This window comes from Falco cherrug, chromosome 8 (genome assembly GCF_023634085.1).
Source record: "Falco cherrug isolate bFalChe1 chromosome 8, bFalChe1.pri, whole genome shotgun sequence".
In the NCBI taxonomy this organism is placed as follows: Eukaryota; Metazoa; Chordata; class Aves; order Falconiformes; family Falconidae; genus Falco; species Falco cherrug.
The window spans coordinates 44,747,100-44,803,501 of NC_073704.1; the positions used below are offsets into that span (position 1 = coordinate 44,747,100).

The 56,402-nt window shown below is 47.5% G+C and overlaps 2 protein-coding genes across 3 annotated transcripts; one reads left to right on the plus strand and one right to left on the minus strand.

Annotated features, from left to right (window-relative positions):
- Window positions 1–2,399: 2,399 nt before the first annotated feature.
- Window positions 2,400–32,093, minus strand: UBE2D2 (ubiquitin conjugating enzyme E2 D2). 2 transcript variants are annotated; one of them, XM_055717665.1, is made up of 7 exons: window positions 31,799–32,093; window positions 22,164–22,227; window positions 17,646–17,677; window positions 17,477–17,554; window positions 17,290–17,395; window positions 5,518–5,611; window positions 2,400–3,672 (listed from the first exon to the last, which is right to left on the minus strand). In XM_055717665.1, the coding sequence occupies exons 1-7, from the start codon at window positions 31,820–31,822 to the stop codon at window positions 3,627–3,629; spliced, it is 444 nt and encodes a 147-aa protein (XP_055573640.1). In that variant the 5' UTR covers window positions 31,823–32,093; the 3' UTR covers window positions 2,400–3,626. The 2 variants fall into 2 exon arrangements, with proteins under 2 accessions (XP_055573640.1, XP_055573641.1); XM_055717666.1 differs by lacking the exons at window positions 2,400–3,672; window positions 5,518–5,611 and adding an exon at window positions 5,618–6,912.
- Window positions 32,094–46,493: 14,400 nt separating this feature from the next.
- STING1 (stimulator of interferon response cGAMP interactor 1) lies at window positions 46,494–52,538 on the plus strand. The gene is given in 7 exon segments (XM_014276466.3): window positions 46,494–46,888; window positions 47,226–47,470; window positions 47,872–48,040; window positions 48,907–49,015; window positions 49,173–49,411; window positions 51,023–51,209; window positions 52,067–52,538. Coding segments are annotated over 6 exon segments (1,143 nt in total). The 5' UTR covers window positions 46,494–46,888; the 3' UTR covers window positions 52,261–52,538.
- The last annotated feature ends 3,864 nt before the right edge of the window (window positions 52,539–56,402 follow it).

Below are 56,402 nucleotides of genomic sequence, written 5' to 3' on the forward strand. Positions count from 1 at the left end.
CTCCAAGCAATCAGGTCACCACTACTGATCAGAATCAGCTCCACCCGTCTGTAGGTCCAGGGATGTCAGACTGAGCCACAGTAACATCTAACTGGCAACACCTGCACACCCCTGAGTGGCTATTCAGTACTGAGCTAGAGGAGTTTCTGAAACACATTGGATCATGTTCTCTTGTATGCAAGCACAGCACAGATACACAAGCTCCCCCTGAAAACCTGGGTTACAGGCAATGCACAATACAGTAGGTGCATGTACCGTTCAGTAATGCCAGCTGCTCAGTGGAGGCAGTGGTCATAGAACAGTTACAGGTTGCACGGCTCACTGAACTTGGAGTTATTTGTCCTCTGGTTCACTCTGCATTGGATGGGTGCTGATGAACACAAGTAACATATCCGAGCACAGCATTTCAGCTTTACAGCACTGCCAGAGCTGGAGGAATCTAAGCAGTCCAGCATTTTTTATGTATGTGGTTTTTGGTTTTTTTGGTTTTTTTTTTTTTTGACTAAAACACATTTGCTTAGCACATGACATGAAAAAAAAAAAAGGGGGGGGGGAAATTGCAGGTACAAGCTGTATCCATAAAAGTCCCAGTGCAAAGAAAGCCATGCGAAGTGGTTACTTTTTTTTTTTCTCCTTTTACTTGATTTAATACTTTTAAGTTAAGACAGGGACTGAAATTCACGACCTGACAAAGCTCAGAGTTCCTAGAAAGACAACAATCAGAGCCCCTGGCTTCTTGTGCTGTTTTACATTAGAGCATGCACAATACACAGTTTCAAAAGAACAAGTTTCTAGTCCCCAAAAAAGGCTAAGCTGGAGCAGGTTTTAAGTTAAAACCTAGAAACAAAGGTTCCTTCATCTAATTCACAGTACAACCCTCAACAACAAAGAGTCAACTCACAAGGGACAGCATATGTACTCCCTACTTAAAGATCTCCAGACTTGCTTTTATTATGCCACAACTTTTTGTCACACCATCAGCAAGGAAGTCTGAACTGTTTACAAACACTTCACTGCAAGAATGAGAATCATCCCAACACAGGCAGGTGTGTTAACGTATCACCCAAACTGAAGCTGTTGCAACATTCAGGACTCTGTTTCAATTCACATATGGCTGTATTGCCCCTGTCACCTAGCGCACCCAACTTCTGCCCCACCAGAAAGGACAAACACCACGCACCCTCAACCTCCACATGTGTCACTGCTCCTTTTTCTCTCTCCTGTACAGACCCTTCAATCTCTTCCAGTAACTACCAATGCCACAACCAAGCCAAGTATGCCGCAAAAACAATTCTCAGGCAGCTCACCTGTAAAGCAATTAAGGGGAATCCCTCCCCACCTCCAAAAAAGCATGCTGCAAGGTTTGCAATCATTCCAACCCACCCTCCCTGTCCTCAGAGCAAGTACGTGGTTACCCCACTGCAAAACGCAGGAGGCCAATTCCACCATCACTGATGCATGTCGTCTCCCTTGGTCACACAGGGTCTAGCAGGAGTGTCAGCCTGTGCGTTAGAAAGCTTAGAAGGTAAGGCCAGACATGGTTAAAGGTTAACACAAAGCCAGGATACACAAGCAGCCACTAGCTTACACTCTAGTTTGAGCAACGCAACAAGCTTTTATCCCAGGGCTACACAGTGCTTTCTAAACCAGGAAGAACACCAACACCTTGTGGAATGAGAGTGCCAAGAGCTCAGGATGACCCAATACCCAGGCCCATACTCCTGCCCGCCACGTCACTCCCCCTCCCCCATACCCGTCATCCCTGCATTGGCACTCAGCCAGGAAACACCCCCACGTGCTCCATTTCAAGTGAAGCTCTGCTCCACTGCTTTAGAGCTGCTTCTTCCCCAACCAGCAGTGTCACCCTGCTAGAGCAGGGGTCTTCGTGCCTGCTGGAGATGCACACATACCTGGCTTTCGCCTATAGCTTGCTGCAAGAGGACTCCAAGAAACACTGCTAACATTTACATCCAGCGGTGCATACACAAGGACATTGAGAGATGAGACAAGTGGAACAAATTTAGACCAAAAGCAGTGGACATTTATTCCTCATTTGTGCAAGAGTGTAAAGATGCATTTGAAAATGGATGGGACAGACCCCTGTGGCTGGAAAGCTGGAGGCTACAGCCTCTCCTTCGGATGGCTTTGTTTACGATTCTACTAAGAGGAGATAAACTTGTAGACTCACCTATTGTCACACCAAGGATGCTGGCAAATACACTTGTATACAAAGAAAAGTTTCAAACTACATTTTTTCACTAGATTCAAGTGAAGACTTTGTTCAAAAAAGACACATACAAGTACAATTTAAAACTGTATGAACATTTGCAAATGTTTAGTGCAAAGTAATTATGTAAAAGCTACATTTTATGAAAGTTTGTGCTGATGTGTTTGGTAGGTTGTTTGTTGTTGGTTTGTTTTTTTTTTACCCTTTTACATCCATTATTTTAGTTACATAAGGTTTCACTTACCTACAGTACATATGCATTGTGTTAGGTCCCATGCAAGTGGGAGTAATACCATTAGGCTTTGTAAAATATCACTCAAGATTCTCATTTAGTAAACTGCTTATTTGGTTTAACAGTCAAGTTCCTGGCACACCACACATCCTGATTTCATGTAAGTGCTTAAGCTTACGTTTGTCCTGTTCAGGTGCATAGCCTTGTGTGATGCAAACCAAACTGCTTCATGACTTCCAAATGCAACCATTCATGAACGCAAAAGTCTTAGAGAAATCCACCATTAGTTTTAGCCTGTAACAAATTGCTCTTAAAATTAAAAGCCTATTCACACAAAGTTATATGTAATGACTGTAGTAATCAGTTTATTACACAGATTAATCATTCTTGAACGTACAAGCTCCAGGGGAGCAGCTGGGTCTTTAAATACACACAAGTTTTCTGTCAAATGGATTTTTACCCTTACATCCAGAAAGACCTAAGCAGTTAAAAAACTTAAGAAAAATAAGAGCTATTAGCTATGTATTAACTGAGAAACCACATACAAACCAAAAGAAGTATGAAGGAAGGGAGAGTTGAAACAAATCAACATCACTTGATGCACTAATAGCTCCAATCCATTTATATGTTGACCGGTTCAACTTAGACCTTAAACACAGGATGTGGGTACAGTTTCTCTCATTGGTCATAACATTTACCTAAGGTGTAGGTCCTTCAGAATAAAATGAATACAGAAACAGCTTCAAGTTCTTCACCTTGCTTTTCATAACTGTTATGAGTTTAAAAGGATTCCACTTAAAATCCTTCATGGATCACCACCACTGTCCCTAGAACTATGAAATCCACTCTAACTCTCCCATTCACATTTTATTACCCAATTTAAATCAACAAGGAATGCTTTTAGGCTCACAAAGTTATGACTGAAGAACCAGCTTTTCACACACACACTTCTCTGCTAGGAGTCAATGTTGGTACGGGGAAATACAGTATTTCTATTTTGTTGTTCCAAGTATGTACAACACGCAGCACTGCTGTATCAGGTAAACATGTGCACAGGGGAAGATGAGGCGTGGGCTCATAGAAAGCAGTCAAATGGAAATCAAAAGGACTTTCTCTTTCAGAGTTCCCCTATCTTTATTTGTAGAGGTTATCCAATAATTTCTTTAATTACATCGCATACTTCTGAGTCCATTCCCGAGCTATTCTGTTGTACCTGTATGTATAAAAAGAGGATTTACTTAACATAGCATCTGAACAGTATTTCATCTCCAGCAGCCTAGTCTACACATGGCATGAACTTACACTCTGTCCAGTAGTAACATGAGTATGTAAAATTTAAGAGCAAACTGAAATTTCAGGCAATCAGAGGAAAGTAGAAAGCCCACAGTTATTCATGGAAAAGTAGTTAACTAGTTGTATTTACAACAGTAATAGATCTTTGTGATTCAAACCACAAAACAGAGCTAGAACAGGTCTGAGGGAAAAGTATTTTCAGGAAGTTTTACCTGCACCTCCCCCTGCCCCCAGCTGCTGCATCCCTGAGAAAACTATTACTGCAGGTTTTCATTTTGGTATTCTTGAAAAGAAAACAGATTAATACATCCCTCCCACCTCATTACTCTTGTTCCCTTAGAAAGTTTAGTATACCTGTTATCTACCAGGCTGCCAAACCCTGATACAGACTTCTTGTTTCTTGCTACACATTGCATTTGGCTATTTCTATGACTATCAGGGCACAACTATTTCTCCACCAGGATTTTTTTTATTCTGAAGGCACAATATGCTGTTTCCCAAGCCACCTGCAGCTTTTGCACCCAAATACCCTTTATAGTCAGAGCCACTGCTAGAGGAAGCTCAGGATACTTATGTAAAACAAAGCAGTCGTGACTAATAGTACTGTTAAAAGCTTATTTCTGACAACAGAAGGCAAGTTGTTCTTATTCTACAGAACTTGTAGAAAAAAAGCGTAAGACACGTAGCAAGAAGTTCCCTAGTTATATATACCAACTAGGTTCTCGTGCTGGAATTTAGTCTGTAGATAGTGTTCTTTAGCTTGAAGAAACTGACAATCCACTTGCCTTCACGCCACTGTCCAGAGTCTACTCAAGAAGCAAATCCAGTTACGTTTAAGCACAAACTTTCCCTATTTTGTGGAACAGTCAACGTTAGCTGCGTTTTGAAATACGTACTGCTACTCTTGCAGCTCTCATTAAAAGCAGGATGCATGAACTTCTCTAACACTGCTTCTCAAGTATGCAAGAGTATGTAGAGTAAGCAAGTTTGTGGATCATTTTCCCTTCCTATCTTGTTCTCATCAGATGACCATGTAGCTTCAGAAATTAACACTACTGATCAGATCTGGAAGGGAACAGCAAGGTAGAAAAGTGTTTACAACGGTCATTAAGCTGTTGCTTTTAAAGTGCTCATTAGCACTACAGTTCTCTCTGGTCTTGCTGTTTACTTCATAGAAGCCTGAAGTCCTCCCACCCCACCTCTCCACCACTTGTTCTTCCCTCAAATGAAGGGGGTATTTTTGTTATTTCTTTCCTTGTATGATCCATCACCAACAGCTAGTATGGCAATGTTCTCCCAACTAGAGTAACTTGTTCTCCCTCTGCTGGTTATGTCGAATTAAAGCAGGCAGTGAAGGCTCCGAAGAGCTGGTCACATTCAACTTAAAGAGCTCCTTATGAAACAAATTCGCTTTGTTCACTTCACATTTTCATTAAATCAAGCAAACATGTAATTAACAGCTACAACGCTAACGAAAGACCATTGTATGGAATGAAAATGCAGTAATAAAATCACAGATGTACAAGGCTTCTACATCCTTCACTTCTACTGGCATATATACCTTTTTCCTACAACAATGCAGTGCTGTTAAGATAGTGATATTACAGAACCCAGGAAAAGAAATCTGTAAAGAGACCAGAGCGAAAAAGGCAAATCAAACTCCACACTTTTCCAAGAAGCAGGTCCTTTTCACCTCCCCTTTACTATTTAAGTGTGGATTCTGCCCTGTCAGGAATGGTCGAAGTTTTTTGGCTTCCATACTCACTTTTCTCTATCTGTTTTGTAGATCCGTGCAATCTCAGGCACTAATGGATCATCTGGATTGGGATCACACAACAGAGAACAGATGGACAAAAGTACTAGGGAGAGAAAAAAAATTGAATTAGAGTTTAAGTGCAGCTGAAGACACCCACAGAAGTCAGCCCGCACACTTGCTTCCCCTCTAGCCATTAGTATTAGCATCAATTTAAAAAAAAAAATGCCAAGGAGCAGCAATCCCACATACTTCAGCCAAGTGATTTTGAACAGAAATCCTTACCATTTAGTAACGCAACTTTGCATGACTACCCATTGTGATATTTAAAAACTTGTTATCTCCTGGATAGCTGTATCTGATTACTGCCTTAAATCATAAGGCAGAAGTGTTGTCTGAAATAGTACCCAAAAGCCTTCTCAGAAAACATCCTTGATTTTGCACTTGAAATTCAGCTTTTCCCTAAACTGGACAGCCTCATTGTTAATTACTTGCAGAAGCACTCATAAGAAGTCAAACAGCAGACAGGTCCAACTGAGATGAAGGAAGCACAAGCTGCTCAGTTACTTAAGAACCATTTTTAAAAATGCTAGTCTTGCAGAGAATTAAGAGGTTTTATCCAATTATTTTTTGAGCATAAGGAAGGTTGAGATGGATTAAATGTAGAATAGTACTCACAATGAATCAAGAAAGAATAGCTTACTGCACTTATACCAACCACAAGGCCCCAAACTTTAAAGTTTCACTATAAATATATACTGTATATATTCCAGAAGCCACATCCCGCTCATATGATGCCACTCGGCATAGCATCAACCTTTGTCCATATAAGGAGTCAGGAGGCTGCCTGCAAAGCTACAAATAGCACATGCACATTCCTACGTTCACACCAAAGTAGAAGAGATGAGAAGGCACTAAGTAATAAGCAAAGCACATTGGGACAACACTACATGAGGTATGTCAGGGGCATCTTGCCCCCCCCACCCCCTCCCAAGAAATGCTAAACATTCCTTTCTATTGCTTTCTCTCAGCCTGTTTTAATCAAACAGCGCCACTCCATATGTCCCTTCGCCAATGGCAGCAACAGCAGAGTTGTCACAGTGCATCCTCCAAGCAAGTTGGAGATGACAGCAGTTGCAAGTCTGAAAGCACTAAACACAAATCTGTTCAAACTTCCATCGGTTGCTACTGTGCTGTGGAGCAGGCGGCAGAGCTACCACACCAAAAAGACAGCAGCTGAAAAACAAAAGAGAACAGCATGCCTTCCGAAACCCTCTTTTGATGTTAAGATAGGTTAAAACAGAGGCCACAAAACAAAGAACAGCTAGATCAAGCCAAAGAGAAGCAGGTGAACAGATCTGATAATACACTGGAATTGCAGAGGATTTTTGAAGCGGGACAAAAGTAAAAACTTTACTAGGTGTTAACTGAGCTAGTGGCTCCATGATGAGAGCACCAAGCAGCAAGAAACCCAGTTAGCTCAGTTTTCCTACCTACTTCTGTAGACCTTTCACTAATGAATTATCAGTTTCAAGTTAAAAGCTCCTAGAGCAGGTTTAGTAATAAAATGTTCTTGATTTAAGTGAACATATTTCTTGTTCCAGAGTAAAGAACAACCTCTTCCTCCCTCTCCTGATTTTCTACTTAGACTTGTGAAGGAGTTAAGAGCTTAATTATTCTCTACCATCAACTGACACTCAGACCATTTATTCACCCACCTTTCAGAATACAGCTTCAGAGCATGAAGACTTTGATTTCCTGCAGGTGGCACACAGACCACTAGTCCTGAACTGCTGTCCCTTTGCAAGGGACACAGCAGGTTTATTTAGTACCTGTAGGGCTTTCCAACAGCTTCAGCACTTTTTTCCCCCACCATGTACACCAAGTAAAACTCACATTAGTGTTCACTAATGGGAGTGTCTCTGCCACCTCACACCCAGCTAGTGCCAGTCCATTTAGCTTTAAAACAGTAATTTCTCCAGCTATTTTCCTGTAGTTTGTTTCTTTATATTCTGACTCCACTGGTGTCTTCAGGTGGTAGGGATGAGTAGAATAGATAACATCTGTCCCCTTCCTTTAACAGAAGCCACAGGAAACTCAAAGTTTTCTGGTCAGCTATTATAACTACTCCTTCAAGTTTTATCTTAACACAGTTCTTTAACCAAGGACTTACCTTAACAAGATAGCTCAGTCTTTGTCAGCAGAACCAAGCTGCTGGTTTGCCCAGTTCCCTCTGCCTACCTTCTCCAACCACCATAATGACCCCAACACTCACGGTCCTCGGTGCAAGTTCCTTCTTGCACACATCGCATCAACCTTGCAAAACCATCACCATCTGCTCTAAGCACCAGACAAAGGTGGTGTTCAGCTGCTGGTCAGCATGGGCACCAGGATAACCAGGGTGTTGCAGAGCAACATCAGCCAGCCTGACACTGCCCTCAAGTCAGTTTTGTCTGGCAAGATGCAGGTCTGCTTTGAACAGGACCTCCTTTGCTGAAAGGGAGAGTTAACCTCTGTCCCAGTCCAGGAGTTTTAGTTCTTGGTTTACAGGCTATCAACACAAGTGTATCATTGCTACTTGCTGGCCATTAAAAAAAAAAAAATCACATGCCACTAATACTCTTTACTAAAAATGGGCTGTGGTTTGTTATAACTCAATCTTCACATGCTGAATTATGTCAAACTAGCCACTTGAAACAAATTTCTAGATTTCATTCCTCAGCAGTTCACTACTTTTGTAAGCATCACTCCAAAAACACTGAATTAAAGTGAACACAATGACTCTGCTTCAAGCCGTACTGCCACATTCAGCTGCTTTGTTTTATTTTTGTAATTCTTCATTAATCAAAACTATTCTCCATTATGCTTGCTCTTGCTGGTAACTTCACATCTTTCCCTTTTTAGCTGTATAGCCTCAGCAGGAAAAACATGAACTCAGTTACCTAAACTGGTTTAATTTTAATAGCCTGCTGAACCCAGTTATTTGTCCAAAAATAAATTCAGGAAGTTTGTCTCTTGAGGTTTTCCACCAAAAGATTGCATATACGCACATGTTTTAGAGCAACCAACATAACCAGTCTCCAGACCACTACAACACACCCCTTGGAAAAAGGTACCTTCTCATAAAGTTTAAAGAGCCAAGCACATGAGGGAAGAGGAAGTAATCCTTTAAAAGGTCAGTTGTGTATAGTCCTTTGATGCATCAGAGTAACTAATTAAACCAATAATGTGGGGTGCAGAGAGAATCACCAGACCACCTTCTTCTGCAATCAAGTGTTATTGCAATAAGTTTCATAGCAAAGCCTTGATATTTACTAGTCAAATGACAACCACATTAGAAGACAAAATAGTTCACAAAAAATCAAGTTCTGTAGTCACAGAATCAGGTTGGATAACTACACAAGACAGGTAAGTGACATTGTTTTGCACCTTGTTCTCATCCTGCATGACAAAAGCCGAAGCTGCTCTAGTGGTATCTGACAGCACCCCTTCTTGAGTCTTTCACTAAAAGAGATACAGTAGTACCAGTGTGTACTCTTCAGAATTTAAGTTTGGATTTTTGTCAGTAAAAGCAAAATAGATGAATTTTACTTCCCATTGATTCAAGGGGTTCACGTACAGTTTTTTCCTCATATCTTCAGTTAAAGCAGTCTAGTCTGCAACAAAACATTAAGCAACTTAAAACACTGTCAAACTCCCTTTCATTCAAAAGTTGTTTTTTCTTTAGTTTCAGCAACTACGCAGCCTACTTAACTCCAATACTTCAACTGTGATCCCCATCTACCTCCTGCAGACAACAAAATCAACTTATCCTATAGCAGGCTTCCTACTGCTGTGGACCAGCATGGACCAAGTACTTTACAACGACCAAGGAACTGGGTGAACCAAACTTATCAAGCAAAAGTGTTTCTACAAGTTTAGCTTCCCCATAGAGCAGTGATACAAATGCATTCTCATCAAGCAGAACGATCACTTAACACTTAAAATTAAGAATACTCCAGCAACATACTCTTTGAAGCAAAATGAAGTCTACCAGTGTAACAGAGCACAAGTCTGCTTCCGCTGCAAGACTTCCTTTTGCAGAGCTCATACCACCTCAAAATACAAGGACAATCTTTTGAGGCTCCTCCATACAGAGCATCATGTAATTTACAGCTGTCAACAAGTTTAGCTACAGTTTACCACCACACCATCAAACTCATCTTCTCAGTAGGCTTCTGTGCTGTGTTCTTACACCACTAAGAGTAATCTGCTATTTCTGATGAGCAATTTAATCTTCCTGGGTTTGCCACACCCCAGACTGAATGTGCAGGTAAATGCAAATTCAATGTGTAAACTCCATGCCTGTGTTTGTTTTGCTATGAAGCAGCTCGATCATTAGTCAGGACAACTCATGAAGTCAGCTCTCCACCACTAGCCAAATGGGCAATACAGAAAACAGTTTAAACTCCCACCTGCCTACTTGAACATCTATTGGCTCACACTAATCTAAGATGCACATCAAAGCTCCTGGAACTGAGAAGTGAATAGACTCATTTAAAAGCCACAAGACTCCAGCTCCATGTGGAGAGAATAAGCTCCACAGCCAGAAGACAAGACATCTTCCCTATACTGTCACCAGGGGAAGGAAGTCAAAGGTGCCTAGCAATTTATACATGGCAATTAGCTTCTCTTGATGTTAGGGATGACTTTATAACCAAGTGCATCACGCAACTATGACACACCCTGGTATGTCCAGAACACGTAGCTGCAGCTCAAAGTGGTCTTTAGGAGCCAGAAGCAGTTGTGTACAAGCCATGGTGTTTACCACATCTTTACACACATCGTGTTGATGTTCAAGTCATTTGGGTTGATTCCTACAGAAGCTCAACAGTCCAGGTTATCACTGAAAAAACTATTTAAGCTTTGTTAGGGCATGACCTAAGACCCAAAAGCTACACCGTCTGGTTTCTTTTGATATCAGCACTATAAAGGCAAGTGATTGGTTCTGCCCTTTCACCCTGTACCAAGACAGTGACCCCAGTTAACCAAGAAGTGTAAATGCTTTTCACATAGAAGCCTGAGACATGACTGGTAAAGCACAGACTTCCAAAAGAGTGGCAAAAGCAGCTGCTTATTATTTCTACCTTCTCAACGCAGAAGTCATCTTCCAAATGCAAAACTCAAATCATTCCCTTCGTTTGCAAAACCTGAACAGCTCTAATATCCATCACTTCCAGCTGTCCCCTTAACATAGGGTACTAGCCACTACAGGCACTATTATTTAAGTCTAGCTGGAATTGCAAACAAAACTTGCCCCAATAAAGCACTCCTCTATGGGAGCAATGGAACCTCCAGCTGAATTACAGCAGGGAGATAAAAAGCAAGCATCAATTCTTCCAAGGTAATGAGCTACCCAGAAGAAACATCTTATCTGGTGTGTTCCTATTCAAACCGTTGTTTGGTACAGTTATTGCTCTCTAAAGAAGAGCCAATTTAGAATTCATTTAGGAGTAAAGGGTATTCTTGGGCACCAAGCAGCTTAGGTCAAAAGCAAATGAGCGAAAGCCTTAGCTCTCTCCTTGAAGGTCCCTGCCACCCAACTTTTATGTTAAAGGCAAAGAGCACACCACTATCAGTAGCATGAGAAGGAGAGACAAGTAGCTTTTTAAAAAAATAAAACGTTATTCCTGTAAGCAAAACTCCTGCATGGGGCAAAAGGCTTCAGCAGACCCTAAGCCAGTCTTCTCCCACCAAAGGAAGGCCCATTTCTAAGCAAGCATAAAGACTGCACCAACAGAATGTTTGTTGGAAGTACTGAGAAGGTGATGAGTTACTTTGTATGGCAGATTGTCAGGACGCAGGACAATACTTACCCAGTTATCAGTCCTGGCTGAAGTTGCACAGTAGTGTCAAGACCACCATATAATCAAAAAGCTCACGCACTGACAGGATGCGGTCAGGTAAAACCGGGAAGTCTAAATTCTTGGACACCATGCCAGTATCATGAGCTCACAGTAAAGGAAGTAGTCCATCCTGCCTGTTCTGTTCCAGGTGAATGACAAATACTGTGCTAGTCAGTTCTTTCCAAGGAACACAATTTGTCACCCTCCTAGAGACCAGGCCACAGACTCTGACAAACAGTGCTAGTGCTGTGCTTTTTGATCCAGCTCATCCAGCCAACTTTCTGAATACGAAAGTAACAAAGTTTGTCATCTCAGGCTTAATTGAGCCTGGTACTCAGGAGATTATGAAACATCTCTACTAGCATAAATTTGAGCTTTGGACACAATACTGCTGAGGAATTTTTAATCCCATTTCAGAGGCTTTATCCAGCTGTCCTACTTCTTACACCAGCTAGGGTTCCTCCTTTGCTAATCATCAGCCTGACAGCTAAAGCCTACACATCAAAGTCCACTACTTAGATCTGTGCCTCAAAAATAGGAAGAAATCTGACTCCTGGAAGGAGTCTTTGCTTATACAATCACTACTTTTGAGTACGAGGCCCCAGACCCTTGAAACCTTTGAGGCATACAGTTGTCAAAAATTTCATCTGTCTGACAAATGTTAAGCTTGTAACATGAAAACACAACTTAAAACACTACTGTCCACCAAGTTCAAGCACTAACTACCAAGTGACTGGCTTCTGACAGAATGGGCAAGATGCATCTGAGTAAGTTAAAGGGAACTCCAGACTCTGCTCAAGTTACATCCTGTTTCTTAACCATAGTCCCATTTCAAACTCTTCCAGCAATCTTACGAGAGTCTTACAGGAAGTGTACCTTTAAATCTGAGCAGTTTAAACTTCTTGCTTCAAAGCAACTTGAACTCCTGCTAAGTCAGTTCAACAATTTCTGGTAACAAGAGAAGAAAAGTTAAGTATTGCTCAGTGTATCACATGCTGGTTGAGGTTCAAAGGGATCACTGCACATCATCTTGTCCAACCCCTCTGCTCAAACAGGGCCACCTAGAATAGGTTCCTCATGACCACATCCAGACAGCTTTTGAAGTCTCCACTGTGGGAGATTCCACAACCTCCCAAGGGAAGCTGTGCCAGTGCTCAATTCATCACAGGAAAGGGGAAAAAAAGTGTTTCCTGATGTTCAGAGGAACCCTCCTGTGTTTCAGTTTGTATCCACTGCCTCTTGTCCTGTCACTGGGCACCACTGAGAAAAGTCTGGCCCTCTTCATCTCTACACCCTCCCTGTAAGTGTTTGTATACATTGGTAAGATTCCCCCTGAGCCTCCTCTTCTCCAGGCTGAAGAGCCCCAGCTATCTTGGCCAGTCTTCATAATAGGAGATGCTCCAGTTCCTTCACCATGTTCACAACCCTTCACTGGACTCTCTCCTGTACCTAAACACCTTTCTCATTCTGGGGAGCCCAGCACTAGACACATACTCCAGGTGTGGCCTCCCCATTGCCAAGCAGAGGGTAGGGCCACCTCCCCTGACCACCTCCCCTGACCCGTGGGCAACACTCACTCCTAGTGCAGCCTTCTTTGCAGCACGGGCAAAGCCACACAGAGAGCTGCATTAAAGTTGCAATGCAAGAATGAAAGTTTCCCTTAGAACCTTAACTCAGCACATATGGAGAGACTAATCCATGCTGTGTGACAAAGTCATGCCCCTGCCCCAGTTATCTGGGTAGGCATTACAAGAGGGAAATTAAAAGCCAGAAGGATGATCAGAAACAACCTCCCAATTTTGAAACTTGATCTTCACAGTGCAGTTTTATTTAGGTTGCTGGGTACTTGGGAATTCCCACCCACTAAGTCTTGGTAAAGTGACTCTTGAACATCTGTAAGAGCAGCACCACAACAAATCCACACTGTACTGGGCTCATAAGGGTTTGAACAGTACGAGCTAAACTCATGAATGAATGAGACTGAAGTTACTCACTGCCACTCACCAGGCAGGGTCTTCCAATACACTTCACAAGCTCCATGGTTCATTAGCTATAAAACACAGCAAGGAGAAGAGGGACAGGACTGTGCAAGTTAGCCTGACTTTCAGTGAAGTAGTACTTCAGTTTAGTATTAACTCTTGCATATCCACTCACTAAATTCAAGAGAAAGCACGATTTTCCCCAAAATGGCTGAGAACAGTTATAATTATGTTAAAACACTTTATTCTAAGGTAACAGGGATTCTTATTTATGCAAGCTGAGATTACATTTTCAATTTAATCCTACACATTCTGCTTAAGCTTTGGAGTTTAAGTTAACCACCAAAGTGTGTTTAAGACTGAATAAACCATTTCAAAATACAACAACATGCATTCTTTAAGGAACACTTACTTCAGAATTACCAATATAAGCAAGTTAGCTATTCTACTGAGACAGTGCTGTTCTCCCAATTCTTCAGAACCTGTTTTAACAGGTCTAGGAGGGACAAACATTTAGAAAGACACAAAGTCCAAGATGCTAGTCACCTCTATTATTGTAGCCAAGATCATTTTATCAAGTTGCTTACAGAGAGGAAAACTTCCTTATCTATTCAGCAGTCTGAAATAAAACTGCCCCAATAGCCCTCACACTATTTTACCCAGCAAACAGGGTAGGGACAAGCTCCCAAGCCAGATACTCCTAGTGCCCCCGCGAGCAGCCACCTACCATCCTACAGAGCATGAGGAGCCAAGACCCCTACCTTTACTACTTAACAGGGATGACAAAGTAGCAGTGACATGATTTTTCATAGCCTTTCCACCAAGAAGTAGCACTACAGATAAAAGGATACCCCTTCACCTTTCTTCTTGCAGGTCAGGGTGAAAAACACATTCATGTACTGCATGTTAATTGCAACATAAACATCTAGCCCATGCAAGCTGCTGACAAGGGTGCCTACCAGATGCCTCCGGAGCAGGAAGCTGCGTAGGATAAGCTGTTTCCTAGAAGGGCCATTTCTACTCTTCCCTGATTATCAGTAGATAGAACACAGCTATTAAAAAAAGTGTACTTATTATCTGCTTACAGATTTTAAATTCAAACAGTTTGCTCCCAATAGCATCCCCTTTTAAAAGGTAGCATAATTTAGGAAATACTCTTAAGAAATTTACGTAACAAATACTAAATTCCTGCTTTGGAAGTGATGTAAGCTTCATGCTGAATAACTTATGTCTTAAGTCTTGTTATTCACTTTAAGTTACCTAATCCAACATCTTTTCCTACTAGCAACACATTTACTCTTTGATAAGGCTAATCAAAGAGTTAACTATAGACTTTACTGCTATTTCAGGCTCTCTAATGACACAGTTTTAACCTGACTGAAAACAAGATTTCCACCCTAAAAGATTCAGGTTGCCTTCATGGAATTTATTTACACTTGTTCAACATGGGAATGCTTCTTACAAGCATCAGCTCTCTCTTCTTAAGTTGAGGTCTGCTTTCTGGCAAGCCATCCCTGTTATTTCTGAATTCCTATGGAGTCATCTCAAAGAATTTCTTTTGCTGCCTTTAATTCCCTTAATGAAATGAACACCAAGGGAACTCAGACAAGGTAAGATTGTTTTCTCACTCGTTAGATCTGTATGTTTTGTGCTATAAGTAGGAGTTTATGTATTCACACAAGCTCTTCTGCAATGAGTGAAAAACGATCAGCAGTATAAAGGCACCTCATCTCAGGGAGCATAATCTGGGAGGGAGATGGAGCAACAGAATGGGCTAAGTAGCACAGAATGGCCACATCGATCCCATGACTTAGTCCAGCCAAGCCACAAGGATGCAGTTTGGAGAAGGTAAGAAGTTCAAGGCAGAAAACAGGAGATAAGAGATGTTAAAAGCATATTGCAACAGTATTTGGGTTGCAAAGTTAATGAGGATATAGGAGTGATTAAAGCTGACTACCATTAATAGACAAGTTTACTGATGCCCTTAACTAACCTCTTACATTCTTGCCCAATCTTTTTCCCACTATCCTAATTGCAGGCTATCACTCCACTGCCTATATGGTAATTTTAGGCTCTCTAAAAGAAAAGATACACATTCTCCAATACAACATTCTAACCAGTTATAAAGCAATTTAATCAAAACATAGCAGGTGTCAGTACTTACACTAACTTAGTGCTTTAGCAGTCACCAGTACTCAACTGAAAGAATTTGTAATGAAAGCTGCATCAACCTGACAATCATTTTCCCTTTACTTACACCATTTCTTTAGATCTTTCAACTCACAGTGAAGACTTCCAGCTTCCTGCACTAGCAGATTCACTTCTGTCAAGAGGCAAGTCAACACATTGTTTTGCCTTTCCAACTGTTTCTACAGAGGCAGAAACCTTTAGCTGGACAGAGAAGGTAGGAACTTTTGTGAGTTCAGTAGAAGGGAGGCAATTACGATGTCCAAGGGAAGGGTACCAAGAGTCAGCTGCTGAACCCAAGAGTATCCAGGAACACCACAGGCAGTTGAAGAGAAGAATTACAGGCAACAGGATAGCCTCAGAGGTGGGACATGATGTGGAAGATACTGTAGTTAAATGCTGCAGTTATCACATATTTAATTACAAAGACTGTGCGAAGCTACAAAATAGAATGGTCAAGACATGGTCCATGCATAGAAGAGACCCAAAATATTCCTCATAGCCATGGCTACATCTACAAACTGCAGATCTACAGTTTCAATAGCCAGAAAAATCAAAATTCAAACCTGAGTCTTCTTTCAAGGTGTTTAATGTAAATAGTAGGCTTTAAACATGAATACTGCTTTACCAGGCAAAGGATATATTCCAGTGCCCCACAACCTAACACAGTTCACACACAGATGTTTTTAGCTAAGCAAAAAACCCCCCAAACTTAAGATAGTGCAAGCTAGTTAAGTTTCAAAACATATTTTAGCCCATGTCATAAAATCCTAGAGCAGTCTGGGTTAGAAGGGACCTTAAAGATCATCTAGTTCCAACCCCCTGCCATGGGCAGGGACACCTTCCATTAGACAAGGCTGCTCAAAGCCCAGTCCAACCTGGTCCTGAGCACTGCCAGGGACGGGGCACCCACAACTTCTCTAGGCAACCGGTGCCCGTGCCTCACCACCCTCACAGGAAAGGATTTCCTCCTAACATATAATCCAAGTCTACCCTCTTCAAGCTTAAAGCCATTACCCCTTGTCCTATCACTGCACGCCCCTGTATAAAGACCCTCTCCAGCTTTGTGGTCAGCCCCTTTAGGTACTAGAAGCTGCTGTAAGGTCTCCCCAGCGCCTTCTCTTCTCCAGGCTGAACAACCCCAACCCTCTCAGCCTGTCTGCGTAGGAGAGGGGCTCCAGCCCTCTGATCACCTTCGTGGCCCCCTCTGGACTTGCTTCAACAGGTTCATGTCCTTCTTAAGTTGTCATTCAAAGATTTTGTTAAAAATGACCGACATGGAGTTCTGATGTTCCCTTGAAAGAGGGACTTTTTTTTGGAAGATGACAGAATCAAAGCAGCTTGACCATTGAAAAAGCTGCAACTGTTCCCCTATGTATTTTACTTGGTGTGTATTTTGAACATTGAAGTCTTCCATTTTCACACACTACATTTTTATTTTTTAGTTAAAGTGTTCAGAGTCTGAGGTGAAGTGGCACAACTGTGTTCCAGTGGATCAGAGAAGTTGTACTACACTGAGTAGAGTTGAACAGTGTCCCTATGGCCGCAGGGAAACTGGATGTCCAAAGCATCCTGTGTTCATGAATTGGCTGCAAGCTAGATGTAGAGTCACAAGACTGAAGCAGTGAGCACAGAAATGGTTGACAGCGGGAATGCAGTAGTTTTTACATTCCAAATCCAAATATCAGTAACTCATTTTAGCAGAGTAAAAATTAAATGAGCATTGGAGGTACCTTTTGAAATAGTTAGTGCTGGGGACCACTGTGATCGTAGAATATCAAGACAAATGCTGCCATTACTGTTAATATTTGGATGATAGATTCTTGTTGTAAATGCAACCTGCAGAAGAAAGAAAATTTCAGTATGGGATACACATTACATCACATGGTAATGAATAGATTTATGGTACCAGCCACTCACCTTAGGTGGTTTGAAGGGATAATCTGTTGGGAAGTGAATTGTCAAGAAAAATACTCCACCTTGATAGGGACTGTCATTCTGTTAATGAGAAAGAATCATTGCAGTTTGAGAAGTTACTACAAGAAGACTAGTCATAAAAAGCTATGAACATCAATTCCCTCATACTTACTGGTCCCATTATTGTAGCTTGCCAGTGGAACACTGAAAAAGAGAAAGATTTACTTCAGTTTGTAGAAGCTCAAGTAATGAACTACTTTCTTCCAGACAAAGCAGCAGAGAAGTCTATTTTAAAAACAAAGCCTTCTGAAAGGCTGCAGGGAAGCCAGCCAACGAATTAAACAGACACAGAGCAAAGTACTCAACACTCCACAATCGCTTGGTCCACACTTTGGGATTGCTGTGGTACCCCACATGTGCCCTGCAAAAAAATCCCATTACAATGAAATCTAGACAGTTATAGTCAGCTTTTCAGACCCAACAAATTGTTACTTCAGCTTTGTTGTTTCCAGTGAAGCACCCGAATTAAAGTCCAGTCTCCGATGACTGCCCTCTTGGAACAAGCTACAACAAAAGTACAGTATGAAGTCATACCTTTCCTAGGTAGGATCTCTCCTACACAGATCCTTAGTCAAATGGAGAGTAAGCCTAAAGTTTGCATACACCATATGTAAAGAGGCAAAACCAGTAGTATCTTGACTGAATGTTTAAGCTTAATCTCCACAGACGCCTCAAGATTTCATTAAAGCAGCAGAAAGCAATACAAGTCTTAAGAGAATGCAAGAATGACAAGAGTCTGTCTGCTCGATACTTGGAGCCAGGATGTGCTAGTACACACTTTAGGTTAAATGGAGTCTCACTCATATGCATCTGTCCAAGAGAACATCTTAATCTGGTAATACAGAAGATTCACGAAGAATGTCTTTATGCTGCAGAACACAAGGAAAACAAAGCTGTTACTCTGTATAATGCATGTTAGGAAGTTCTTGGGGCTTGTGTTCTCTAAAGGCCCTACTGCTAGTCCCTGCAAAGAGTACTAGCTTAACAAATTATCTGTGAAACAGTACCATGGGAAGTTTCCCTCTGTATGCATGTCAGCTACATAGTATCTTCAGAACTGGGGAACTGTACAGAAGACTCCTGTTGTTGCTTCAAGACACAGAAGCTGAAGCCACCTGCAGCTGCATACTTCACTTGCAGCTGGTGTCTACAGCTTGCAGGACTACCTGGGTCAAAAGCAATCTTGGCCCACAGTGGGCTACCTGTTCTAATCTAGCATGAGCAGTTTTTAACTACCTGTGGTACAGGCATTACAGCTAGGAACAGCCCTGCCAAGGTAAGGGGAGAAGAATGTTTGGTTAGAGCAACATGTTTGTTACAAAGGGTACTGCAGCTGGTAAAACTCTACATTCAGTGCAGAATCAGCGAATAGAGAGAGCGGTTCATGTGCTCATATGTAGCATTCACTCATTTTAAAAGACTCCTGTGAGGCTGTCTGAACCCTATCACCCATAGCAAGACACTGAGAAACCTAGAGCAAGAGGACAAAGGAACAGCAGAAACCCTGCAGTGGAGATGGCAGGTCACCACAGAAAAGCCACCATGAATTCCCTAGGCATCAGTAGGATGCTGATAAGGTTCACTGTGACTGCAATGGACCTTAACCCAAATACCTCTGCACACTGAAAAGAGAAGCTGATACAACCACATATAGTCTTAAACCCAAGAAAAACCCAGAAAAGAAGAACACTTTCATAGTAGAACTTAACATTTTACAAGCTAGAAGGGCCATTTAGTTGTCTGGATCCATCCCCTGCCCTTCACTCCCACTCAGACTCAAGGAAAGTGCTTGTTTATACTAAGCTTTGAATTCTCACAATATCCAGGACAAGTCTGATGAACTAAGAGATGGATTTGTCATGGAGGGCTTTTTAAAATTGATTCTTTACTTTGAAATCTGCCACTCAAAGTTATTTACAAAGTAAGAGGATTGCTAACTTTCAGTAGCTAAACACAGGTGTACGTCTGGAAGTGAGCTAAGCTACCGCATAGCATTCTGCAGTCCCAAGCATATTTCCAAAACAAAGGCCAGAGGTGGGTGGAAGAGGGCTAAAATTATTAAGAGAAAGAAAATCCTGTCCCCACAGTTAGCAAGGCAGGAATGGCTCCTCACTTTCCAAAGTTTATGAACTATGGGGATGAGAAGCTTATAACTGGGGACAGTTTACATCAGCAGACTAACCACAAGATGCCACTCTGCAAGCACAGTATGTTCTGAGCTTTCAGAAACGTCTTTCTCTCAAGACAATTAAGGCAGACCTAGAACACAGGTATCTCAGAGAAGGCACATTTCCATTGCTGCCACTGCTATCCACTTACATACACCCAAAGGGCTGGTCTCAACAGTGTCTTTCATCAGAGGGCTTTCAGAAAGGTGGCACAGAGGATAAGAATTGAGTATTACTTTAAAGCTTTCTGTATTCAGTAGTAACTTTCCATTATAAGCACTCAAACTTACATTACCAACTTCACCACCAGACAATCTCCACCTTTGATAGTCTTTGGAAACTACAAAGTAGTTTATCATGGCACAAATCACACTTGCTAATTTAAGGGAAAAAAGCCTCAGCTGGCTCTATGCCCTAGTAATTACTCTTCCATGAAACTACAACCTTCTCCAAAATACTATTTCCAAAGCAGAAATAAGATGTGGAATAGCTAGAAGCTTAATGCTGCTGTTGAAAACCCTCAAAACAAAACACAGCTTTCACTTGTTGGAAAACATTGCTGAACAGTAAGATCTCCACTACTTTCAGTATTTTCGTTCTCAGGTTTCAAGTGCTTTTTTTTAATCTAGTCCTAGATTTCCAAAGGAACATACATTTCTGTACATTTCAGCATTTCTGCATAGTTCACAAATGATTCAGGAAGACCTTGGCAGGTAATTTTTTCCTTTTAGAAAGTATACCTAAGCTTAGAGCTCTTAGCACGTAGATTGAGGGTTTCCCTACCTAAATATCCCCTACTCTCACAAGCTTGGATGCTTTGCTGAACAGCACACTTGTCAGAGAGACCACACTGCACAGCAAGTTCAATGCATGCTATTTAATGGGCATGCCAGTCAATGCCTCCAAGTAGCCTTCTCTACACAGCAGAACCGTGTAAAGAGTTCTTACATAGAAGAGTAGAGAGTTCTTACACAGAAGGCTTCTTACATAGCCTTCTCTACACAGCAGAACTGCTAGAAAGAGTGTAAACACATGCCCTCATCTCAAGCATTTTATAATGCAAGTACCTGAATTTACCCCAGGGCCCATGGTAAAGTTATAAAGCAGGTGGTGAATTTGCAAGTGTTCTTGTCTCATTGCAAATATCCTACTGATCTTGCTCACCTAACCAAGAGTTTAATGCTGCTACAAAAAAAAGCAGTTCACCAGAAAGTGTAAAATCCTAGTCAATACAGGTAAGACCGTAAAGCTTGCAAAACCATTGCAGTTTAAAGGCCTCTCACAGAAAGCCACCGTAATGTACAGGGCAACAATTACATTGCCTCATTCACAGCTAATCAAAGCAGACTGGGGAACATTACCTATAACCAAGACAAAGAAGTATCCATACAAACACCATTAAGTCAAATCACACAATGTATCTTGCCCTCCTCCCTAGGCAAAAATGCATGCACAAGGTGACTACATCTTCTTACTATAAAATTATGTTATACAAAAAAATTCAGGGTAGGACTTTAAAGTAACTGCTTTTTTCTGCTTTAACACAGCTCCTTGAGCTTCAAAAGGACAAAATAAGAACTCCAAATCATGCACCAGGTGAACAATTTTGCATAGGAAACATGACCAGCTGATGTTTCAGCCAAAGAGACTGTCCTAGGCTGCCTTACATGGAACCTGGCAGGGCCAACTGACTTGAGTACAGCTTTCAAACATAACAGTACTATGTGATTTAAGGATGCTCTGCCTGCACTTCCTATCTCATACCTAAGCAGCTATGTCCAAATCAAACCAGAAGCAGGATTTAGACATTTTGATTTTGCTTACTGAGAAAGCCACAAGCAGTATTCCAAACTGTGTGAAATCCTGCCTAAAAATTAAGAAAACTAACATTACTTTATGATTTAAACTTTAATTTACCAACTACTTTTTCCTCTGTTCACTTTTTAACCTCTTATCCCCAAAGACTGCATGTAACACTCTTAAAGTGTTAACTCACTCCTGTGCAAAATACAGTCAGCCCTGATTTTGCTGTGCTAGCATCTAGTATTAGGAACAGACTGTTTTGCTTCTACAGGACCATGTGACCACATCATATACAGTTCAGATATCAAAAAAGTTCAGAAAGCTGTATGCAGCTGCTGGCTGGTTTGGCCACAGACCTGCAGAGTTTATAACTTCACACCCTATGAGAACAGTTAATTCAAAAGGTCTAACTTGGCATGTCTTCAGTGTAGAGTTGCTCAATCAATAAAATGGGAGTAACACAAATCTTCAATGATACATAAGGCAGGTATTCTGTAATATATACAGAAGGGCAACAAATTTATGATTAGCATGTGGAGTAGCATCTAGTACTCTATAAAGAAACAGAAGGGTTCTCCTTGCTAAGGAGCTGGACACCCCGTTTTAGAAGAAAGGAAAAGAGTTAAGAGACTGCAGGTGTCTGATAGCAGCATACTTACTGTCATCACCAACAGGCCCTGCTGAACACTGTGCTGGAGGATCACGTGCCAGATCATTCAACTCCTGAAAAACATGAACAATTTATATAATTTCAAAACCAATCACACCATTGCTAAAAAAACCCAAACCCTGTTGGTGGCACTTTGGCCATCATTCTTGCTCACAAACAGAATGCTCCTATCAGTTTCCTGAAACCACAAGAATGGCAACAGTACAAGACTAATAGCCAGGACCTCAGAAAGCAAAGTTGCATCTTAAATTCAGGAAACACATTTGGCATATGCACTAGTTACCCCTCTAGGTTTCCACAGAGGATTAAGTAACAGCAATCCCCAATCTTTTCAGATTTAAATTCTTTGATAACAGAACTTAAGAAATCGCAAGCACTACCAAGGTGAATATATATTCCACTATCTCCAGGTCAGAGCGCTAAAATGGCCTCAATCCAGCAATTCTCAATATCAGCTGTATTTCATCCCCTGCATTGTAAGGGCTCCCAGGCTGCTCCAGCTATAGTAATCTAGTTTATCATCCAAGCCTGCAGTAGCCTTTATGCAGTATGCAAAACTTCAATAGCCTGTGGTTGTTCCGTTTCCAGATGTGTGCATCTGTGGATACAGGTGGTTAAGTCAAGCGTCAAGTCAAGTTTTCCTCTGAAAAAATCCTATTATGAGTCTCAATTGCTCTGACTGGACAGGTTGAGTCATTCAGAGTATTTCTGAACTATATGCCAAGTTTCAATTTGAAGCAAAATCTCAGCCCAGATCAGAGAGGCCACACATTGTCACCAGTAACTCACATGGGCAATCTGCTCAGGAAGTGGACGTTTAGTGGCAAGTGCAAATAGAGTAAAACTTTAAAGTCAAACTTCGTCTGCTCTATTTCTGGCTCAGCCACTGACCTGCTTTGCATGATGGACCCAAACATACCAACTTTTTTCTGTGCTAGCTCAGTCTAGAAAGCTAAACAAACACCAGACAACCATTACACGGACAACTAAATCTAGCATTCAGGAAACAACATCCTATGCTGTCCCTGGCCCTCTGCACATTCAGCTTTTCACCTCACAGCTTGCAAGGGTTGCAAGCCACAGTCCACAGTGGACTCTCAGATACCAGACTTATCTGAAGTTTTGATAGACAAAACACTTAAGTACAATGACCAAGACAAGCTGACTGCAGGAATGGAAAAAGCTTGCCACTTAACAGCCTTTTGTTATTTACAGGCAATATTTAAGTTCTTGAATAGATGATCTCTAGGAGTTCCAGCTTCTACTTCCCATGGACTGGGTGGGAGGCCACCACTAACCAAACCCTCTTCTACAACACAAGAACACTGCCTTACATCAAAACAGGTGAATCTCAGGATTTTCCTCAGTATGCACTCCCCCAGAAGCCTGGCAGTGGAAATAAAGCTTCACATACCCCGAGTACTGGTTTTGCTTGCAGTAGCTCCCAACTTCTAAAGAACCCAGCTGAAAGTCTCCTGACACTCTGCTAGTGCTCCTACCAAGCTTCTTTGCTGACCCAAGCAAACCTTGCCCCCATACTTTGTGGTTCAGCACGAACTTCGGCAGGAGTAGGTACTGAGCATGCAGCACTCGCTCAAGAGCCTACTCCCTCCTGAAGGTGAGGAGTACCTCCCAGATACCCTCTGAAGGAGGAAAGCCCTTCACAGTTGTCAGTTACGCAGGTAAACTCAGAGCAGCCAACCTCATCCACCTGAGGACTCCCTCCTTACTTCCTGGTTGCAACCATCAGCTAGCACAAAGATCAGTAATGCACTCACTCCCCACCAGCACACTTCACACCACCTGCTGTACACCTCTGTTTTAACTCCAGAACATTAAATGTGTCAAGGAGCATCCTGAGCAATGAAGAATACTGCTCTAACCTAGAGAAGTGCATGTACTACAAAGTTCTCAGATGGCAACAGTCTGAAAAATACAGAGTAGCAGACACCACTGTGTTCTACTTCAGCATCAGCAAACCAAGAGACACCCTGTGCCATCAGTGCAGTGAAGGAACATGCAGCCACTTACACACAACTTCACTGGCACTTGAAGGCCACACCTTCGTAATCAGTCTAGCCACAGCTAAAAAGAATGAAGTGAGTCTCCACATGCACAAATCCAGAAGCATGGGCATGAAAACTTAAAAACAGGAATATACCCACTCTTACTAAAGGTGTATAGAGTATGGTCGACTTCTAAATGCTATTGAACTCCTCTGAAAAAAATAATTTAATGCTACAGTACTCAAAACCCCAAACATCTGTTAAAAAACACCATATATTGAAACCTCTCTTCCTTACCATTTCTCATCCCCTTCACTCCTGTTTTACACCTAAATACAATGCAACAACACTAGATCCTGAAGAAGCACAATTGTAAGAACCCATGTTTTCTGTGTAAGACCACAACCTACTATGAACTGTATTTAAGAACCTAGTACACACCTTCCCTCCTACAAAGGAGAAATAGTTAAAAACACAGGCTGCAGCATGAGCCCATACTCTACCATCTAGTACAGGGGTCCTCAAACTTTTTAACCGGGGGGCCGGCATGTGGATGAAGTGGCAGGCAGTCATCTGCGGCTGCTTGGTTCCCCCCAACCCCTGGCAGGGAGGTTCTGTAAATACTGAGGGCCGGACTGAGGACCCTGGGGGGCTGTATCCAGCCTGCGGGCTGTAGTTTGAGGACCCCTGATCTAGTAGATACACAGCTCTAAAGCTGCCCTGACATTTACCTTATGTCCCACTGCTAAAAAGCGCCACTTAACTGAACTGGATGAAACCCACACCTTCAGTGACAGCACAGTGTAAATCTCACAACATATGCAGAGGCAACTATGAAGTTCAGTTAGTAGCAACCCTGTTTCTCATCAAAATACTATTTCTTTTCAATCTTCAGTTCCAGCTAGAAGGAATACTTCAGTGTTCTGAAGCCATGTGTAGTATCTTACTGGGAAGAGATGACTTACAGGGAACACTCATACCACTTGTCTCAGTGATACAGTTCTCACCCAAAGCAGCATTTCATGTTCTGCTCTATAAATTCAGACTGCAACATCACAGATTAAAAGTACCATGTAAAAAGCAACATATACACTCCTCACGCTTGGAAAAGTCTAGCAACTATTCTCAACTCAAGCCCATGCAGAACAATAGCTCAGGTAACAATGAGGGAGCATAACCTCCACAAGACATCTCTGGAGCACAGCCACTAGCTGCAGTAGACTGGCAGTTGCCTCTGCCCACCGGAGAGGCTAACACATTACCAGATTTCCTGGAGGGCACAGATTATCGCTTTAACAAGCCATTCTCTCCAAGCTGCTGACACACTAGTAATACTCCCACTATGCGCTTGTCAGACCTGCAGAGCCACATTTAAAAACAGGAATGGTAGCTATAGAGAGCTGCATTTATCCAGGTACAAATAGAGGGGAGCATCCACTGCTGCAGCACAGTGCCAAGCCTCTACATCTATCAGAGAGGTTACTTTGCCTTTTGAAAACTTCTGTGCAGTTTTCCAAGGTACTGCCAGCCCAACACCAGACCTAGTGAGGTCTTTGCTTCCAGATGCTGCTGAAGGAGACTGACAACCAGCTAGTTGTAACTCAGAACAAGTTACTCTGGAGTTCACATAAAACTGGAACTCGCAATACATGGAGGATTCAACTACAGCTTAGTATCATCTACAAGCCAGCCATTACTGCATGAATCTGATCCTAAGCTGCAAAGTCTGCTGTGTTTCCCTGCAATCTGGGAAGGCTTGCTGGTCAATGATCCAGTCTGACCTTGGCAGCACTGATTTTGAACCAAAACCTGAAGAAAGCCATAGCTGGTTACCATTTGAGACAGTTTCTGATACTTAAGCACATGTAGAACATTTTGCTTTAGGAACTTAAAAGTGAGGATTCAAGCAGCCTTTGGATGAAGTTTCAGTTTGAGTTACTCAGCTTCCAGGAGGCCACCTCACAAGCTGCCTTCAGCTAGAAAGCCAACTTACAGAATTTAAAGTTTTTGCCGTCTCCCCTACAGCAAAATACCCTTGAGGTTGGGCCCACTGCTGCAGATCATGCCATTAACTTCACCCATCTCACAGCTAAAAGTATTAGTTCCTCAGCAAAAAAATGAAGTGGAAGCATGGCACAAAGGTTTCAAGTGTCCTGCCCAAGGCCAAGCTGAATGAAACTACTGTTGCATGCATAAACTAGATATCCCAAAAGCTACTAAACTCGCACATGGAACTGACATTTAAGCTCCAAAAGTAGATTTTATTGTGCTCCTAAGCTCCCAACACTACAAACTACTCAGGGGTTCCAGGAGAGCATTTTAAGGAAGATGGGAGTGTGCTTATGCCACTGAATCCCAAGCTGCACTTCCCAAACCATGAAAAGCATCAGCAGCTAGCGAGGCCTCAGGGCACACAGGGAAGTCAGTGCCTCAAGTCTCACTCAGGCCCACACCACCCTCCTCCCCACAGTCTATTTCCCAGCAGCCATAACATTGCATCTCAAACATGTCTTGATCAAGCATTTCACAAATTGCACAGGAAGTTTTTAAAGCACTACCACACACAAGTGTTTAAAGTCTTACCTTAAAGTTTAACCCTGCACATGTTTAAAGTTATAATTAGTTGTAACTGTAAACTCTAAAGACATTTGTTGCAGTTTGAGTTATTCCTCTAGACAACAATTCCCTCCCCAGTCTAACATAGTACTGGTAAAAGCTGGTCTGGCCAGAATAAGGCTGGTTTTAAGGATTAAGTTAATGCCAATACAGCCTTTAGTAAGAACCATCAACGTAACTAGCAACATCAAGCAAGTAAAGCGCCAGTTATTTCCAGCAATTTTAATGCTTTGGTACACAGCACAGTTTCTCAAATACACTCCAAAACACTTTGTATATGCCTACAAACAGTCAAAGTCCTTTTAGGTTGGACTCCATGATCTTTCCTCTCTACTACGGTTTGAGCTGTTTTCAAAACCTAATTTACTCAGGGACCACATCATTAGCTTGATCATAAGCCTAATTTTTGCTTCAGGTTGCTGCTATAAGCAAAGCAAACTTTTAATTAAACTTCAGCAAGTTTATTTGCCTGAACCCTTCTGTGACAGGCAGTCTAGGGCCATGTTACAAAATCGTGACTTACCCAACCAAAAAACAACTTTCAGCCACTCAACCATGAACTGCTAGCAGCTTTCACCAGAGCACTGCCAAGCAGTACGGAATCAGGGCCAAAGCCAAATCAATAGCACTCTGCCTTACCTCAGCAGCGAGACCATGGCGCAGACAAGCAGCTGCCAGCTACCTGTGCAGGTCTGATGCAGACATTAGGTTAGGCCAGACCCTGCTGCACACTCCCTGGGCCAGCAGGTTCTACCTTTACCTGTTGCTGAAGGTACTGTGTCAGGTGAGGTGCAAGAGCATACATCCATCATGCATTTCATCAGCTGCTCCCTACTTGCCAAACAGTACCTCCGTACAAGGTAGCACTCACACATGCGCACCGTGGTCAGATCACCAATTCCCTACAGCATCTGTCGGTGCTCTCCCAGTCTACAGGACTTTTGTGATTCCAGAGCATCTGCCGTTCTAAGGCTGCTACCCCTATTAACAGAGCATTTTAATCTTCAGAAATATTTTAATCCTTTCCCTTTGACAGAATCTCCTTTCTCAATGCTTGAAGTGGCTCAGATCCACTGACTTTGACTTCTTACAAGGCTCTGCAAAAGTCAGAAGGCAAGCAGTTAAGTGAGTAGCATGAGAAGAGTCAAGCTGCATTAAATACAGGAATAACCAAAGCACAAGTTACAAACAAGCTCTGATGTAACTCACTTTTTTAAAAGCCCAAACATCAAGAAGATCACCAGAGTGATGTATAACTTCCTCCTGGTGTGGAATCCAAGTATTAAAAAGCCAAACTAGCCAACAGAAGCTTAACCAGTAGTCTCTGTACTAGCAACACACAAGATATTTAACACAGATGGGCTGCGCTGGCAGCTCCACAAACACAGCAAGAGACCGTAACGGAAGAACCAAGTTGTTCCCACTGGCTGTTGTAAAGCAGAACTGGTAGCACAAAAATAACACAAAGTTTGCTCCAGCACAGGTGGCATGCATACAATTCTGTGAACATTGTTTACCTAGCCAATCTATCCAACACATCCCATCCACCACTAGTGTTCATTTTGGCAGAAGTGATACTTGAGCATCTCAGGAGGTCAAGCAGCTCTGGACTACTGGCAAGCCCATTGTCTTCTGCACTTTAACAGGGAAATAGCTGTGGAACATGCAGTTTAGTTCTGCAAAGCATTACCTGTTTTTTGGGCCTCCACGTTATAAGCAGTAATAAGCCACCATTCCTCTGCTGTAAGAAAATGTTTTACTTCAGCAGGGCTGAAGCACAGCATCCAACTGCCCCCCACTGCAGGGTCCATCAAGCAGTTAACATGGGGGAACCCATAAAAGACAATGAACTTTCTACTTGCTCTCCCACTCAAAGCGCTACAAACAGTGCCCGCTACAAACAGTGCCCTCGTTATTCACTTTCAGGTAATGCATTTCCTAAAGATAAGCAACAGATGAGGATGCAGCTGAATCCAAAGTACTTCAGCTTAAATGTTAAAATGGAAACTATTCATTACAGGCCTCCAGTATCACTCCCATCCTACCTCTGGATATCTTCACAATCCATTTCTTCTAAAATATATCCATGATAAAATAGATCAGTTTTATATATATAAAAAATTAACAAGTGTTACACTTCATTGCTATCCCCACACTTCATGAGGACTCTGGCTGGCATGATTTCTTACACATCAAACATTTCTCACAAGGGGAAAAAAAAAGTTCCAAGTTTTAGATTTGCAAGCCAGCAAGCACCTAAGCAAGAATCAAGTCCACCACTGCCTCAAAGATCGTAGCAAATAATACAAGCAGCAATCTGATAGCAGGTCTTAAGTCTGAGCTCTTTCAGAGCATCTGCTTAAAGAACAGCTGCTGCTTCATGCACACTTATCCCAGCTTGAGCCTCTGCACAACCCCAAGAGGAACTGCATCACCAGACACCCTCGGATGAAACGCACAGGCTCTGGCACTACCTCACACATCAGTAACAACAGTACTTACCCAGCTGCAAAAAACTTCTTGTTTACCCCTCTTCCAGCCCAGAAGAGTTCAACATGCAAGAGGCCATTTCAGTAACACTGTATCTAAGGTTTACTCTTGGGATTTTCTGCTTGCTTCGGAGCTCCCATCCTTGTATTATCCAAGGACACAAAAATTTTGGAGAAAGCCTCATAGCCTGTGGTCAAGAACAAAACCACCAAGCACAAGAGCCAGTGGCAAGACTGAGACCTGAACCCAGATGTATCAAGACTGATAAAACTCTCTAAAAATGCCTAAGCAGCAGCTTTCCTTCCCATCCTTTCTTTGTGCTCAAGTCTATTGGGATTATTTCTACTTGATCCACATTCCGCAGGCTTTTGTTCTTGCCACAAGGTGCAACAGCAAAGGTCAGAAACTTGGCTGTTTCCTCATTACCTTGACAGGGATGGTCACTATGCTTAAGATACCACTGCTTTTCCCAGAAATGAGAATAAAAAGATGATGATAGGAACACTCTCCACAGGGTTTAATAGCAGGAGTGTAAACAAGCAGTGATTACTACTTAAGTGAGACAGCCACAGTAACTCAAATTAAGAGTGCTCCTCCTTCCCAGCCTATAGTTTAACTCCCATATAACTTTTAAAGCATCTGGACTACTAGAACAAGCCGATTCATTTCCCTTCATATGCTTCGTAACTTTACGCAGCCCCCATTATCCCTCAGGATTCTTTTATCTTTGAAAAGCAGCACGAAGAGTCGGTCCACAAGCACCTAGCATTAACAAAGGCCCAACACATCTGGCTTCTCTCCTGTCAAAAACCACCGGCCAGCAACAGAAGCGCTGAGTGTTGAATCTTGAACCTCAGCACGCACCAAACTACAACAAAGCAGCTTTCCCTGCTTCACAAGTTACCCAATAGAAGATATACCCTCCCCACAAAAGCCCTGTGCTATCTGCACGTGTCCCCCCACCCACAGCAGTCACATTTACCCTGTGCAGCATTCGCTGCCGTGTCTCCTAGGTCTATTCCGATGGCAAGCACACGTCCCACTCCCAAGGAGGACACATGCTCTTTCAAAACACCTGCAAGGCCACACACATGCCACAGAGCAGTCCTCACAGTGTACTGAGTATCACTAACGTGACAGAATGTTGCAGACAAGCAATACTCAGCTGCAGGCCAACTTCCTTATGTAGCCCCCTACCATACACTTATCTGGAGATTTCAATACACTAAAATTAAAATCCTTTCCTTTCAAGCTCTATTTATTCCACAAGCATACATAAGCTCTCCAGTTTTCTTCTCCACCTTATCTTTAATTCGATCAGTATTACACATGAAGCTTCACAAAAACTTCAAGATAACCTACAATCAAAGCAGAGATGTAAACGCATAAGCCAAACCTGACACACCACACAACAAAACAGAGGCAGCAAACCAATGCTGAATATTAGGTAGCTGGTTCACATCTGGTTTGGGACAAAAACTACATTTACATAGTAACAGAGACTAGAAACTCTACAGGAGGGACTGGCTTCTACACCTGAACCTTGCATGGGGACTCCAAACTGACAGTTACAGGTTTTGCAGGGAAAAGGACAGAAATTCCCTGCCTGACTCGACTCACCAATGTAGTAAAAGTATACTTCCATAATCCGTTGTTTGGGTTTTTTTTTGCCTCCTGGTAAAAGATACTGTGCGAATCCAGCAAAGCATAGTTCTAAGACTACAGGGGGGTCAGCAGCAGCGTTCTTCTAAAATGCTGGGACACCAAGTGCGGTGCAGCTCCTGCTCCGGGAGAAGGCACCTCGCGTGGCTTCCCCTACAAGTCTACTAGATGACTCAGGATGTTCCAACAGAACCAGCTCCTTTAAAACCACAAATCACACTATTTTGACTAGTCTAACATGACAAGTTTACTACGCTTGGCTCACGCTTCAGCACCCGGCACCGAACACGCGGCCCCCGAGGGCGCAGCGGGGCCGCTCGCCACTCCCGGGGAGCGCCGCCAGCGCTTCCCGCGCGGGGCCGCCGGGCCCACGCTGCCCCGCTCCACGCCCGGTGCGGCTCCGGCACCCGCCAAGCGGCGGCGGCCGCTGCCACCCCCGGGCCCGCCGCCGTGCCCCGCCGCCGGCGCCCCCTCGCGGCCCCCGGGCCCGGCCTCCGGGGGCCACGTTGCCTCCGAGGGGCCCGCCCGCCGCGGAGAGCGGCCCCCGGCCCCGCCGCAGCGGGACCCTCCCGGTCGGCGGAGCAAACAAAGCGGCCCGGCAGGCCTCAGCCCCCGGGCCCGCCCCGCCGGGGGAACTTCGCCGCCGCCGGCCCCTCAGCGCGGGCGGGGAGTGGCGTCCGCGGACCCGGGGGGGGGGGGGGGGGGTACGGGGGGGCCGGGGACCCCGCGCAGCCGGGGCGGCCCCGGCCCAGCCTCCCCCCCCGCGCCAGGCCCGGGCGGCGGCAGCGGCCCGCGCGGGTTATGTAAGGCGAGCCGGGGCCGGGCCGGGGCGGCGGGGCCCTGCCCTTACCTTGTGGATTCTCTTCAGCGCCATTGTGTGCGCGAGGCGGCGAGGAGGAGCGGGCGGGGAGGGGGCAGCCCGCGGGGACTATTTTCCGAGGGGGAGGGGGGGAGGAGGAGCGCGGAGGTGGCGGCGCGGAAGAGGGGGGGGAGGAGAAGGGGGGAGGGGAAGGAGAGAGAGAAGGGGGGGAGGGAAGGAGGAAGGGAAGGGGGCCCCCCCCTGAAGGCGGCGGCGGCGGCCGGCGGCGAGCCGGCCTGGCGGTGCTGCCCGGCGGCGCCGCTGAGCTAGAGCTCGCTGCCGCAGCTCCTACCGCATCCCTCCGCCGCCGCTTTATGCGCTGGCGCCTCCTCGCCGGCCTTCCGCGTATCACTCCGCCGCGGCTCCCCTGCCCCCGCCGCGCTCCGCCGCCCGACGACGGCCCGCACTTGGCGGCACGGAGGCGGCCGCTGCGACGGCGCGGGAAGCGGGGAGCCGAGGGCGGGCTGGAGGAGAGCGGAGGCGGCCGGGTGGGGGAGAGGGAGGACGGAGGAGGACTATTTGTCCTGCGGCCGCCGTGCAGAACTCTCCAGAAGGGGGAGGGGGAGAGCGCGGAAGGATACGGCGGCGCGCGTGACGGAGTGATCTCGCGAGAAAGCGGGATGGGAACGAGTCCCGGCCGCGCCGCCGCTGTGGGGCCGGGCCTGAGGCGCCGGGGCCGGAGCTGAGGCCGGGTGGGACCCTGCGGCCGAGGCGGGACCCTGCGCCCGAGGCGGGAGCTGCTGCTGCCTCTGCGGCGCTCCCCGGCCTGGGAGTCGGTGTCCGGTCCCAGGTGTCCGGGCTGAGGCCGTAGGGAGCCCGAGGCCGCATCGGGGAGGAGGGCCGCCGGCGGCCAACCCCCCCCCGGGAGGCCGGGAGAGCACCCGGGACAGGCGGAGGCCCTGTGGGGACGTGTTAAGTGGCGCTAAGAGCGATGTTGTGACACCTCGTGCCTGGCGCGGTGGCGGGCGGCTCGGCTCAGCTCCCCTCGCCGCGGGTACTGGCACGGGGCTGGGACACCGTAATTCATTTTTAGGCCTGGGAGGGCGCACAGACAAAGTACATCAAGTAGATCACAGAGTGGCTGCGTAATAAAGGTTTGAACCATCAAACAGCCTTTTATTTGCATAGCAGAGTATCTCAAATACCAGGCTTACCGAGTGTGCCAAAACCTTCAATGTGTGTACCACGGCCTTCAGTGAAGAACACGAGGGAAGTGACCGAGGGCTTGGCACCCAGCAGGCCAGCAGCATGGAGGGAGGCAAAGACTCCAGCAGCGACAGCATCCAGAGCCCCTGTGGCCAGAGATGGAAGAAATTTCCATCCAGCATCCCCATGGAGAACACCAATACGGGTGAAAATAACGATTATTCTTAGATGACTGAGCAGCTTGTATCAATAAAAGTTCATCAAATAATCCTTCTGATGGCTACCGACAAGCTGAAGGGTTCTGCACGGCATCAGCGAGCCGAACCCTTTAACCACGTCCTGTTTGTGCAATTGCAAGATGAAAGCACAAATGGGTAATCGCCGTAAACAGCCAGCTCAAACAAAAGGGCAACTTCCCTTCAGGTCTGAATCATCAGCAACTGAGTGAACGAAACTGGGAACAGGGCGCTGCTCAGGACAAGGACTTTGTGCGCATGTTCAAACAAGGTACCTCTGGAGGGGAGTTCAGCCTGACAACCAAACTGCCCGCCTGTACATATTCCCATGGGACATCTTGTAAGACTAAGACATTTTAACATCTACATTAAATTGGAGTCTTTTCTGTTGGTCCTGCTTCTCTTCCCATTGTCTGCTTTGCATCATGAATTGGAACTGGATGCTTGCCCCTCTGTCTTGGGCTTGTGGTGCCCAGTGCCTTGTGCTGTCTGGACCCTTCCAAGCTGGCAGTCCTGCTACAGAGTTGAGTAAGAAAAATGCCAAGAGCATTTTTTTAATCAGGTTGGAAGTCATAAGATTTTCTGAGAAGATGTCAGTTTCTGTTCCTTTCCAGGAAAGCCTGGTTTCATATGGATTTCTCTCATTTTTAGTGAATTATGATTTTCTGTTATTGCCTCTCTGTCTTCTCCTTACCTAGTACTGCATCAGGGTTGTTTTCCACAGTTCTCAGCAATCCCATACCTCCTGTGCATCTCTCGGCAGAGAGCAATGAAAGGGTTAAACAGGAAACTTTAGAGGTAAGTAAAATACTCAACTCCAAGCAGTGACAAACAGTTCTGTGCTTGGCGCTCAGCTCCAAAATGTCCCCTGGGGTCAGACTGTCCCTTTGTTAAAGCACCCTTCTGCCATCTAGTCCCTGTAGCCAGCAGAGCTACCTGCAGGATTAATTTGCTTGCTGCTTTTGAATGGGCAAGGTTTGGAAACCCCACACTACTTCTGATGCGTTGGTGATGATGAACTCATGCCTGTTGCTCTCAAACCACCTGCTCTTCCCTCCTGCCTGCATATCTGCTGCTCAGGGCAGAGGTGAGGATCTCTGATACTCCCACCCTGGCCTCACAGAGGCCTGGGGACTGCTGCCCCCCAGCAATAGCTGTGGTCCGTTCTCATGCTGACTTTGCTGCCAGCCTTTCTGCAACAATTCAAGGTTTCTTTTCTGGTGGCTTTAGCATAGGGTGTGTTTTGAATTAATTTCTCTTTCCTCTTCCACATTTGGTATGGAGAAAATAAATCACAGATTCATAAAAATGGTTTCCTGACGTTGGGGGGGGGGGGGGGTGTCAACTATTTTGGTTCATTTTGTGGCTTCTTGCACTTTTCCCTCTTTTTTGGTGCCTTTTGGGTTGCTGGACACCCTTCAGTTGCAGAAGAGCAGACAACAACCTTGCACTGCTCATTGCTCTGCCACCAGGGAGCCTGCAGCCCTTCCTTGCCACACCAGTCTCCACCAGCACGGGGAGCCAGAAAAGCTCAAATACTACTCCCAAGTAGTCCTGGCCTTTAAGGCTCCCCCCAGTCCTGGGGCAGAGGCAAAAGTCCTTTTCTTCCAGCATTTTCTGTTTTCCTCTCTTATTGCCCAGCCAATGTGGGATCAGTCAGGGGGGTCAGGCTGTCTGACCGGGGTCAGGCAGTCTAAATTCCTGCTTACTAGAAGTGACATCGCAAATTCCTCTTTACTAGGAGGTGCTCCCTTGGTCCCTGAGAGCAGTACGGCCATGATAGCTTTGGACAGGGCTGGAGCTGCAGTCCTACTGGTGACTGCCGGGGACACAAAGGGCTTCCTTCTGCTCAGGCATCTCCGGACGCAACCTTCTCATGTTTATGGGGCCGTTTCCCAAAAACCTTCAAGTCACAGCCTCTAAGGACTTCACTTCTCAGAGGTCTGCACATCAGCCAAGATTAATCTTTTTCCAGTATTCTCAGGAAAAATGCTGGAGTTTGTCCCCAAATTGGAAAATTATTTTTGGTTCACAGTAGCAACAGAAACAGCCCAGATTCTACTTTTTCCTTACCGAGCTTTGAAAAGTTCTCTCTGAGTAGTACAGCATTGTAAAACTCAATCCAGAGAACAAACAATTTTGAACATAAAAAGATAGGAAAATAGTTTTGTTGTGGTTTTAGTACCAGTGATAACTATGATCTGCTATTTCTTACCGGATGGATGTGAATTTCTTTAAGAGATAAGTGGAAGCAGAAAAGTGATGTTCATTGTTGTTAATCACAAGGTCAGTCCTCTTAGAATTGCTGAAAGGCAAATCTCAGTTGCAACTTCTGTAGCTGTAAATGGATAGATGTTAACTTGGCGTAGGCTGCAGGAAATTGAAGGTTAGGACGTGTCTTATCCAGAAGGTATTTTCCTCAAGATTCACAGTTAGGTCTTTGTCTGATGTGGTAGTAGATTAAGTAGCTTTCCACTGAGGCTCAAACATGTCTAAAAATGCCATGAGGTGCAAGAAAGATCAGGCACAAATAAACATTAACGTAAGATCACAGGGAGTAGAACAAGGGAATACCTGACCCTGTTGAGCTCAAGCTCAGGATTTCCCCTCCTGGCATTTCACTCCATCACACTATGGTTTTCGTGTCCTTTGCATTCCCTTCCTCTTTGCTTTCTCTCTTTGCTCAGGTTTTTCGTTTACGTTTCTCCTTCATGGTCCTGGCTGCAGCACTTTATCACCGCCCATCTCCCTGCTGTCTCTTGATTTCTACTTTCTCTAGTTAGGACTTTCTTATCCCGCTGCATTTTTTATCACTTCTCTGCCACATCACCTGCAGCTTCTGCAGCTGTCCTGCAGGTTTCGGTCTCTCCCCACCCCTGCCCAAACATGGAGACAGTGGGATTGACCCATATGCACTTTTCTGTACCCGGCATGAGATCATATCCTGGCCCTGTTCTCCAAAAGGATGTGTGCTGCTCACCAGCACCAGAGAAGATGCTTTGGGCTACATCTGCTATGAAAATTCATGGCTGGTCCCCATCCGTGGTAGCCCTGCTGCAGAGAAAGCATTCCTTGTTAGGCAGATGCTGTCTCACCCTGCCAGTTGCTGCTGGACCCTCATGCAGCACCCCACCACAGCATTTTAGGAGGTGTCCCACCTGCAGCTGCCTGCCTTCTCTCTCTCAAGGAGATAGCTGGTCCTGCAGACCCGGGGCACCGTGGGGTACTGTGGTCTCTCATCCCAAGGGCACCGCTGTGCTCTTCGCTTCTGTTCCAGAGACACACTGAGAGATCTGCTGTCAGTGCCTGCCAACATCATCCCGTGCCAACATCACCCGCTACAAAATAGCAGAGCATCACTGGAAGAGTTAGCTGAGTCCTGCCTTATCCTTGCATGACTCCTGCCTCCATGTGCCTTTCCTTCACCATCTTCCTCTGATCAGCTCTGCTCAACAGGGTCAGGTTGCAGTGCTGTATTAGGGGAAAAAAGCTAGACATGCTTAGGCAAAGGCACAAAAATTTAAAGAAGTGCAAACTTCCCAGCCTAGCTGGCTAAATCTGATTTTTCTAGGCTTTGGTAACCAGTGAGCCCTTTGTTAGAAGGTGAAAAAAGATAACTGTAAAGGAGGACAGCTCTGAAGACACAACTGGAAAAAGGAAAACCCCACACTTTTAACAAGGTTTGGCGCACACCAGTGGGCAAGCCTCAAAGAAAATAGCTCCCAGAAAAACAGACCTGGAGCAGTGGAGAAAGTGAAGTGAAGGGTTAGGGAGAAGAAAGCTCTGCCTCTGCCCCTTGGCAAACAGCAAAGGACCTGCAGCTATGAACTGAGGAGAACTGTGTGTCTCCATAGCTGCTAAATCCTTTGTGTCTAAAAAACAGACACAGAGGCCACCTTTCCCCCTTGTTCATTGGTGTCTTCGGGAGCAGTTGAAGCCCTGGCTGCTGACCTGCAGGCAGAAGAGTTAGTGCAGCAAAGGCTGCTCTCAGCTGTAGGCAGCACAGCTCCTGTCCCACAAGTACTCTGCCCAGCAGTACCACTCAAATGTACAATTTCACATGAATTCTTCCCTGCGTTATACCCTGCAGAGTCATTTACCAATGAGAGTGAGCTGAGGTCCAATCTGGTTCATAGTTATCCATAGAAGCAGAAACTATGGTAATTCCAGTGCAGAAGCTTGCAGATCCTGGGGTGCCGGCCAGGCTAGCAGTTGAAAAAAAAGCCTTTCAGTCTCAGATGGGATTCTTCAGCACCTCAGTTCAAAGTGTTTCTAAAAAAAAAAAACCTTCTGGACTGAACTTATATACATAAATTGTTGTTTATGTCACATAGAAACACACCTTTTCCGTCTCCTGCTGCAAATCCTAGGCTTGTCCGTACTCAGATGCCAGGGCAACCTGTAAGTCAGCCATAGCATTGTTCCTCTGTTGTTCTCTCCATTAAGAGACCAGCCAGATCAGTATCCGCAGCAACAGTTATCAAGCTGATATGCAGGTTTTCAGCCCAGGTGAAGAGCTCTAGAAATGCTCTTTTTAGTCTTGGCCCAGTCCTGCAGAGTATGTGTCCATGACTGTGTATCAGTGGAACATGGCAGATCACAACCAGGAAGAAAATACGTGGAATTATTCCCATATTAGTTTTGAAATCCGCAGATGAGTCTTACTCCTCTCAAAATTGTTCTCCAAATCAAAACTGAAAATAGGACCTTGGGAAGAGTGAGGGAGCCCCGAGTTTCTGATGGTATATGGCAGGAAGGTGAAACTGGCCACCTGAGCCCAACAGATGTACCCTTTCCATCACTCACTGAGGCAACAGAGTGGCAAGGTCATCTGTCCTGTGGCAGCAGTTATCCCAGGCTTGAACATGACCAAAAGATTGCCAAGTGTAGGAATACAGAAGATAGGATTTCATATAACACATCAATATAAACTCTTACAGTCTAGCATCCTGCTGCACAACAACCTGAAGTCCTAAACTTCAGAAAAGGCAAACAAACAGAAACAACTACACAGCAAAATCCACAAGCTACCACCACCACCTTGTCCACGAGAAAATTTCCGCAGGCAATGCACTGCCGTGGGCTGAATGTATCGTAACTGTAAATCTCAGTGGTACTTCCACCGGTGTCACGGAAGAGGCATGGTGTCCATCTCTAGCTCTCGCATGACTCTGGATATCCCAGACCTGTTGTAACAAGCTTCTCCTAGCAGGACAGAACCCCTCTCCTTGAGTACTATTATGCACTGTAGCCTCTGGCATTGGAGGCAGAAGATACAAATTCACAAATGGCTTTAAATGATCTAACTACAAACCATTGCCGAAAGCAGCAGTCCTGCCCTAGACTCACAAGAAAATGACTAGCTGTTCTCTGACATGCAGTTGTGCTTAAGCTGGATCACGTGATCGAAAAGTAATTTCTACCTTCACCCAGCGTTACTTGGCTTCTAGGGCTGTGATTTGATCTGGTTCTCTTTGAAATCACTCATGCCAATGCAAAGAAACAGGCTGGAGTAAGCCCCACAGCAGAGGACAAAACCATCTCTTTCACTGTCAGCCTTGCCTGGAAATTCACACAATGCAAAGAGGAGCACTGAGGAACTTCCTAAGTTGCATTTCAGGCTGCCTGGAGGCATCTCAGAGAATGTTCTCAAACCTGCCATTCACCAGCAAAGTCTGCTTTGTGAAGGCAGAGCCAACAGCCAAGCCCCAGAGTCCCCTGGTGCTGAGCCCACCTCCTCTGCCTGCAGCACATGCTCACACACCCAGGAGTGTTCTCAGAGCTGAGCCATATTCCTCCTCACCAGCTCTGCCAGGTCTGACATCTCCTTGAGGTACTTCCTTCCTTCCTCTCTCGTTGCCCCCCATTAGCTTTTACTGTGCCTTTTCTCATACTCTCAGTCTCTATTTGGCCCTCTTTAGCCACTCACCGCATTGTCACCTGCCCCTTCTGAAGCTGCCTGGCAGCAGCAGGCTCTGCTGGGGCTTGTGGAGCATCTCTTCCCCACCTTCTTGCCCCTCTTTGACTGTCTGGGTGGCAGATGCCCAAAGTAGCTGCTAGAGCTCCTCACACAAATCCAGCATTTTTCTCTGCCGCAGAGGTGTGCAGAGGGGCTGGATTTGCAGAGGGACCCTAGCTGCAGAAGTCCAGCAGTGGCCAAACAAGTTGGAGGGTCTCTAACAAACCCCACAGTGTCACGTGCCCCCACTTCAAAGAGATCTTCCATTTCTGGGGTCCTTTGCCCTGTGCTGAATGAATCAAGTCCAGGATTGTCACAATTTCAAAACCTCAGAGAAGTAACTTTTAAAGTGACTTGCTCTTGTTCTGTTAGATGTGTTTAAAACCAACTTAGTCTGAAAAACTGTTATTCTTTAAATAAAGCCGGAATTGGGGGTTTGATTTTTTTACTTTAAACTTAATGGATTTTTCTACAGGAAATAAAGGTATTAATGGACATTTCAGTGTAAAAAGATCAAAACCTGAAAAAAGTATTGGCAGGTTTTACAGATTCACAAAGGTCATCTTGCTGTTTTGCTGATGTGGCTTTCCTTTGGTATTTACCACCCCATCTTCTCTCATACTCCCATTTTTCTTTTGAAGGCTTTTGCTGGTTTTGGTGCAAATGTAAACGTAGCTGACCACACAGCTATGAGCCGGGGTCGGGGGGGAGGGGGCGGGCGTGTCACACTGAGAACCTCAGCCTGCCACCACCACCATGTGGAATGCAGGAGACAAACTTGAATACCAAGACCCCTTGACCAAAATGGTCAAAAGCTCCTCCATCACCCATCAGACTCATCTTCCCCAACTCCCCTCCCTGAGACACGTTTCTGGAGTGAACAATCTCAGCGTCTTGCCCCACTTCAGGCTCATTGGCCATGCTGATCTCAGCAGGAGGCTGTGGGATTCGCATCAGAGGCAGAAAATAAAAGAAAGGGGTAGACCCAGACCTTCAAGCTCAGTTCTAGGCTGGGAAGCTGCTGAGCTCCGCCAGCATTGCAGAGCTCTCTATGGGATATTGACGACAATGACTGGCCAGTTGTGGAATGGTTACACAGTCAAAGAGAAACAACAGGAGTTTTTTGGGCAGAAATCCAGGCCATGCTGACAGCCATAGGTAGGCCCCAAATTGTTCATTCCCATGTTCCCAGCTTGCTAAATGCCTTCTTGGGCAGTTTGGGCTTCCATGGGTATTTGAGTGAGCACCCTAGCCGTGCTAGTCAGCCTGGTCATATCTCCATCATTTGCCACAGTAAATCAGAGACTTCCATGTTATGCCCTGGGTTTACCTGTCAGTGCTGCGAGGATGGGCTCCTATGAATCTCTCCTCTGGCCTTGAGAGCACCAATAAATCTCCCTTGGATGCATGTCCTGACCAAGAAGGCAACGTATATTTCCTGTAAGTGGCTGAGAGAGGAGGAACAAGGAAAGAATTAGGATATTCACACATGTCATTACACCTGCTTGCATGGAAAGAGAAATCCTGGCACCTGGGTCTGGCTCCATTTTCCACCCAGCCATTGCTCCTTGCTCCAACGCCACGGGCTGCCCTGCTCAGTCCTGCTGCATGCCTGCTGCCCTCCCAGTGCCGCCCAGGCACTGCTGTGCTGGGGGTCCCTGCTCACCCCTGCACCTCCTCATGTGTGTACAACCCTGCCGTGGCTGCCTCCTTCTGCGTGGGAGCTCACAGAAGAGGGCCCTGGGAGCTGCAGGCACAGTGTTCATTCTGCTCCCTGCCACTCTTAATTCCCCAAGTACTTTTTTCAGAGAGACAATTTACCTCCATACCACACGCTCACCTTCTCCTCTTTTCATCCCCAAGTTGTTTTATCCCCCTTTCATCCTCCTCAGCTGTATGAATGGTAGTTTTCTAGGGTCAGCTGCCAGGTCTTCTGTGCCTTTGTAGCACTGCCCCAGGGGGATCTGGCCTCGCTTGGGGTTTCTGTGCTGCCCTGTTGCACAGGATAATCCCGGTAAAGCTGCAAGCCCGCTGCTGCAGAGGAAGGAGGAACACTGTCACTGAAAAGCAGGTTCAGGTGAGGAGCAGCGTTTTCCTCGAGGTCTCACACTGACTTCAGAAGATGCGCTGCTGGCTCCCATGACTCCCGTTCATGGAATCCTGTCCTTGCAAAGACTGTCCCCTCCCTTGCTGCAGAGCTGGAAGTCAGGCTGCATTAGGGCACGAGCAGCTTTCCAGAGGTCCCTAGGACTGCAGCACTGACTAGCCACCTGCTGTCAGCAAGCTTTTGGTGGCTTCATCCCCAAAGCCAGCTTTGCCAGTCCTGCAGGCTGTAAGATACCTGTAAAAAACCCCAAAAGCGACCAAAACATGTACGCATGCACAGCCATTTATTCAGTTGTAATTTCACTTGTTCTCAGCTCAGCCTGGTCAGGTCCCCAGGGGACATGAGATGGGAGGCCAGAGGTGACACAGCCACTTCCCTTTCCTCAGTCTCAGTGCCAGGGTGACAAAGGGCAGTAAAGTACATGACTGTTAGAGGACAGAGGGCAAGAGGTACACATGAGCGCAAGGGGAGGGGTCCCACCAGGAACCCCCCAGGGATCTGTGCTGAGACCTGAGCAGCTCAACACATGTAACCTGAAAGAGTCAGACCTGGAAGGGACCTGGAGGAGCTATTCAAAGCATTTTGACCAGCACAATCAAGTAGAAAATAGCTTTTTTTTAATTTTTTTTTTTTAACAACAACAGAGTATCTGAGATGCTCCAGCCTGGAAAAGACATGGCTGTCATCTGAAGCCACCAGTGATCTGGGGAACAGGAAAGGGCTGGTTGTTCTTGTCTCTCCCAGCACAAGAACAGCGGCACCCCAAACAACGCTAGCCTGTGACAGCTTCAAAACAAGCAAAATGACTTCTCCACCCAATGTGTAATTGGGGACTCAGTGACACAGGAGACTGCAGGTGCTGACAGTTTACAGGGGATCAGTTGAAGACTGTGTAAATCACACATGGATCCACTGACGTTTATTAAACAGACAAAACCCCTCTCTCTTAGGCAGGAAGTTCTGGTGCCACAAAGGAAGGAAGAACCTTAATGGATAAGGGACATGCAGCGCTCGGAGCAGCCTCACAGTCAGGGATGGAGGGGTGGTGCATGCTGCCGTAAGGATTTTAAATTCATTGTTGCTGAGGGGTCACAGCCTGGGGTCAAGGTGAGGCAAAGAATCTCCCAAAGTGGGCACATCCCTGGAAAGGCATTCCATCTGCATGTGGACTTTGTGAGTGAAGATCAGGGCCTTGCATAATCCGGAGATTATGGCAATTACCAAATCCTTTGGACAGGACACCTCCCTGGCTCCCCTGACTATCACCTCTTTTGTCCCACAATGGAACTGCTTTGCTGAACGAGTGAGAGACATGTGCTTGAGAGCTGGAAGAAGCAGGTGGCCTGCTTCCATAAGGTCTTACCTAGCACACAGATGGCTCCTCACTACACCAGAGAGACCGATCCAGTTCACACAGCCCAGTGAAACACAGAATATTGCAAAGCATTTGATTTTTGCTGGGGTGGGCAACAAAGCAAGCCCTGTCAGTGCACCTGAGTGATGCAACTACAGCACTAAAACCACCAACTGCAGCACTTTTTAGCCAAGGGAACAAAGCCACTTTTAACACCAGCCTGGCATCCGAACCCTATCCCTGCAGGCATCCCTGGTGTAAAGCTGTTACTGGGCTGCCTGCCTTTTGGCTGCAGCCAGCAGCTCTACCGCCTTTTGCAGGGCAACAGCACACAACACAAAAATCAGGGGAGTAAGCAAGCACTGATGCAGTGCCCATCCTGCAGCAGGAGCAGGCTCTGTTACACCTGCTACCTGCATGCTCACCAGGAGCAGTCCTTATCCAGGAAATACCAGGGAAAGCACCATTTTCCTGGGCTGGCTTTTGGTTGAGGACATGCCACACCAATCCAGCACCTGCTCCTAACCACCTCCAGCCTTGCACAGGGCCAATGGCCAGGCCCAACTCCTGGGATAGTCCACCTAAAGCACCTCATACAGAGCAGCCAGTGGGTCTCCAGAGGGCAGGGGAGACTTCAAGCAAATTCACAGCATCTGGCTACCTCCAGAGAATCCTACCTCCTATCACTGTGGGATTTTAACATTCTTTTTCCAGGTTACTACAAATTCTCAGACATTTCACTGAGACTCTTCCCTGTCTAAACCAAGTTCTGGCTACAGCTGTCCACTCCACCCATGGCCATCTGGGTCTCAGGAGAAATCCCTTCCCCAGCCCCAACCAGTACACCAAGGCCCTTCTATAAACCAGCCTGTGTTGTGTTATGGGCCAGCTCAGCTCTTTTGGATGCTCCCAAGAGTGGAAGTTGTCTTTCCTTGCCTTTTTAAGCATCTCTGCCAGCTCAGCAAGCAGCTTCATTCTTGCTGTGTTTGGACAGTGACTAAACCATGGATAGCTTGGACAGTGAGCTTGGACCACAAGCTCTTACATCTCTGCCCAGATGTATACAAAGAGAGCAGCTGCTCAGAGGGATGCTGTAGGATCCTCCAGGTGCCCAGAAAGGTGAGGCAGAGCAGGCTGCAGAGACCAGCCAAGATCAGGCACCCAAGTAACACTCAGCCACAGAGCTGCCCCGGCCCTGGCCTGTCTCCACTCAGAGCAGCACAGCAGCAATGGGGAAACCAGCAAGGCCAGGCTGGGCTGGGAGGTTAGTGCTAAACAGTTTGATAAGTCAGTTATCCAGCAAGTGACCAGGGACATCTCAAATAACACAATGAGATGGTTTTGCTGTGATTTGCCTGCATCAGGAGTGTCCCAAGGGTGTGTTGCCAGGACACCGCCCTAGGACAATGCATGGCCTGAGACATGGAGTGTGGGGAAGGTGAGGATGCCCTGTGCATCCAGTAAGCACCGGCTGGTGCACACGCTGCTCTGTGGTTAGTAAAAGGCCATGGCACATGGAGCATGAGGGGTTTACACTGCCTGCCACACTGGTGGTTTAAAAACCTCTATGGTGAGAAACTACTAATCTCAGTGAGGTCTGTGGTGTAGGTGTGCTCTTTGAATGTGTGTGATTTCTTTGCCCAAATGAATCTCAGAGAGGTGTGTCAGCACTACCTGGTTGGAAGTGTCATGGCACTGGTCTGGGAAGGTCACTTGCCAGGTGTTTTTTATGCATCCAAAATCTTTTGGTGTCATCCATGACTTCTTGTTCCCTCCACAAGCAGGGAAAGAGGGGACTTCAATCAAGGACCTGGAAATGCAAATTGTTGGCTAGAGCAGAAGGCCAGGGAGGACAATGCAGGCAGTTTCGGTGCTGCTGCTTCTTACTGGCTGTGCAGAGGTGCCAGGCAGAACTGCACTCTCTGATCCCACGTGAGTTCAGGTGTTGCAGATGCCCAGCCTCTGCTGGAGACACTCAAATCTCATTCCTGGAGTTTAGGTTCGGCTCTTGGACAGGGCACCACAGCTCTGCTCCGAGCTGTGTACCGCGAGCCCAGTCCCATCTGCAGCATGGCAGGGAACCTGCAAAGGCTGCAGGGTGGCTGGGAGGATTGTTCAAGAGCAAAGTGGTGTGAAAGTGATGTGACATGGATGAGAGCATGAGAACTCTCATTTTGTCCCCATCTACAGCTGGCCTGCAAGCTGCAGATGCAATTCCTCTTTGCTTCAATCCTCACCTCCCTCCAGCCTTGTTTTCTGCTTCTGCAGGCTCTGGCAGACAAAATGGCTCTTCCATGCTGCTTTTTTATTGCAGTTAGCACCCTGGCAACAACAGCTGTGTATGAGGCAGGTCTGGGGCTGTGGGGCAAAGGCTGGCTCAGAGCAGAAGTGAGACAGAAATACCCCAGGTGTTAGTGTGCTGAAGGTAGAACTGAAAGCAAGAGGCCAGGCTGCATGGGCAGCAGGGCCACCCAGCTGCTCGGGGACCCACAAGAACAGGGCTGGGGAGCCAGGCATCTTCTGCCACTGCACCACAGGAGCCAGCCAGAGCTGGTCAGTGAAGCTCGCTGGCAGGGACAAGCCAGTGCAGGAGGAGGAAGTGATTCACTTGAAGTTGTAGCCAACCTTTGTTTTGAAGAAACAAACAACTCTGTTTGCTATATCCACACACACAGGCTAGGAACACGGGTCAGATGCCCTGTAAAGTGGGTTTTCTGGGGTTTCTAAGATACCACTGAAACAAACTCTGACAACCTTGAGATGAGCTAGCACACTGCCAGTCTCTATGGGCATCTAGCCCTTCCACCCTCTGGGTTTGCAAACGCATGAATTAAATGTGACCTGTGGGCACATCTGAATCAAGATCCTTATACTGTGTGCCTGCTGCAGCCTGCAGAGACTCCCAGCAAGATGCCTGTGGGTCTGGGGGGACTGTGAGGGTCTCTTGGCAACCTCCCTGCATCCACAAGCATTCCTGGACAGAAAGAAATTGGACCCAGAGCCCCTTCTGGACAGCTACCCCCTTACCCAGTCTGGCTCTACATGGAGGCTGTAGAAGACCATGGTGAAAGCTCTGCTGAAGGGAAGGTTCTCCCTTCACCCACGTGGCCAGTTACCTTCTCCCGTATGGCACCCAGGCTGGTCAGGTGTGATGTGCCCTTTGTAAGTCCCTGCTGGCTGTTCCCTGCTTGTCCTTCAGGTGCTTGACAGTGGTTGCTGGGAGGATTTGCTCCATCATTTTCCCAGGGACAGAGGTGACACTGGGCAGGCTGTAGTTCACCAAGCCCTCCTTCTTCCCCTGCTGGAAGCTGTGTGATGTTTGCCTTCTCCCACAAACCAGGAACTTCCCGACTGCTACAATCTTCCAAAATTATGAGAGAAGAGCCTTGCTGTGGCTCCAGCCACCTCCCCCAGCATCTTCATGTGCATCCCACCCGGACCCATGGGCTTGGGTATGTGTAGCCTAAGACAATCTTCCCCCAGGGTGGGTAATACCTCACTGCTGCACTCTGCTGCTAGGACAAGGGCCCTGCAAGGCTTGAGGGCAAACCTCAGCAATAACAAGAGAGTCAAAGAAAGCTTTGACTACCTTGGTGGCTCTGGCTCTGTGGTCACTAGGACCAGGGCTCTGAGAGGCTCGAGGGCCTCACTGGCCAGCAAAAGCCCAGCTGCAGGAAGTCGCTGCTGTGTTGCCAGTGCCCATGGGCACTGCCTCCTGAGCCAGCATCTCCCAGAGCTGCATGGGGTGGGGGGATCCACAGTGCTGTGAGTCACCCTCTTTGCTAGAAGGAATTGCTTCTGTTTTGCCCCTGGAAAACTGCTGCAATTAAAAAATTAAATCTCAATATATTCTGGTTTCCTTCCTCATTCCAGCTCGACTCCACCCCACTATGACCTGAAGATACCTTGGGGCTTTCCAAGGGCTGTGAGCTCATGGATGTTGAAACCTGCCACGTCCACCCACTACTGCCCAGTGCCTGGATTTCCTGTGGGCTGAGAGACCTCATGGGTGCCCTGTGTGGGAGGGCTTTAGTGCCTTCTGCAAGCCGCCTGCAGCTTTGATAGCTACTTTCATTTTCATTTTTGTTTTCCTTGGTGCTGGGAACTGTGCCGCTCCATCCGTGGCACAAAAAGCCTATGCAGTGCAGAGGCTCCAGTCTCTGTCTGTGGCAGCAGCCTCCAAAAAGAGCTGTGGCTGCCTGGGCTGGGGCGCAGAGCCCATTAACCGCAGCGCAGGAGACCCAGGCAGCATCCAGTCTCACAGCTGGTAACTGCTCTGGTGAGTACGGCAGGAAAAGCGATGGCCCTGTGGCAGCAGAGCAGCGGGGCTGGCGTACGGTTGACATCGATTTGGGGATGGGGTGGCCAGCCAGGCTCTGTCTTGCCAAGCCCATTTGGGCACGGGGGGCAGCCCCGAGGTGGCCTGGGCAGCACACAAGGATGCCACCTCAGAAGTGGCTGCATTTCAGGAACTTGCAAAGGAGTGGCTCTGTTGTGTGCTTTGGGGTGCTCAGTGAGCACTGTGTGTGCATGTGTGCCCCACTTCTCCACTCCCTACTGTGCTGCTGTGGTCTCTGGGGACAATAGCTGCTGCTGACCCACTCTCTCTGCCACAGATGTGTCAAGAATCACGGCAGCCAAGCCACTCCACTGCCTTGCTCATCCCCAAGGCCCAGGGAAGGCGAGCGCAGTGTGCCATGTACCTGCTCCTGGCCCTGAATGCCACAGTGCTGTACCTTGCTGAGGAGCCCCTTGTGCCCACCACCCGTGTCTTCACCTTCCACTTTGTGGCTCTGGAGATCAAGGAGCTGCTCAAGGGCACCTGCTACCTGGCTGAGGAGATTTTTCACCTCCAGTCCAGGTGAGCTAGAGCGGTGGTGGCTGTCTCTCCGGCTCCTGGGACCACCCTGGGGACAAGGACACAGCAACCTCTGGGTGTTGGGGGGGAGGGGGGCAGGGATCTGCTCCTTTTCTCTACTCCCACACCTGTCCTCTGCGGCACAGGGTGTTGGAGACAGCCTCCCCTTGCTGTCCAGGGTGACTTTGCATCTGCTCCCCTCTGATGTCCATGGGTGCTGCAAGAGACCCAAGTCCTCTCCTGGCTGAGGGCACCCAGGGTGCACTGAGCAGGGTCCCACAGAGCTCCCTGGCTCTGTACTGCTCTAGAAAGTCAGTGGCACTGGAAGGGAGGTGGGCTGACCAGTGCCCTGTGGGCTGGTCAGCCTTTCGCTTGTCTCCCTCTCCCATCCAGGTACCGCGGAGCCTCTGGAGGGCCCTGAGTGCCTGCCTTCCCCTGCACTGGCATGGGCCCATGCTGCTCATCTGTGGCTCAGCCTGCATGGCTCTTCTCGATGGAGACGGGCAGCAGCTCAGCCTCCACTTCAGCCTGGCCGGCCTGTACCATCTCCTTGTCCTTGCTCTGGGGCTCCATGTAAGACACCAACACCTCTAACCTGGCCAGCTTCCTGAGGAGCACTTCAGCCCTGGGCACGTGGCCCGGCTTTGCACGGCCCCTGCAGTACAGCCATCCACACGCAGCCCTGCAGCGGGAGAAATGCTCTCCTTAGCTCAGCCCTGAAGAGCTGATCTCCTCAGCCCCACATTGCCACACTCGGCAGGAGGGCCAGGCTGCCTTTTAATGAGCACAGCCACCCTGGGGTTCTGGCAGCAGCCCCGCCACAGCCAGAGCCCCGCTGACACAAAAACCAGCTATTTTTAAATCTGTCAGCCAGGCTGATGCTTGAGGGAAAAGGGTAGCCTATGCGGTCTACAAAGGGTTAATTATCAGGCGTGCTGTGGGAGGCAGAGCCAAGCTCTAGGTACCTCTGCAACACTGGAAGGGCTCTGCTTTACCCCAGCAGAGCTGGAAGGGGAGAGGGGTCATGCAGGCTTTGGGGAGGGCAGCCATCAGGTGCCTCTGGGGACTGAACACCCATTTCCATATAAGTGAACACACAGAGCCACTGGTGACCCTGGAAATTCCACCATCAGGTGCAGAGATGTCTCCTCCCACATGTTTGCAGCGCTGGGCAGATGCACAAGTTGCACAGGGACATGCAATCCCAAAGGAGGGTGCAGCCAGAGAAGTGCCTAGCTTGCCCCAGCATCAGCTTCCTTATCCACAGGAGCCCTGCTGCCTGACACGGTGGTGTGAGGGGGCAGCAGCAGGGCTGCTCACTGTCCAGATCTCTTCAGAGAGGGCAGCTGCTCTGCAGTCCCTGTAGAGAACTGACTGCTGCAGAAGAGCCCAGGTGGCTGCTTTCATCCCCACTGGTCTGTCTTTCCTTCCCTCTGCAGAAGTCCTCAGCAGTGGAAATGTCTGAGATGTCTGAGAGGTCCAAGCAGAATGTTGCTCATGGGCTTGCCTGGTTTTATTACGTTGGGTACCTAAAAATAGTCCTGCCACATACGTAGCTGCTCCCCTGCATTATCGTGCCTACAGCTAGAAATAGCTCCTAATAACAATCCTCCCACTTTTACAGTGTTTGCAGGGAAATGGGGAGCAAGGTAGAAAGCATCTCTACTCACGCCAGGCACCTCTGCCCAATGCTGTCTTCCACCAGGGGTGAAAGAGTCAATGGAGGAATTCAACAAGGCCAACTGCAACATGCCAGCATGCAGGGAGACCTGGAAGCTCCACATATTGGTCCCTCTGAGCTGTGAAATCTATGATGACCTGGAGAAAGCTGACAGCAATATCCAGTACCTGACAGACCTCACTGAAACCACCCTGACCCGAGCTGGCACCAAGAACTGGGTCTACAAACACAGCCTCTACACAGTCAGGGATGAAGACAACAAGGTATACTGAGTGCAGAGTCAGAGGAGCAGTTGGCATGCCTCAGCCCAAAGGTCTTCCCGGCCTCACACCCTGGCCGAGAAGTGGCCATAAGGGCAGGACAGTGTCCCTTCTGTGAGACACTCCCAGCTTACAGCAGGCTTCCACGAGATGGAGAGGTCCTATTCGTGGCAGCCAACTGCACCCCTTCCTCTTAGCTGCCTCCTCCCAGGCTCAGCCCTTGCAGGGATGCTGGGCTCACTTAACCGCTCCTGGAGTCGATTTAAGTCCAGAAAACAGCAGAAAACTCAGCAGAAAAACAAAGCATATGTGGGGTACAAGACCTTCCCATCACTTCCCATGAGACAAGTGAATATTTCCTTCTGTTGGGAAGAGGTGCTTGAAAATGTCTGTGTGTCACTATATAAATTGACTCTTGCATTCCCCCAGTCACCTCTTCTCTGGGCTGATGAGCCCTAAATCTCTCCATCTCACATTGCATTCATCTCCTTCCACATCTCCAGACAGATGGGCTCCTGCCCCTGCACCCTTGGAGGAGGGAACACACTGGTCCTGCCAACACGGCTGTGGAAGAAGGCATCAGCAGAGCAATGCTTCTCACCTGGATCCGCCTAATTTGCCTTTTGATGGTGGCTTAGGGCTGAGCCGCTGCTTTTAAAGCCCTGTCTACAGGGACTCCAGAGACTCTTTCCTGGCCCTGCTCCTGGGGAAGTACAGTCAGCATCAGGTTTTTCCCACTACGATGCATGCACTGATGCTGTGTTTCACCTGCCAGTCTCCTGCTGAGTCACTCACCACCAAGTGAGCTCTGGCAGCTCTGCAACCTGGACCCGTCCAGACCCCCTGCATCTTATCAGTAAAATCTGTCCCTCAGCTTGCTGCCCAGTTGCTAGTGAACACGTGCATGGCAGCGATGCCAGCTCCCGTCCTTGGCATCTGCTCTGGGTCATTGTGGCAACTGCCTGCCAAGGCCGGTAGCTCTTCCTGCTGCTCCACATTTACCCAGGGATCCCATCCCTCTTCCTGTTAATACACTTTAGCAAGCTTTCCAGTTTACCCAGTATAAGACTTACTGGCAACACTGCTCCTCCTTGGAATTTTTAAGGACTTAACAAATCCCTCATTTGTTTGATCAGCCTCCTCCTAGCTATGCGTTCATCTTGCCAGCGTTTATCCTCTTCTCTGTTCCACTGCCCATAAGAATGCTCAGATTCCCCTTGTCTAGCAGAAAAGCCACCAAGGTGTGATCAGACACCGGCAAGGTGTGTCTCCATAGGAGACCAAATTCCATAGAGAAAATTACCCCCAGGTGGGGCGCTGGCAAAGCCTGGGGCCCCACAGTGGGAAAGCAGCTCCCCGAGCCCACCCGGCACACGGGGCACGGCTGTACTGGCCAGTGCTGCTGCTCCTTTCCTGCTCAACACAGCGTGGGGGGGTGCTGGTGCCAGAACTGGTGCTCCTGTCCTGGTGGCCTAGCACACAGCACCAGTGCAGGGCAGGCCAAGGAGCCACCAACGGGTCCTGAGGGCTCTGCCCAGTGCCAGGGTTCCCCAGCAGCCCTTTGCCGGGTGTTCAGCCCTCCTGCCCCCATGTCTTTTACTTCCATCCCTGCAGCTCTGGCACTGCGCAGTGGAGTATGCCACCCCACGGTAGACCCTCTACGCCATGTCCCAGGATGAGTGTGCTGCCTTCAGCCGGGAGGACCGCCTGGAGCAGGCCAAGCTTTTCTACAGGACCTTGGAGGAGATCCTGAAAGGCTCCAAGGAGTGTGCGGGTGCCTACCAGCTCATTGCATACAAGGGTGAGTGAGGAGGACAAGAGGGTAGCATGGCAGCTGTACACTCCCAGCTTCTTGAGTGGCCTCAGATCAGGGCAAATGAGGGGAAGTCAGCAGGATCTGTGCAGCACTTGGCTGATATGCCCACTCAGATGGCCATGGGGGTCCCTGCTGCAGCGGAAGGGGCTGCCTCCTGACACAGAAGGACCTTTTGCTGTGCGTCTCAGAGGAGCAGGGAGGATGCTAGCAGAGGTGGTCTCTGTTGAAGTCTCCAAAGGCACTTCAGACAAGCAGTCTTCCACATGGGCAGCCAGAATGCTCCCTTCAGGGATTAAGTATAACGATGGGCTTTCCAGGGGAAGCAACAGCTCCCTTTGTGGCTGGGGCTGCCAAGTCTCCCCAGCAGTGGGATGGGGGTACAGGTGTGTGCTGGCTCAGTGGCATTCCTCCTGATGGGATGGGAAGGAGCGAGGCTTTCCCTTCTTCCCATCTTCCTTTCATTTCCCTTCTCCTCACCTCCACCAGAGCAGCAGGGCTTGAAAACAGCTTGCTGATGCTTGCCAAAATGAATCTCATTGTTTTACAGAGGAAATTCAGTGCTCTCCCTGATGGGGAGAAGCATTTCTATCCATTGAGGTAGTTCTCATCACAACAAGCACTGCTGGGAACCCAGCACATAGTGCCTGTATTTTACTCTCCTTCCTGCACTGTGTGCTTTAATTTCTTTCTTATGGCATGCTGAAGGGGGGAAGAACGAACCATATTTTGACTTCTTGGGAAATTCTGCATAATTTGGGGCATCTCCCAGAGTTTTCTTCCTGCCCAGACCCCTGCCTCAGGCCGGACCAGTGAAGGTGGGTTTTATCTGTGTTCTGTTCCAGAGTCAGGAGAAGCAGAGACCCACTTCTTGTCCAGAGAGATCCTCTGGCACCTCCAGCAGCAGCGTCACGAGGAATATGCTGTGTAAAAGGGAAACCACCTGCATGCTGCATCCACGACCCTCAGCTCAACAGAGCTCAGCCTCCAGATAAGTGAGCCAGACCTGCCGCAGCCTCTGTGAAGTGACTGCTTCTAAAGCACCAGCACTGCCCAGCCCTGCACCTCCACCCCCGAGGTGCTCCAGACCCCTTCACCAAGCCCCCTCCTCCTGCAGCAGCAATCCCCAACCTCCAGCAGGAACTGCCCATCAAAACCTCCTGTGCATTATATTTACTGGTAAAGCAGCTGACTCAAACCACAGTCCTGTGACATGCTTCCCATTTTCTTTGTCATGTATATCAAATATTAACCACTGGGTATCTGGGTTCTTTTTATCTGCTTCAATTTATGTCATATAAAGCATCTTCCTCTGGGGCAAGTTGCATTATCCTGAATCTTGGTCACGATGTGCTGTCTGCCCTTGGACATCCTGTGGTGTTGGATGGGGCTTTGGAAATCCCAGCCACAACTTTGTATGTGTGTGCTTGGTCCAACGCACCCAGACAGTGTGGCCTGACTAACCCAGTGGCTTCTGCAGGCACAAGGAGTGTGTGCAGGACCTCCAGGGTACCCTCCAGCCTGATGGACCCACTGTACAGTCATACACAAACATCCTCACTTTCCAACCATTTGGGATGCAGAGGTGGAAGGAGAGGTCAGGCCTGGGCATTCAGTGGTCCCACACCGCAAGAAACCTCCCCGCCTTTGCTCCATCCGGTAATTTCACACTGAGAGCCACCTGCGTTGCCTGCTGATGCCCTTCATGCTCACATTCCTCCCAAGCACTCTGCAGAAGTGTTTCTCCAGCCCCAAAGAACGTGCCAGACTGCCTGCACCTCTGAGAAAGGGGCAGGGAGCAGTCCTGGGACAACTTGCATGGGGTTTTCAACACAAGACATCACATGCTGGGCTGCTCAGCCCTCCATGCCTGGGGGTGAGGTACCCCCAGCCAGCCCAGCAAGCCAGGCCCTTCCTGCCTACTTGGGCCCCTTGCGGTCAGGCAGAAGCAGGGCAGAGGATGTGCAGCGAGTCTGCTCAGCATGGCTCGGAGATGTATGATTTCTTGGCTCTGCCCACCTACCTGCTCCTCCAGGATCTGCCTGGAGATGCCTAGGCTGAAAAAGAGGCCGTTCCCGGGCCAGCCCAATGCCTGGGCACCCCACACAAGGCCACACTTGCTGAAGAGACCCAGCTTTCAAGAGGATGGAACCTGCTTCCAAGGGGCTGCCAGGGCCAAGGAAGTGGCTAAGGAATACAGTCCCTTTGGTGGGCTGCTGCCAGGAGCCTTCCCAGCCAGGAAGGCAGCAAAAACCCAAAGGTGCCCTGTATGACCTGGGCCAGCCACAGGGCCAGCAAGCCAGCCAATCCCTCAGGCAACCCAGCATGAGTGACACAGTGTGTGCCATGGGGCAGGATGGTGACCACAGGGCTTGTTGCTTGCCAGGTTACCAGAGACTGTGGCAGAGCTTTGCTGTGGTGCAGCTCGGCATGGCCAACCCAGACGACAGCACTGCTTCAGCCTTATTTGTTCCACAGGGAACTCCCTGGGCTCATCTCAGAAGCCCAGCCACACCACCCAGTAACCCCCTCTGAGTGGAAGAAGAAAAATCTGGGCATACTGTTTTGAACAGTGGGATGAAAGCTTGGCTGACTGCAGTTTCTGTTGGAAGGAAGGCAGTCTGGAAAACCCTCACCCTATAGTCAGCCACCACAGGCCACCAGTGGCTCAGCCATGTGAAGCCTGCGGAGCCCAGTGCTCCCCAGCCACCCAAGGAGACCCGACAGCTCAGCTGGCACACTGAGGCACAGACAGCCTATGACCCAGCTCCTCAACCACCTTTTGAAGCCTCTGGGATTCAAAAGGCCCTGAGGACCTGCTCAGACGCCCAGGCAATATGCAGCCCAGGGCCAGCCAGCACCCAGATGTCCTTCCTCTCACACAGTGCCAATGTAGCAAGGCTCCAGGGATGCCTGAGAGGCCTGTAGGACAGCATTTGCTGGCCCTCACGGGCTGGTACCACTCTCCTGGACTGGAAATGCTCTCTGTGATGAGACCTTCTGCCCTCAGTGTGACCTGAGTAAAGAGGGATCAGCTATAGCTTATTCCTCTCATTTAACTAAAGTCACTCATGAAACAGCTCCAGTTCCTTGTGTCTCTCCCAAGCTTTCCTTCCCAGCATAAAATTGTTGGCAAAGCACCCCAGGGCAAGTATCAGGGCTCCATCTTTTGTGTATATGGAGAACAGAGTGGGAAATGCCTCTCCCCAGCTCTAGCCCAGCAGGCTTTCAGAGATTTGGCTGTACATTTGTCCCGCTGGGACTGGGAGTTGGAACCCATTTCGGGATTCAGTAAAACCTTAATCTGCAGCCTAATCTCTGAGTACTGCATCTGCACAAAAGACAAAAACAGTAGATGAAAGGGCTGTTAAGGGAGGGTTTGTGACAGCAAAGGCCACTACAAAGAGCCAACTCCTCTCAGGCTGCTGGTTTGCAGAGGTGTCAGGGCTCTTTGCTGAGGCCTCCAGGATGTGCTGAGTGCCTGGTGCTGCACTGGCTAGAGCGGGGAGAGCTGTGCTGCTGTAGGTGAGGGACCTCCTGCTCATGGTAGGAGATGCATACCCCTGGGTGCAGGGAGACAAGCACTGCGCCCGAGGGATCTGGCCCTGGGGCACGGGCAAGTGGATGTGGCTCCTGATCACCCACCTCGTGCTTTGGAGCAGTGTTCCCAAGGGCACCGAGCAAACACTGCAGGCACTGCTGAGATTCAAGGTAAATGTATGGCATCAGGGCTGAGCTCAGCAATATGGAACAGCCAGAAGCAGCTGCATGAGCAGCAAAGCCAATTCCCCTGTAGTCCCTGAGGGCTTCCGCCTCCAAATCCACCGGAGATCCTCATGGGGCACAAACACCTCCTTCCTGGCCCCCTGCTCCCTTCCCATGTGAGTCCTTCTTATCTTGCCCATCACCACCTTCACTCAGGTTTGGCTGAAGAAGGCTGATAAGTTCAGCTTATATTAGCACTGGACAAGTAGAAAGACCGGCACAAACCCAGTGGAAACCTGACAGCACAGCCTTGTTCCAGCAGAAACCGTGCTGCCAGCCAAAGGCTTAACTCCTGCCACTGGTCAAGGGCAGAGCCAGGGCCGAGCAAACAGCAAGGTGAAAGCCTTTGCTAGCAGAGTGAAATCCAGGCAGAGCTGAATCAGAGGCAGGAAAGTCAAGCCTCAGAACAAGTTGAAGCTTGTCACCCAAGCTAGCAAACAGGATAACCAGATTCCCCTTGAGGTCCCCCAACAGCACACATAAGCTCAGTTTTTGCACTAACTGCAGCATCCTACATTAGACGTGACTTAGGTCTCTCCAGCTTCTGGGGCAATTGAAGGTGCCGCAGGGTGTCAGCAGCACAGGTGCAGCCTGGCCCACTGCTGGCATGCACCAGCAGGGCAGTGGCATCCTTCCCGCAGCCCCATGCCCACTGCCATGAGCGGGCAAATGCCCTGGATGTCCCTGGCCATCACACAGTGCTCAGGCACAGCCTTGCTTCAGCAATGCTCCAGTGCCACGGCTGCCAGCAGGAGCCAGGGGTGTGCAAGTGACACGGGCACTACCCCAATCTGGAGCCCAGTGTGCAGGGACCGCCGGGCCCATGAGGGGTGATAAGCAGATTTAAAGGGCATCTTCAACACGTGCCCCTGGAGCACAAGCTGTGGGGGACAGCAGCATGGCCCCAAGCTGACCATCACATGTGTGACGCCTGACACAGTGCTACAACCCCCAGCTATTGCTCACCGCTAAGGCAAGCACAGAGCCACAGAGGGCACCCTTAGCAGTGAGAGGTGGCACTGCTCTTGCCCTACCTTTCCTTCCCTCCACTGCTCCTCCACTCAGGGAAGATGTAAGGGATGAGGAGCTGAGCTTTGCAGCCAGCTCTGCAGTGGGATTGATGGGTCCCAGGCCTCAAAGAGCTAAAAACAAAGCTAGCCACAGCCATCAGTCCCATCAGCAGCAGGGTGGTCTTGCTGAACATTTTTCCCCAACACTCAGACTGCTCCAGAGCCTGAGAAGCTCTCCCCTGCCCTCAGGATGTAGCAGAGGCGTTAGGGAGCAGCATATCCATATGTGAGCCACAGAGAGCAGCAATGCCACCATACCTCAGTAAGGTGAGCTGAGCAGGTCCAAGGTCCATCACCATGCAGTGACAATGAGGTAGGTCCAAGCTCAAGCAGGGAGGTAGGTTCA

Coding starts and splice junctions, on each gene's coding strand:
- UBE2D2 (XM_055717665.1), bottom strand. CDS start 31,822: ATGGCGCTGAAGAGAATCCACAAG. Junction 17,396..17,476: donor ATCCCTTCAAACCACCTAAG/GTGAGTGGCTGG, acceptor TTTCTTCTGCAG/GTTGCATTTACAACAAGAAT. Junction 3,673..5,517: donor TACAAAACAGATAGAGAAAA/GTGAGTATGGAA, acceptor TTATACATACAG/GTACAACAGAATAGCTCGGG.